This window comes from Ochotona princeps, chromosome 19 (genome assembly GCF_030435755.1).
Source record: "Ochotona princeps isolate mOchPri1 chromosome 19, mOchPri1.hap1, whole genome shotgun sequence".
Lineage (NCBI taxonomy): Eukaryota > Metazoa > Chordata > Mammalia > Lagomorpha > Ochotonidae > Ochotona > Ochotona princeps.
Window position 1 is genome coordinate 45,628,936 of NC_080850.1, and position 71,744 is coordinate 45,700,679.

The window sequence follows — 71,744 nt, forward strand, 5'->3', positions numbered from 1 at the left end:
CAGCATTCTTGGTATCGTATTTGCCACCAGAACATATTGTTTATGCCAGTCTTCCCCATCCTAGTTGATGAAATACTACTCAGTGCCTTATCAGTCAGGCAAAATCCTGTTTCCCATGATTCTTTTTTAATTTTAGCCTACACATTTGTCATCAGTCTTTTGGCTTCACCTGTAAAACACAGTCTCAGTGTTTGCATTTCTTTCCATTTTTGTGTGATCACTGTATTGTAAGTCCCCCCCCCCATTAATCTCATTTTTAACAAGCCATTTAACAGTAACCTGAAGACACAATACTTCATTACCCACACATACTGCAGTGTTTAGTTCCCAAATGTTAGGAGATTCTGTTAGGTAACCACCAGTTTGTTTTTTTTTTTAAAGATTTATTCATCTTATTACAGCCAGATATACGCAGAGGAGGAGAGACAGAGAGGAAGATCTTCCGTCCGATGTTTCACTCCCCAAGTGAGCCGCAAGGGGCCGGTGCGCCCCGATCCGATGCCGGGAACCCGGAACCTCCTCCGGGTCTCCCACATGGGTGCAGTGTCCCAATGCATTGGGCCGTCCTTGACTGCTTTCCCAGGCCACAAGCAGGGAGCTGGATGGGAAGTGGAGCTGCCGGGATTAGAACAGGCGCCCATATGGGATCCCGGGGCTTTCAAGGCGAGGACTTTAGCCACTAGGCCACACTGCCGGGCCCAACCACCAGTTTTAAAAGAAGGAAACGGACCCAGTTTCTGCGTTGATGTGTTTTGGAGGCCTTGTTCTGATTTCTCCATGGACACAAACAGGAGGCTCTCACTTTCATAACCTTCATCTACAGAACAAGCGTAGGACGGTGTTGCACTCAGCATGGCAAGGACAGGCAGGAGCAGTGGTGCTATGGACTTAGTTCTACGTATGTCGTCAGCACCTTTATGAAAACTCATGAAAGGTCTCACTTCTCCTAACTGTGAGGTTATGGGAGGTGATCTCTGCGGGCTTCCTGGTACTGGGATTTTGTAACTTAAGGATGGCGTGAGCTGCTATAGCCTGGTCTCAGGCTGAACTCATGCATCCTTCTGAGGCTCGTCAGGGGCTGAGCTCAAAGCAGGAGGCTCTGCAAAGGCAGTTCTTGCCCTGAGGGTCTCCACAAGCCCCTCCTCAGAGCTCACGCACAGTCACAGGGCTGTGCCTTGCAGGAAGCCACTGAGCTACACTGGGTCCTCTCTGCTCAAGGATCTTCACTCCGCTGTGTTGAGGAGGGAACCTGGCTTTGGAAAGCTGAACATCACAAATTACTTTTGCAACATTTTATCCTAATGATATTTAAATAGAGGCGAACTTTCATGGCCAGCACCATGGCACAGCAGGGTAAGCCTTCTGTGGTGACCTGGCTGCTCCATTTCTGACCCAGGTCTCTGACACCGTAACTCTAGCCCCCTGCAATCAGCTTCGGCTTCCTTGTTGAGGGAGTGGGTGGGGCTGCCTGCATCTCTTGGTGAAGGCTCCCTTCCCCGTGTCTGCGCCTGCTTTTCCTCCTGCTGTCTTCCCTTCTCCCCGCGGACAAGAGTCTTACTTAGCATTACAGATAACTGTGTTATTGTGCACTCCCCTAATTCCACCCCTCCCCCTGCCCCTTAAACATATTCAATTACAATGTCATCCTTCCAGGTAAGCAGACACTTTGTGTAGCAATAAGTAAGAGCAGGTTGGGCAGGAAGAAAAGGAAGACAAGTTCTCCCTTCTGGCATTAAAATACAAGCTCTGGGGTTGATACCATGCAGCTAAAGCTGAGAGTAAAACGCTCTAGTAACATGACCACATGGGACCTGCTGAGGTTTGATTAGGGTTCATTAAACCCGGGTTGGAGTTTAATCCCTTTTAGGAGGCACTAGGAAGGGAGAGGCATGAGCTGTCAGCTGACAGCCAGCAGGAGCCCAACGCTGTCAGCAGGGACCCAGGACACGGCGAAAGGCACCTGCCAACAGCTACTTGGTAGGCCTGTGACATCCATGTCAGATTTCAGGCAAACAGACCTGGAAGATCCCGCGTGTAGTGTAAGCACCCACACGTACAGCAGCCACAGAAAAACAACTCCAACAAGAAACGTCAACTCTTTATTTCGGTGACATCAAAGTTCACCCAACAGTGAAAGCCCACTCTACTGGACATGCAGGACACTCAATCCTTCCCTCTGCGAACACCCCGGGCACGGCTGAGGTGGTAGCTTTAACCGCTCAACCTCCTCCAGGCAAACAAGCTGGGGGACAAAACTGAGGGACGGCTGCAGGCTTAGGGGCCATTCGGCTTCCCTGGCTAGTGCCAGGTACACATTAAGAGTCACGACTGGAGCCGAGAATTAACTGCAAGCTCAAGACTCAGACTCCTGCCGTGGACACCAAGGGACCCACGGAAGAATCGGAGCCGCCACGGGAAGCCTGCGAACTCCACACGGACTTGCTGGGTTCTCGATGAACGCTCACGGTCACATCCGGAATGTTCTGAGAGGTGCTTTCCAAGCGACCTCACCTGTATGGTACCCGCGCCCACCCTTCCGGGTTTCGGTACGGGAAAAGAGCCGCCCCCCGGCTCGGCACTGACCAATGGACTCGTCCCGCAACTCGGCACTGACCAATGAGCTCGTCCCACAACTCGGCACTGACCAATGTGCTCGTTCCGTTCCCTCACCCAGGGGGACTTCGGAGACACGCCCCCTCGTCCGTGGCGTACGTGCGTGCACGGCCAGGCGCGTCGCGAGCCGGTTTCTCCAGCGCGCGGCGCCCCCCGGCGGCCCCGAAGGTTCCATGCCGCGGCCCGACCTGAGGCGCCCGCCATGGAGCCATCTACACCCGGGCGCCCCAGCGCCGGGGTCTCGAGATCGCCGCCCGCGGACGGGGAGGGCGGCGCCGAGGCGGACGGGCTGTGGGAGCTGCCGGTGGAGCCGGCCGAGCGGAGGCCCGAGTGCGGCCGCTGCAGGTGACTGCGGAGCCGGGGGCGGGCGCTGACGGCAGCGGTGGCTCGGGGTGGGGCTGCGTCCCGCGTGGCGTGCGTGCCCGCCCCGTGTCCGCGTGGCGTGCCCGGCGCTGCCGGCTGGGCGCCTTAGGGAAGCGGTGGCCCTGGTGGTCGCGGCCGCAGTTGAACATCCCGGTGAAACGGACGGGAAGGGAGAGCCGGTGGGCTGCGGCTGCCCCCGGGGTTGGGCTTGTGCTGGGAAACCTGGCCTGGGCTCCACTGTCCCCCTGCGTGCGAGTGTGTAAGACTGGGTGGTACCTGCAGACACTGCGTGTCCAGCGCTGCCCTTGCCGACACACCTGCAGGCTCATGTCAGGAGAAATCGTGAGCCACTGGCACCTCACAGTACCCCATACAAGATGTTGGCATTGCAGATGGTGGCCCAAAACACGGACTGTGATTTACGTATTTTATAAATGGCATTTTACTGATTTCTTGAAACCATTTCTAGAGTTGATGGCACTGTTCACTTTTAAACGACGAGACCGTGGCAGTAATGGGCAGGTGGCGGAGGTGGGTCTTCACTCCCGTTGGCTCCCGAGCTCGTGGCAGAACTTGACCTGGCTGCATACTGCTTGTTGAAGCAGGTGGAAGGCTTGGAGCCGTGGGTTTAGTAGGCAGCCGAAGTGCGGTTACTGAGGCTGAGGGAAGCTCTGGCTTTGGTATTTTTGAAGTTGGTAACTGTATACCTTCGCTGTAAGGTTTTCTCTAGTGTCTTTGTTCCACGTATCGTAACCTTGTTCTTCCTTACATTGGGATGTTCGGAAGGGTAGTGGGGATGAAATCACAAGAGACGCAGGGAGAGGGCGTGGGTAAGAGAACTGCTACAGCTGTTCAGGGAGCAGGAGTGGCAAACACATCTTTTGTTGTGGAGTGGGTCTGCCAGCTTTAACATTGATTGCTAATACTTGACAACTGACACATTTGAGTCAAAACGCAGACTTGAGGCTCCCTGGGAATGGAAAGGTCTGGTGTACAGAGAGCCTTCCTGAGCAGTGGTTGGCTGAACTTGGTGTTGGCTGGATCTTCGGCAGGCTCGCACCATCCTGTTGAACTCACTGGTGTTTCCATCCTGGGTCTGTCTCACGAGGCGTCCCGGTGGTTTGGTGTGACTGAGCAGCAGGCTAGATCACTTGGCAGGTTTGGTAGGAAAAAATGAGAGATGGTTATTTCCAAGGTAGTTAGTTTAGAATAATTGGGATTGTAGAATTTGTATCAGCAGTTACGAAGCAGACTGTTTTGTTGAATATAAAATTAAGTAGATTCTGATAATTTTTGTTTTAGAAGTTTAGATATTCTGAAAGTTTAACTTTTTAAAAAAGATTTATTTTTTTTATTGGAAAGTCAGATTTACAGAGAGAAGGAGAGAGAGAGAGAGAGAGAGAGAGAGAGAGAGAGAGATCTTTTATCTGCTGGTTCACTCTGCAAATGGCTGCAGTGGCCAGGGTTGGGTCAATCTGAAGCCAGGGGCTTCTTCTGGGTCTCCCATGTGGGTACAAGATTCCAAGGCTTTGGTCCGTCTTCTACTGCTTTCCCAGGGCAAGGATTTTAGCCACTAGGCTTTTGCGCCAGGCCCAGTTTAACTTTTTTTACATTTCAAAAATATCGTATTTCCAAGAGAAAATTATTCAGCTAATTTGTCTTTCCTGTTAGTGTGGAAGAATATTTTAGTCTTTGAAATAGTTCATTCATAATATATGTGAGAAGCTAACTGATTTACAAATCACTGTGTAGGCTAATTGTATGTTCAAAGATGAGCAAAGATGATGTATGCCAAGAGGGCATTTTTTCCCTTTACCTTAATGAAGTCTCCAAAGAGGAGTGACCAGTTTTGAAAACCACATTAGAGCTTTGTAAATATTTGATTTATTCTCCCAAATAAGAATTATGCTATTACCCCGTGAAAAAATAGTTTTCTTCAGAGAGCATCAAAGCATAGTAATTCCATAAGTTCATTTGCCCCAAATTAATGATTAATGGTTCTGTTACTGCTTATGTAGTAGGAGAAGATATTCAGAAATAGTCTAGTTTAAAATTTGCTATCATTTAAACAGTTAGGAAGTGCTTTTACATGCTTATTTGATTTCACAGGCAAGAAAGTCTGTGTTTTGAGTGGTGGTGCTCCCTGGTATAGACCGCCGAGGTCAGGTGACTGCTTTCGTGTTCAGCTGCTCCTGCTCGCCGTCTGGCCTTGTTTCTTTACTGCCTATGGCAAGTGCTTGCAGTGAGATGTTTCTTTGCTTTGCTCCAATCTGTAGATTCTTTTTCTTTGGCCATGGGTGGTGTTCATTTTGGAATGATGAATTGTTACTTTGTGTCAAAAAATTTAAGTATTTGAAAGAGAGGGAGGGAGGGAGGGGGAGAGAGAGAGAGAGAGAGAGAGGGGAGAGATGTCTTCCAGGTGCTGGATCATTTCCCAAGTGGCTGCAGTGGCCAGGGCTGGGCCAGGTTGAATGCTGGAGGCTGAAATGTAGTCTGTGTCTCCCTTGTGAGAGATAGGGATGATGGGGTCCATGCAGTAGGTGTGAAAAACACGAAGGTGTGAAGAGAACAGCTCCCTGACTGGCAGGGCCCGGGGAGCTACCAGCTGCTTAGCAGGGCTAAGTGGATTCATCTCTGACCACCTTGACGCAGTTTTCACTCCCCTTCACATGGGCTCTCAACCACCCCACTATGTAATCTATTGAGGCATTGTCTGCCCCTGTGAGATGGGTTTTACAACCAATGTGAGCTTAAGAGTTAGTGTTACTGAGGATGTCCTGGTGAGTGGGCCTTTAACTACACACAGGAGTATAATTAAGTCTGTGCTGTTTACCCATTGCCAGAAAATCTGGCCCAGATATTTATCATGCTTTCTAGGAAATGGCTTGATAAGAGGAACCCTAAAAGTTATCCTGTTACTGTGATCCTAAAGGTCATTCTGCTATGATGAAGAATATAGCTACTGTAACCCTGAAGCCTATCCTGCTAAGGCAAAAAATATAGTTACTGTGGTCCTAAAGGTTAGCCTGTCCTTGCAATTCTTTAGAATATAGAAAACGTAGTTGCTTTAGTTGTTTTCATAAATTTTTAGCTAGAGGAAATACAGGGTGATTTCACTAATATCATAAAGATATATTTTTGATTATTGTTTGATCACTTATGAAGTTGTAGAGCCTGCAGTTGTAGAGGAATGTAATGTTCATAACTTTTTGTCTTAGATCTTCATGTTTTTTCTCTCTTGATGTATTTCTCCCATTTAGTGATAGATAAGTTGAATAAGAATTGTATTAGGAGTGTATTACTGCATAAGATGTGTTGTCTACTGAAAAACTCTTGGTTGCAACGTTGGAATGGATAATGCCTTGTCTAATACTGAAACAATTTGTAGAATTGTCTTTGGAAACACTCACTCATCCATTGTAGAGTTGAAACTTAAATAGAGTAACTTAGCTCATTGCTAACTGCAATTCTTTCCGCCGTTATTTCCCTTGCTTTAACAAACTGTGTGAGCTTACAGACCTAATGGCCAACTAATGTCAATAACCCCGATCCCCATAGACCAAGGCCCCAGACCTTTTAACTCATACAAGATCGGGGTCTGGTTGACACAGGTGGCGCCTAGGTTATAGTCCAGACCTGAGGAGAGCAGATGAAGACTGACAAGCCAAGATAAGCAAGGAATATGGAATCCTTCCTCAATCATTTCTCAAAAAGTTGTAAATTGTGCCCCCCTGAAGCTATATCAATATGCCCCTAAGAAAAAACTTTGTACTGCTTCTGTATAAATAAAGCGGACAGCTTTCTCGCTTAGTCCACTGCGATCAAGGAATCTGGTGGTCCGTCTCCTTTCTTTCTCTTCACGCCTCATCCACGCACCCTTCCCGAGCTCCGAACCTCGGCCGGAGCTGGACTCCGGCATAGGGACCCAAGCTCATGGGCCACTTTATGCTGCTCTCCCAGGTGAATTAGCAGAGCGCTGGGTCCAAAGGAGAGCCGCTGGTATTCGGATTGGTGACCATGTAGGATGCTGATGTTGCAGAAAGTGGCGTAACTCATGGTGCCACAAAGGTGGCTTCACTTTGTTGGCCTTAGGCCTGTGTGACCTGGCTGCTTTCTCTGCCCGTGAGCAGATGCTGTTGGTGCCTCCTTTCTTGTCCCTAGGTAGAGACTGGAAGAAATTATTGATGGTAATTGCTTTTCTCTGTTGAGCTTTGGTTTGTGTGCTTGCTTTTGTGTTTTTCCATAAGAAATCGAGTGGGGAGAGAAGCCAAGTAGGAGGATTGCTTGAGGAGAAGGTGTGACGAGGCTGCAGTGAGCTGCTGATCTTGGGAAGGCCAGAGGGGTTGAGCTGAACTGCTGTGGTGTGTGTGGGGACTGGTGATTGGGCTGCTGTGCTGTCTCCGCTTGTGATGCCAGGATCCCATGTCAGAGTGCTGACTTGTGTTCCTCCTGCTCTGTTTCCCACCTGGCCTCCTCCGAGTGTGTCTGCCCAGGCACTGGACGGTGTCCCAAGTGCTTGGGTCCTGAGCACCCAGATGGAATGTCAGAGTGCAGTTTCTTGACCTCTTGTTCACTACAATGAACCAGTGAGTGGAAGCTTGCATAGTCTCTGTTTGTGTCACTCCCTTTTTTGGTCAGCTTGCCTTTCAAAAAAGTAGCTAAAATAAATAAGTACATCTGAAAGAAGTGCTCTGATCTGTTTATATAGCCAATTTTTTTTAAAGATTTATTCATTTTATTACAGCCAGATATACACAGAGGAGGAGAGACAGAGAGGAAGATCTTCTGTCCGCTGATTCACTCCCCAAGTGAGCCGCAACGGGCCGGTGCGCGCCGATCCGATGCCGGGAACCAGGAACCACCTTCCAGGTCTCCTACGCGGGCGTCCTCCACTGCTTTCCCAGGCCACAAGCAGGGAGCTGGATGGGAAGTGGAGCTGCCGGGATTAGAACCGGTGCCCATATGGGATCCCGGGGCATTCAAGGCGAGGACTTTAGCCGCTAGGCCACGCCGCCGGGCCCTATATAGCCAATTTAACAGGATAATCTTTTCCTTTAAACTGTGGCAGCATGTATAAGATAATGTTCATCATTTTAACCGTTTTGTAAGTATGTGCTTTAGTGACATCAAACATATAATTTCATGTAACTATCATCCTTGTCCCCACGGTTTATTTATTTATTTATTTTTAATTGCATTTCATTTTATGATATTGTTTCATAGGCTGTGGGATTCCCCCAACCCCTCCCCATACCCTCCCCCCATGGTGGATTCCTCCACCTTATTGCAGTATTACAGTTCAAATCCAGTCATGCTTCTTTCTTTTTTTTTTTTTTTTTTTTTTTTAAAGATTTATTCATTTTATTACAGCCAGATATACACAGAGGAGGAGAGACAGAGAGGAAGATCTTCCGTCCGATGATTCACTCCCCAAGTGAGCCGCAACGGGCCGATGCGCGCCGATCCGATGCCGGGAACCTGGAACCTCTTCCGGGTCTCCCACGCGGATGCAGTGTCCCAAAGCATTGGGCCGTCCTCAACTGCTTTCCCAGGCCACAAGCAGGGAGCTGGATGGGAAGTGGAGCTGCCGGGATTAGAACCGGCGCCCATATGGGTTCCCGGGGCTTTTCAAGGCGAGGACTTTAGCCGCTAGACCACGCCGCCGGGCCCTCAGTCATGCTTCTTTCATTGCAAGCATGTACCACGCGTAGAGTCCAGCATCTTATTGTCCAGATAAATTCAACCGTTTTTTGGGGAGACCATCTCTGGTTTAAAAGCTGAGCTGGCAGAATATCGTCCAGATCAATTAAAAGCCATAACATAACATCAGCAACAGTTTGCAACATTATGGAGTTAATTGACTTGATATTGAGTGACTGATATGTTAGAAAATGCAGGTTCTTAACCACATCCTGTGACTACTTCATTGATATTTCAGTTTTAGTTTATATGCAGAAAACTCTCTTCTAGGCTCTTCTTCAGGGTTGTGTTTGTATATATTTCTCAGCAGAGAACAGACTTGTTCAGTACTTTATATGAAAGCAATGATGTCACAAGTGCATTGTTTGTGTTCTGTAACACAGCCACATTGATACTCCAACAGGCGTCTGTGGAACTTGGGGGATAGGAAGGAATTGATGCAAACATTTGAGCTGCATATTGGTACTTTGCCTCTAGTGTAGAAATCTCATATCTGCATCCATGAAGTAGGCTAGTTCTCAGACCTTGACACAAGGTGTCATGCTTTTGGCTTTGCTTGGACCTGTACTTCTCATATGGAACTTTCTAGAAAGTTGAGCTGGAGCAATCAGCCTAGCCTAAACTGCTCAAGAGAGGGCCATTCCCTCTTGTAGAGATGTTACCTCCAAATTGTCGAAGAGTAAGTCCCTGAGCAAGGGTGAGGGCATTTGTCAGGCTGCCTTGACTGGGACTTGAACTGGTGCTTATGTAGGATTCCCAAATTACAGCTGACACTGCTAAGCTCACTGCAGCCTATGTTGTGTTTTTAAGTATGTATGTATGCCTCACTTGGAGGAGACAGGACAGAGAAAGCCTCTCTGTCAGCACTGGTGGCCTCAGCTTCCAGCAAGTGGGGCTCAGTCCGCGTTGTGGAAGGTGGGTGGGCTCGGCCAGGTCAGTAGTGCCTCCTCGGGGAAGCAGCAGGCAGTGTGGCCGAGTGGCGCAGGTTGTTACTGTGGCCTTGTATCAGACATGATTTGGGAGCAGTCTCTTGCAGCTGCATCTCACTACTGAGTGAACATACCGTGGATATTTTATTCTGGAAACACTTGTTATTTCTTCTTTCAGCAAGCCAGGTGCTGGGAGTATTAAAAGATGAGTGAAACTTGGCGGTTATCATGAGAGACTTTTAAGGGAGAAGCACACGTAAGCCAGTAATCGCAATAGAGCATGAGTAATGTGGCTCTGGGGCACAGAGAGGGGCTTGTGCTTGGCGCTTCCCAGGGGAGGTGGTATTTTAACTATTCTTTTTTTTTTTTTTTTAACATTTCTTTTTCTTTTTCCTTTTTTTTTTTTTTTATAAGATTTTATTATTATTGGAAAGCCGGATATACAGAGAGGAGGAGAGACAGAGAGGAAGATCTTCCATCCGATGTTTCACTCCCCAAGTGAGCCGCAACGGGCCTGTGTGCGCCAATCCGATGCCAGGACCAGGAACCTCTTCCGGGTCTCCCATGCGGGTGCAGGGTCCCAAAGCTTTGGGGCATCCTCCACTGCTTTCCCAGGCCTCAAGCAGGGAGCTGGATGGGAAGTGGAGCTGCCGGGATCAGCACCGGCACCCACATGGGATCCCGGGGCTTTCAAGGCGAGGACTTTAGCCGCTAGGCCACGCCACCGGGCCCTATTTTAACTATTCTTAACTGGTTTGTCTCACACTGGTGGTCTGCCATGAGGCTTTACGGCCCTGTACTAATTGAAATGGTTTTTCAGCCTCTATTTTTGTCATCTATCCAATTCCCTCTCAGCAAAGTATGTTCTGTTAACATCTGGGTCTGTTCATTTTATTGCTGTCCTGGAGATTGTCCATGCTTCTATTTCTGGTGGAGATAGCAGTACCCACTCTGGAGTGTAACAGGCGAAGTCCTCCAGGGCAGGGTTAGGCTCATTTCTTCACTTAGTAGGTTTTCTTCTGCAGCTTCTCCAAACTGTTCCCTGGGCCGTCCTCGACTGCTTTCCGAGGCCACAAGCAGGGAGCTGGATGGGAAGTGGAGCCGCCAGGATTAGAACCGGCGCCCATATGGGATCCCGGGGCTTTCAAGGCGAGGACTTTAGCCGCTAGGCCATGCTGCCGGGCCCCATAAATTGATTTTGTGCTAGCCTTTGTTCCTGTGTCCTGTTCTTTAAGAGATTTATTTATTTCATTCGGTTGGAAGAGTTTTGGAGAGAGGAAGAGAGGGAGAGAGATCTTTGATTTGTTCTAGTTCCCCACTGGCTGCAGTGGTAGGGGTTTGGCCTGGTAGAAACCAGGAGCCAGGAACTGCATTGAAATCTTCCATGTGGGTGGCAGGGTGCCAGGCATTTGGGTTGTCTGCTGCTTTTCCAGGGACATTTGCAGGAAGTGGGATTGGAAGTGGATTGGCACTATGTGGGATGCCAGCATTGCAGTAGTGGCTTAACCTGTTGTACCACAGTGCAGGCCCCTTGTGTTCCATTTTTATAGAACAAACCTGTGCTGCTTCTGTCTGAAATCCCAGACTCTGTCAAGGTCCAACTCAAATGTCATGTTTTGAATGAAACCATTTCTTGTTCATCCTGCTGTCTTCCAAATTCGATTCCTGTCTGACAGTTTCCTCCAATATTTTGTTAACTTCTTTTGGGCTGGGTGCTCATATTTCTTCTAGAATCTGTAAGCACGTGTCTAGTTTTCCTCCGCTACTTTATAGTGTAGAACTTTAAGAGTGCTTTGGTGTTGTTCTCTTCGGATTCCGCAGTTTGTCTGTCCATCCTCAGATGGGGTCTAGGGCAACCACATGGAGTCACACATTGAAGTGTCTTTCTCAGCTCTGTCTCCTTTGTCTCTCTTTCTTTATCTCTTTCTGTCTCTTTATCTCTCTGTTTCTGTCTTTCTCTCTCTTTCTCTTTCTTTGTATTTTTCTCTGTTTCTATCTCTCCTCTCTGTGTAAATCAGCCTCTCATATAACAAGTCTTAAATTTTTTTCCCCACATGCTTAAGTGTTGCGGGCTGCTGTGTAAATTGCCTCAGGTTGGAAGTTTTGTCATCCTGAGACTTTTCAATAGTATTCACTTAACTGTGATTGAGTACAACTTCTTTGGGAGGGAGCATTAAAATCACTGTCTTATTCATAGCAATCTTGTATGTTCTTGTGTTGTTAAGTACCACTAGCCTAAACTGTATCTTATGTTGTTCTTTATTTTGTAGCATAAAAAATTCTCATTTTTCTTTCAAGAAATGGATGTTTCTATAAAAATAGGAGAAATGATCAAAACTAGCTATATAAATCAATATTTTAAATATAGCAAATTTTTAGGTAAGGGAAGATATGTGAGAGTAAACAAAATGAAAATGCTTTCCAGAAATGTGGTCTTGTGTGTCATTCTCTACTTCAATTTTGGACTTCTGCCCTGTGGGGATTGGAAGTGGCTGGAAGAAGAATTTGTGATACAAGATTCTGGAGGTTTATTTGATAAATCATGTGTGTATTCTTCATTCATTCATTTTTTTAATTTGGTATCGGTATCCAGTACCCTGTAGGTGCACTTCTGGGGTCATCCAAAAATGATCAAGAAATTGTTTTATTTAAAAATTATAATTTCCTGGGAGTGGAAAAGTGTATTAAGTGATATTTAATACCAATGATGTAAGTGTTAAGCAAGATTTGGCACAGGAGTGATTATCTTAATTTACTACTAAGGGGATGATTTGTTGTGCTCTGTATTTGTTTATGTATCTGGAAAAGGACAGAATAAAATCTGCAAAGTGATGGTTAAGATCTTACTGTCAGTTGGCCTGTCACTCTCCAGTAGCCCCGGGGTCATGAGGCAGGGGGAGGACTTGGTGTAGCTGCCGGCGCACAGCAGCTCTGTGGACACGAGGCACCTGCCCTCTCAAGGCTTCTGCAGCTGCAAGCTCACTCACTGACATTCTTAAAAATGGATCCTCTAGGAAGAAATAGGCCAGTGTTAGGGATTGTTCACATTCTGTGGTGAATTGCTCCAGAAAGTAGGTAAACATACTTACCTAAATTCATCTATATTTGTTATATATATAACGTGCGTTATAAAGTATACACAAAAAGAAGTATTAAAAATAAAGAACTTAGCAGATGCAGGCATCTGTCTGTCTAGCTCTCAGATGAAAAGTTGTGTTACCTAATGCTAACATGATGGAGCTTCGCTGACATTTTTCGGTTTTGCAGCATAATGTAATTCTAAAATATGTCTGAAGTTCATAGAGAAATGGAATTAAAAGATAAGCTTATCTTGGTTGCAAGGAAGTTTAAAACCTGTGCATAATTTTTTTGAATATGAATTTCCATTATCATCTTGAATATCATTAGTATGCGTGGATTGTCATTTTTTGCATTATAATAGACTTACCTGTTACTATCAGCTATATAAAGTGTTTGAAGTTTTCGTGTTGTTAGGATGAGATTTATGGAGTGTGATAGATAAGTGTGAATCCAGTTGAAATGGCTTGATCATGTGTCTGCTGCTCTAGGAGTGGAGGTCCTTTGCCTTGATCCACATGTCCTTGGTCACGTGTCCTCTGCTCTAGGAGTGGAGGTCTCTGAAGGTATCATGTAAAGGTAGATGTTTGCTTTTTGAAACTTTTATTTGAATGGCAGATTTTACAGAAAGAGCAGAGGAGTCAGAGGGATTGGTTTTTATAGGCCAGTTCATTCTCAAGTGGCTGTCATGTCCAGAGTTGAGCAACTCTGAGGCTGGGAGCGAGGAGCTCGCTCTTGGTCTTATGTGGGTGTAGGTTCCCAAGGCTTTGGGCCGTCCTCTGGGTGATTTCTAGGTCACGAGTGGGAGCTGGATGGGAAGTGGAGCAGCTGAGACTCAAACCAGTGCCCATCAGCATCCATATGGCATGCTGGTGCTAGCAGACCCAGGATGTGCCAACCCCAGGATGCTTGTTTTCTTTTAAAATTTACAGTGACTTTCTATGTTTATCCTCCTTCCACCCTGGAAACAGTTGTATCTGAAATCTAGGGAGAAAAGCAGTTTGGAGGATATTTCATCATTTATTCTTAAAGCACCTAGACATGGCTGGCATCAACTACTTTTTTGTATGAGATGAGTGTTCATTGTAATCTGTATTAACAAAATGATTTCTCTTTTTGTAAGTAATATGTGGTTTCAGAAATTTAAAACTATGGTTTATGTTACAGATTGTTTGATTTCTTTAAATAACAGCAGAGGGCACTGTGGTATCTAGTTTTTCAAAACCTGTTTTAAAATTAAAAAGTTGTCATTTTTATGTGTCATGTGGTGATATATTCAGCTACTGTGGTGCAAAACTCTGAGACTTGTTCTTTGATATTTCACTCTGTTGGGACTACAGAATTTTGTGTGCTAGAAAATTTGAGATGCATACTTTTTCTAGTTCTACATATGTTTAGTAGGTTAAAAAATGCTTCATAAAAGGTAAATTTATTCATTAATCTTGAATTTGCTTATGTGAGATTGTCTTGATTAGAATCAGTGCTATGAGAAAAAAGCTTTCAGGGGATGTTATTAAGGACTTTCATCAAGCTTCTCAGAGAAGTTTCTCTTACATCTGGTAGTATGTCAGGTCTGACTTGATGAGCTCTAATGTGGGCAGAGGTGGTGTGCCCAGCTTGGTAGATGACCCTGGTAGCACAGCATTCACTTCAGAAGTCAGGCCATCTTCGCCTAACAGGCTCCTACCTACTTCTTCCTGCAACCGTAATGAGCAAAGGAGAAAAAGCTTATTTCATAGAAGTCTCTTAGATAAACTGTTTGAAGGTTCCATTTATATTTTAAGAAGATAATTAACACTAATTGGGTTGCATGGATTTTAAAGAATGTGAACTTTGATGAATGGAAAAGCATTTGGTAAAGGAAGTTTACAGGGCCCGGTGGCGTGGTCTAGCGGCTAAAGTCCTCGCCTTGAATGCACTGGGACCCCATATGGGCGCCGGTTCTAATCCCAGTAGCCCTGCTTCCCATCCAGCTCCCTGCTTGTGGCCTGGGAAAGCAGTCGAGGATGGCCCAAAGCCTTGGAACCCTGCACCCGCGTGGGAGACCTGGAGGAAGCTCCTGGCTCCTGGCTTCAGATTGGCTCAGCTCCAGCCATTGCGGCCGCTTGGGGAGTGAATCATTGGACAGAAGATCTTCCTTTCTCTCTTCTTCTCTGTATAAATCTGCCTTTCCAATAAAAAATAAATAAATCTTTAATTTGAGTGTCAGAGTGACAGAGACGGGAGAGCCAGAATGCGTGTTCCTGTGCTGGTTCCCTCCTGGTTGGCTTTAACAGCCAGGCCTGGGCCAGGCTGAAGCCAGGAGCCTGGGCCTCTCTCCTGAGCTCCCACTTCCAGGGGCTGGGCAGTCTTTGACTGCCTATGCAAGCACATCAGCACAAGGCTGGGTCGGAAGCTGAGTACTTGGGACTCGAATGCTGTGTGTACTGTGGTATAGAATGCCAGTGCAGCAGACAGTGGCTTATCCTGCTGCAGTTCTGTCCCCTCAGTGTTACGTTTTTATTTTTCAGTTATATATAAGTTCTAGAAGTAGCTCTTTACTTGAAAATGAAATTTTGTTATTTTCAAATAATCTCTTTTTACATGTAGCTATATATATGTAGCTGTGTATTCTTATGGAGATTATAGTTCATAAAAAGAGAAGATTTTTTGGTAAGATTTCTCATTTTAAAGGTATAGTTAGAGAGAGGGGAGATAGAGTGACAGGTGAAGGCAGAGAAAGAAAGTGAGCTAGAGACATCTTCTGTCTACTGGTTCACTCTCTAAATAGCTGCAATAGCCAGAGTGGTCCAGGCCACTCTGGTCCAGCAGCCCGCAGCCAGGAGCTGCTTCAGAGTCTCCTGTGTGGATGCACAGTCTGAAACACTTGGGTTATCCTCCACATCTTTTCCCAGGTGCATCAGCCAGGAGCTGGATCTGAAGTGGAGTAGCCGGGACTCAAACCAGTGTCTGTATGGCGTGCTGGCACTGAGCGACAGCTCTACCTGCTCATACCAAGGAAGGAACTTTGGTAGAGTTCTTTCTTGCACAGTAAGAGCAAAAAAGCTCCATGAGGGAGATTATCTTTGTTTTACTGTCCTACACATCTAATATCTGGCACTTAAGGTGTGCAGCAAATATTTCTTTAGAAATTTATTGCATTTATGTTGTTTAGTCTATTTTTGATGTGAAATATGTAAACCTCGACAAAAGTTGAGTTTGAAAAGGGAGACTTTTTGCTGTTCTTTCAGAATGACTTTAGAATGAAGAGAGGAGTGACTACATTCACCGTTGGTTGGGCAAACAGTGGATGAACAGGTGCACTTAGTCACCATCACTATGCTGTCAGAGCAAAGTAGGAGAGACACTAAGAGGAGGGTAGCAAGCACGAATTCATGTCCTAAAGTAACTCGCGTCTACTTAAGAAAGGTGAGCAGTTGAACTGGTGAACTGTTTTTGAAGAACTGTAGTTTCATTAGTTTGAATTAAGTGATAAGAATTAGGTTAATAGGCCTGGCGGCGTGGCCTAGCGGCTAAAGTCCTCGCCTTGAACGCCCTGGGATCCTATATGGACGCTGGTTCTAATCCCGGCAGCTCCACTTTCCATCCAGCTCCCTGCTTGTGGCCTGGGAAAGCAGTCGAGGACGGCCCAAAGCTTTGGGACCCTGCAGCCCGCATGGGAGACCCGGAAGAGGTTTCTGGTTCCCGGCTTCGGATCGGCACAGAACTGGCCCGTTGCGGTTCACTTGGGGAGTGAAACAATAGATGGAAGATCTTCCTCTCTGTCTCTCCTCCTCTCTGTATATCCGGCTTTCCAATAATAATAAATCTTTAAAAAAAAAGAATTAGGTTAATAAAGGAGAGATGTTTTGAAATAAATAGGTAATAACTGATGGGTATATCAAAACATAAGCTAAAGTAATTAGTTCTATATTAAATCATGTATGGTGTTTACACTTAAAATGCTTAGCTGTGTTTTTCCTCAGCAAATATTTTGTTCTGTAAATATTTTTGTCTCTTATGTACAATTGCTTATCAGATTGATCCCTATATATAACAAAGGAAAGTCTGATACTTTGAATTTCATTTATAGTTATAGGACAACCTGATTACTTAAGTGCTAGAGAAGACATGAAGGCCAGATAGAAATTCGATGTGTGTGCAAACGAAGGAATGGGGACGTTGTGTGGAGTAGAGAGCATCCGGGGAGGAGATCAGAGGAAATGGAAAGGTGCTGGGTGCTGGGTGCTGGGTGCTGGGTGCTGGGACGGATAGCGGTGAGAAGGGAGGCTGGGAAGCCTTGCCGTCCCTCCTGCAGCCCACCTTCTCAGGAGGGAGCCCTCAGCAGAGAGCGTCGTGTTCACAGAGGTGCTGGACAGAGCCAGGGTGCAGCAAGAGGTGGGTGACTTCAGCAGTGCCCTGCCGCTGCCAGGCAGAAAACACTGGTGACACCTGGAGACACCAGCACTTGGCACTGCTCCAGGCCACGCACCAGGGGCATGGGCAGCTGTGGCTTGGTGCAGAGCAGCCGTCAGTGTCCTGTTCTGTCAGAGCCCCGCGGCCCTCTGGCTCGGAGTCTTGCTCCACACTCAACAGCGAATTTGTGGGTTTCAAATTAGGGAAGGCTACAGCGTGCTGTCCATGTCAGATCTTCACAGTTCTTCAGTCCATGTGAAGTCAGCCAGTCAGAGGTCCTTTCAGTCACATGCAGTGTTGCCTAGCAATGTAGTTATCAAGTTGCCAGGGCAACAGAGCTGGTTAGTTAAGGGAAGGTCAGATTTTCATGCAGAGGGAAAGGTTTGGCTAGCCCTTGGCCCACAGCTTTATTATTTTTTGATTGCTACTTCTAAAGGAGTGTAGAGCTTTCTTGGTTTTATTGTTTGCTTGTTACTTCTCACAGAAGTGCACCTCGCTATGCCTTCCTCAGTTGTGGACAGAAGTAGTAAGTGGAATGATTTGGATAGGAACAAATTCAAGTCCCTTGAAAAAACACTGAGGTGCCCTCCAGGGATGTGTATGGCAAACTGATCGTCCCACCTTCTTCCCCACGTTGGTCACTGAGGAGCGACACCAGCACCACCTGGAAATGTTATCAGTGCAGGTTTTCAGACTTAGTGGCGATTGTGATGGAAGCCAATGTGTGTTAGTCCTGGACTGGGCGATCCAGACTTATGTGAAAAGCTTACTCTCAAGGGCTCTCTGTTTAGAAGGGAGACACATGTGTGAAAATAAAACATTGTCACATGACGTGGTCACGTGGTACACGGAAGTATGGACAAAATATAAAGGAAGTACAAATGATTCAAATCGAAGACAGTGACTTCAACGTTGCAAGTAACAAACAAGGAGAGTCTTGGAATGGAAATGACACGTCCAAGGTAGCTAAGTACTGTGTTGAGTTTTGGCCTAATTGGTTGTAGGGGTGTGGGCTAGGAGTGTATTCAGTTCCAGACAGCCGACTTTTCCCTGGGTTTGGGGAGCAGGCTTGGTGAAGGTTCTTGATGGTTCCTAGGTATGAAGGAAGCTTGGTTTCTGTAGAATTGTGTTTACTTATTCAGATTTTATAAGGTGTGCTTTGAGAGGCTGGAATGCTTCCATTTATTATTTTGAAAAATTAGTCTGACAAATTCAGCAATAAGTCTGTTAGAGATAAAGTATTTTTGTGAAGTGTTTAAAAAGGGCAACTTGCATGAATTGGCTTAAGTGGCTTTGTGATACTACTAAAGAACTTTAGTCTTACTGAGGTTTTGTATTATTATTAAAAAAATCACCCATATGAACTGAAGTTACACTGGGTGTAATTATAAATTCTATGTTACAGTCAACGGTGAGTGAGGTACATTGTGAAGACATGGCATAATGGGTGATGGTTCATCTGCTGAAGATTAGAAGTCAGCCTTTTAGGTAAGGTGTTGCTGTGGCAGCACACGGTGCTATCATGTTAGTGTTTGTGGAATATTTGTTCAGGCCACATATAAGTGGTGTTATCACAATTGAAGTTGAGTTCTTCCCCATACATTGGGATAGTATTGGGATGTAACCATGTAAATTGTCTGATTATATTAGACAAACAGTAGTTTTTACTTGATTTTTCTATTGTGTTTTGCATTAATTCTTTGGATTTAGCTTGCACTTCAAAAAAATTTTTTTACTTGAATGTCAGAGTTACAAAAAGAGAGGGGGAGAGACAGAAGGAGGGAGAGCTTCCATCTGCTTGTTCACCTCCCAGATGGCTGCAGTGTTCTGTGCTGGCCTGCTGTAAAGCTGGGAGCCAGGAACTTCTGGGTCTCCCACATGGGTGCAGTGACCCACAGATCTGTGGCCTCCTTTGCTGCTTTCTTAGGCCATTGGAAGGGAGCTGGATTAAAAGTGGTGCGTCTGGGACTTGAACTGGTGCTCACAGGGGGTGTTGACACTGCAGGCAGAGGATTAGCCTGATAAATTGTCAGCCCCAGTTTATACTTGTAAGAAACTTAAAAATCAGAATCAGAGGTTTTTAGAATTCATCCCTCAGTGTGATCATCCTTTTCCTGAATGAGAAATCTTTTTTTTCTTTTAAAATGCTTATTTTAATTTCTTTTTGTTTATTTGAGAGATGAGGAGAACGTGAGTGAGTGTACCACACCTGCTGATTTATTTTGCAAATGCTCACGACACCTGGGGCTGGGCCAGGACTGAAGTTGGGACCCTGGAACTGCATTCAGGTCTCCCCATGGGTGGCACGTGCCCATGCCCCTCGGCTGCATTCAGGTCTCCCCATGGGTGGCACGTGCCCATGCCCCTTGGCTGCATTCAGGTCTCCCCATGGGTGGCACGTGCCCATGCCCCTCGGCTGCAATCCCACTGCTTTCCCAGGTGCATTATCAGGAAGCTGGGCCTGGGCTGGCAAGCAGATGGGATGGCAGCACTGCAGGTGCAGTGGGTTACTACTGTGTCATAATGCTGCCCCCAGGATGGGGTTTAGAACAGTCTCATAGCAAGTCAGAAAGGAGTGTTACACCGGGGCATGAATCATCAGATGCAGGCTCTAGATGTCTTCTTTGAGTGACAGGAGCCCAGTTACTCTTCAGTCATCACCTGCCACCCAAGGTCTGCATTTGTGGAAAGGAAGAGCCAGGATTTGAACCCGTGTTCTCTGATAGAGAATGTGGGCGCCCTCATCCTCAGATGAATGCCTGCCCCAAGCAGCCTGTCTCCTAGCTGACCTTCCTTTGCCTGTCAGCGGTGCTCACTGGGTGTTGTTCTGCTGTGTTTACTCTTGCATTTTCTCGGAGGAAAGGCAGTGTGGGCACAGCAATCAAAGGTCACTGAAAGCTGGTGTTTTGGTTGTTCTTGAGCCGAGTCGCTTGTCCACCCCAGGTTCACTGGGGAAGTGGGATGGAGTCCTGTTGTGCAGCACCCTTCCAGCTCTGCCTGAGGGAGCGTCTAAATAACCACGAGACTCACAGTGTCTTGCAGGCGTCAGTAGCTATAACAGGTATTTGAGCCAATTTATCTGAACTTTGTAGTTTATGAACATAAGCATTTTCCATCTCAGGCTATTACTGCACATCATTAAATACGAGGAAAAGTGTTGACAGTGGTCAATTGTGTGGTAGTAAGTATGCTCGTGCAAGTCCCTCTTTTTTTAAACATTTTATTATTATTATTATCATCTTATGATACAATTCCATAGGGTCCTGGCATTTCCCTTATCCCCTCCCCAATTCCCTCTCCCCCATCTAGTTGCTCTATGTCTAGTTCCTCATAATATAGCATTGATTTTATTTATTTATTTATTTATTTTTAAGATTTATTCATTTATTTTGAAAGAGTTACAGAGAGTGAGAGAAAGAAAAAGATCTTCCATCTGCTGGTTCACTTCCCAGATGGTCACAGTGGCCAAAGGAACCAGGATCTTCATCTGGGTCTCCCATGAGGGTAGCAGGGGACCCGACGTTTTGGCATTCTTCCACTGCTTTTCCAAGGCCACTGGGAGGCAACTGGATAGGAAGTGGGATATCTGGGACACAAACCAGCAGCTGGAAAGGATAATAATGTTACAGGCAGCAGCTTTACCTGAAACACCACAGTGCTGGCTCCCAGGCATTCTTTTTTTTTTTTTATTTTCCTTGCAGCCATGTATTCATTTTTTTTTATTAATTATTTTGCATTATGTGACAGTTTCATAGGCTCTGGGAATCCCCCCACCCAGCATTGACTTTTATACAGGTGTAATGATAGGTCATGTCAGTCTGTGATGAAACTTTTATTCCCATAATGTCTGGGTCTTTACCTTCAGCTTTCATATCAAAAACACCCATTCCCAGTGTAGTAGTTAGAATAGCTAAATATCTGTGTTTATTTATGATTCCTTGGGAAGGACGCAGGGAGCTGCTCACTGTTTCCCTGGGGATGAGATGACCCCAGTTGGGAGGACTGAAGAGGGAGAGACTCTGCTATCCAGTCTATATGTTTTCCTAAGTGCAACAGTTACTTAAATCATTGTAAAACACCAGCTAACTAAAATGAAAATGAAGCAGGCAGTAGCAAAAGGAGATTCAGTGAGTAAGGCGGAAACACTGGGCGTTAGTTTCTAGACAAGGGCAGTCCTGTCCAGCTCTCTTTGGGATTTTGTATACAGTTGGAAAGCTTTTTGTATTGACTGATGGTTGAGTTTAACTACTGTTTTTTCTAAATGGTAATCACATTCCAACATTTTATTATCCTATTGTTCCCCCAACTTGAGATGATGTAGAAGAATTGGTAGGCTTGTGTTTGACTTGCGCTTGCTCTAGAATGCAACAGTGGTTTCTAAGTCTCTAAGTGGACCGTGGTGACATTAATATTTTCCTACTAGAGATAGCTGAGACTGTTTCATTATACTTTGATTTATATGCATAGTAAATAATTTTCTTGAATCTTTTCCCAAATTCTCATGTCTGAAGTCTGAGTGATTAAATGTTGTCTTGTTTTTTTTTTTTATTTTGAAAAGAAGGTGGTCTTGACAAACTTCTTTATATATTCAAGTAGGATTATGTATCACTGTATTAAAAAAATTGACAGTTTTTTCCCCTTTTTACTCTTCAGCCGACCTCAGAAAGTGTGTTTGTGTCCATTTCTACCAGTTCACCCTCTCCACATCTCTACTGACTTGTACATAATTCAGCATCCTGCAGAGGTAAGATTTTGTAATTACCAGATAAAAGTCCTCATCCCCCTGCTCTTATTTCTTGCTGAAAACACATTTCTTAGAGGACTTATTTATTTGAAAGAGTGACAGAGAGAAAAGGTACAGGGAGGGTAGGACAAGGAGATAAAACCTTCCATCCTGCATCTGTGGGTTCCCTTCCGAAATGTCCAAATAGCAGAAGCCAGGTCAAGCTGAAGCCAGCAGCTAGGACCACCCCCTGGGCCTCCCAAGTGCGCCAGCCACCATCTGCTACTTTGAGACACGTTTGCAGGGAGCTGGATTGGAAGCTGAGTAGCAAAGGTAAGAACTAGAATGTATTGTTGGCATTCCATATGGTGGCTAAACCTGCTATAGTGCCTGCTCCTGGAAATAAATTGTTTGCCTCTGGGGGAAAAAGTTTCTTTCATATGTTAAGCATATGTTTTAAAGAAAGGTATTTCTTTTATAGAAATTTAGAATTATAATAATCTTGGATAAAGGAAATAGGAGTTTTTGTGCCTAAACAGCTAAGAAAATAAACAGCTGTGAATAAGCAGCTTTTTTGAATTTGGTCCTAGGCTGTATTCCTTCTTGCTAAAGTAGAAATAACTCTGGCACTTCAGTCTTACAAAGTCAATGTACAAATAAAGTTCTGATTGCCTTTAGGTGAATAGAAGAAACATGTATATTTTATAATAAATGCTATTTATATAAAAGGGGTTTTATTACAAAACTTTTTATTTTTATTGGAAAGACAGATGAGAGTTACGGAGAGAAGACAGATGGAAAGATCTTCCATATGCCAGTTCACTCCGCACGTGGCTGCAACGGCCAGAGCCAGCAGTGGGGGAGTGGGGAGTTCTTAGAGAGACCAATCTTTCATCCACTGGTTCATACCCCAAATAGCCCCAAAAAGCCAAGGCGGGGCCAGGAGGTTGAAGCCAGGAGCCAGCGCTGCTTCTAGGTCTCCCATGTTCTGCTACTTTTCCAGGTGCATCAGCAGGGACCTGGTTCAGAAGTGGAGCAGCTGGGACTCAAAGTGGTGCCTGTATGGGATGCTGGCATCACAGGTGGTGGCTTTACCCACTGTACCATAGTGGTGGTATCATAATCCCAACAAGAATGATAGTTTCCATGTTGGAAAACTAGGATTGTGACTGAAGGAGAAAGGGAGTCAGGTAGAGAGGGAAAAGGCAGAGAGAGAGAAATAGTCAAGTTGATGTTGTTGTTTTCATAAGGATCACCATGTTCTCCACCCTCAGGTTGCTTCCCATCCTTTGTATTCTTGGGCAGCAGGGCCATTAATTCGGCTCACATGAAAGGGGGTGACCTGGAGTAGGAAGTCTTTATATTCTTTTAGAATTCTCCTGTAAAGAAGACTGGTCCTTTCTTCTCCGTTTATTTTTGTGTTATTTATTTATGTCAGCCTGAACTCTGAGTTATAATCCAACCCTGTGTTATTTGTTGTGTCGCTCATACTGTTGGAGTTTTTGCCATCAGGAGTGCTTAATGGGTTCGTGTCCCAGCTGCTCCATTTCCCATCCTGTAATATGCTGCATAGTTGTGATTTTTTTTTTAGCACTTATGTTTTTTTAAAGATTTTTCTGTTTTGATTGGAAAGGAAGTTTTACAGGGAGAAGGGGAGACAAAAAGATCTTTCATCCTCTAGTTTACTTCCCAAATGACTGCAGTGGCTGCAGCTGAGCTGATCCAAAGCTAGGAGCCAGGAGCTTCTTCTGGATCTCCCACAGGCGTGCAGGATTGCATGGCTTTGGGTGATCCTTCACTGTTTTCCTAGGCCACAAGCAGGGAGCTGGATGGGAAATGGAGCAGCCAGGACATGAACCCATCCCCATATTGGATCCTGGTGCTTGCGGGTGAAGGATTAGCCTGTTGAGCCATCACACTGGCCCCCACTTCCTTTCTTTCTAGGCATATACATCTGGGCAGTTATATTCAAGTTGACATAGTACAAAATGTAGTTACTATTGAAATAAAAAGCTTATCAGAAATAAGTAATTTAGTTAAACACATGTACATTTTAAATAATCGTAGGCATTGTATAGATTGCTGTTTGACCACTAAAATACTCAAAAAGAATGAAAAGCTATACTGCAGGATGCTTACTAAGAATAAGTTGAGAAAATTCACCTTCATTTAGAAGTTCAACTGTGGTCTTTACTGAAAGGTTAGTGGAAGTTACATATGAAGTGATGAAACAAATGTTGATCATTGAGGTTTTTTAAGAATATATTTCAGTAAGAATCTGTGTTTTAATTGAAAGGAAAGCAAAGTGTTGCGGACGGTTCCTCTGCTGGCAGCGTGCCTCCCTAAGGACAAGTGTAAAGTCAAAGTCGGCCGTCGCTTCAGCGAGGAAAGGTAAATTAACTGGTAGGGCAATTGGAAATAGTTATGCAGAGGGGAATCTTGGTGGAGAGCAATCCTGAAGGTTGGGAAACTTAGAGTATGGTGGCAGAATTGTGCCTTGTCCAATAAGTTACATGAAGTGGCAGAGGTAAAATGTTACTAGGAAATTTGGTAATGAAAATAAAATTTTTTTGCCCCCACAAGCTAATGAAGATACATGTAAAAATGTTTATTTTTAGAGATCCTGAACTTTCTGCTGTTTGCCGGAGGTCTGGTACGTTAGTGTTATATCCAGGGGCGGAAGTTACTGATTTGGAAGAGTTTATGTTAGATTGTCCTGTTTATCCGTCCACAATCATCATCATTGATGGTACATGGAGCCAGGCGAAGGATATTTTCTATAAGAATTCCTTGTTCCGTCTTCCCAAACAGGTAAACCAATATTTTAATAGATAATACAAATTTGTGATTATGTATGTTGTTTATATTTTCTGAGATGGGCTATACATATACTTTTTTCTATGTAAATTGTATAATGTTTGTGTGAGCATGTGTGAACTCGCTTGTGTGTGCTTAAATTTATTTACATTTATGTAATTAGAAAAGTTTGGATTTGTCATCTCTCCTTAATTCCTGGTATAAAGCTTTGCTATATATTCACTTTATTGAAACCCCTTAACATTTAATCTGAGAAGTCTTTCTATGTCTATTAGTGTTTTTTGTTAACAAGCGTTAGTTTTAAATGTTTTTATTTGATTACTCAGTTATTAATTCTTAGTAGGACTGACATGAAATATTTTTTTTGTCATTCCTAATTATAACACTGTGATTTGGCTTTCAGCTTTTTGATGTGCTTAGTTATGATGACTAACCCTCTGGTGTTCCTGGAATGAATTCTGCAGAGTCGACAATTAAAACTTTGACTAATTGCTGAAGCTTACACTTTATTTAATGATGTTGAATTTTAATATTCTTCTTGTACTTTTTTGAGTAGGTTTGGGTCCTGAATTAACGCTAATTTTGAAGATTAATTGGAGCTGTTTAAATATTTTTTTTCCTGTGGTCTGGAGTAATTTAAATATTACAATTTCCTGTTACGTAAAAATTAGATGGAACGCATTGGTGAAAGCACCTGGTTCCAGTCACTTAAAAAAAGTTAGCTTTAAGTCCTTTAAAATGCTTCTGTGGGAATCCGTGACGCTTTACACTTACGCTTGGGTCGGTTTTAGTAACATATTTCTCTAGGGCATTCTGTTTTTTCGTGTAAGTTAGCAGATTGGTTGCCATTACGTATACACATTTTGAAATACTCAATTTCACCCAGATGTGTTCTTTCTTGTTTCTAATCATAGATATATACACACACGTACTTCCTTCACTGAGCTTTTTAAATGGCTATTATAGGGGCCTGGCGGCGTGGCCTAGCAGCTAAAGTCCTCACTTTGAAAGCCCCGGGATCCCATATGGGCGCTGGTTCTAATCCCGGCAGCTCTACTTCCCATCCAGCTCCCTGCTTGTGGCCTGGGAAAGCAGGTGAGGACGGCCCAATGCATTGGGACCTTGCACCCGCGTGGGAGACCCGGAAGAGGTTCCAGGTTCCCGGCATCGGATTGGCGCGCACCGGCCCGTTGCAGCTCACTTGGGGAGTGAATCATTGGACGGAAGATCTTCCTCTCTGTCTCTCCTTCTCTCTGTATATCTGACTTTGTAAAAAAAATAAATCTTAAAAAAAAAACTGGCTATTATACCCAGCCTGTTGTAGCCACTGTTCTGCACCATACTTGGGAGATGAACTTTTTAGAATCTGTATATGTGATGTAATATGATATAGATATGTACCTAATTTCCCTTAATATAATCCCTCCAGATTCTTTGATGTTGCACATGATAGGATTTCATATTTTAATGCCTGAATATACTCCATTGTGCATATATACATTTTTTTGTCCATTTGCCAGTTAATGGGTACTTGGATTATGTCCATATTTGACTGTTGTGAATGTTGCTGCAGTAAACATAGGTGTCAGATGATTTTCCAGCCTATTTCCTTTGAATATATACCCAGTAGCAGAAGTGCTGGAGCATATGGTAGTTCTGTTTTTAATTTTGAGAAAGCTTCATTTTGCTCTTCTTAGTGGTTATACCAACTTACATATTCAGTAGCAGTATGTTTCCTTATTTTCACATCCATGCCAACATTTGTTGTTTCTGAGTTTTGATGATACTGTTTCTGAATTTTGAGGTGAACTCTGACTGTTTTGATTGGCGTTTCCCTGATAATTTTCCATGTGAAGATTTTTTTCATGTGCTGGTAACCTATTGTATGTCTTATTTTGAGAAATGTCTTCAAACATTGAGGTGCTAAGCGTTTATTATCTGTGTGTTCTCGATGGGAACTGTTTTCTGTCATGATTGCCAGATATTCTCTATCTTTTTAGAGGTTGTCTTTTCACTTTGTTGCTTGTTTGATGTGTAGAAGGTTTCAAGTTTATCTATAAAATCTTTGTCTAGACCAATGATGTGATGTTTTTGTCTAGAGGTTTTAAATTTCTGGTTCTTACACCTGAAGTCTTTGCTCTGTATCTGGTTGATTTTCATGTGTGTTGAGACATAGGTTCTGTTTAATTCTTTTGCATGTGGGTAACTAGTGTTTTTTGAAAAGTACTTACTGAATTGATTGTTCTGTTCACACTTAATCAGTTTTTGTTACCTTATATTTTATTTCTGTTTCTCTGTTACTTTGTAAGATTTCTGCTATAATAATGTCTGTGGATTGGGTTAGATCCTCCCCTTACTCCCACGCTGGACTCTCAAGTGCACAGGGTGTTGATATTTAGAGATGGGAGCTCGAGAGTGGAGCTCTTATGATGGGATTGGTGCCTGTCCTAGAGGCTTGCTGTTGTGTGTTTGAATGGGCTCCCTGACGCTTTCCTAGTAAGCTGGACACTCTTACCAGGACACTATCCATGCTGGTATCCTTGTTGTAGACTTCTGACCCTTTAGAACTGGGAAAGTTAATATCTTCGCTAAGCCTGTAGATCCGTGATCATTTATTACAATGGCAGAGTCAAGGCAGGTACTGATGTCCACTATTGAATTAGTGAGTTCTTTTGTTTAATGATAGATACAGGGAAGGAATTTGGTTGTATTTCTTCCTGGTATGGTTTCTTTATATCCTTTCATTCTGGGATGAAATTTTAGAATGCCTGTGGTACTGCTTTGACTTTATAAGTATCATGATTTATTTCTATCCATGGATTATCCTTTTTAAATTCTCAGATGTAACATTTTTGGTTACTGTTTTATTTTTCTGATTTTAAAGAGTGGTAATAAGAGAGCATTGATTAATATTTTGAATAAACTTATGAATTGCTAGCCTATGAATACAGAGTGCTTTTTAGGTATATAAACTTTAAATTTATTATTAGGCTTGTTAATTGCATTTCCTTTTGTGCTTATTTTTCCCTTTTTGAAATTTTTCTTTTTTTTTTTTTAAAGATTTATTCATTTTATTACAGCCAGATATACACAGAGGAGGAGAGACAGAGAGGAAGATCCTCTGTCCGATGATTCACTCCCCAAGTGAGCCGCAACGGGCCAGTGCGCGCCGATCCGATGCCGGGAACCTGGAACCTCTTCCGGGTCTCCCATGCGGGTGCAGTGTCCCAAGGCTTTGGGCCGTCCCCACCTGCTTTCCCAGGCCACAGGCAGGGAGCTGGATGGGAAGTGGAGCTGCCGGGATTAGAACCGGCGCCCATATGGGATCCTGGGGTTTTCAAGGTGAGGACTTTAGCCGCTAGGCCACGCCGCCAGGCCCTAAAATTTTTATTTTCATGATACAGTTCCATAGGTGCAAAAATTTCCATTCTACTCTCCCCATTCTCCCTATTCTCCTCTCTTTTCCACTGTGTTATTACAATAGGACAGTCCTTCAGCAACAATCACAAGTCCATCATTTTCCGTGTAAGGGTATCGTGACATTGTAGGTGTAGATAATAGTAGAGTGTTCAGCATCTTCTTGTCAAGAGATACTTAACAGTTTCACTGAGGGTCCATCTTTTATTCCGGAATAGAGATGCATACTGTGCTGTATCTTCCTTTCTCAGTGAGCTAGTCTCCATTATACCATTCCTCTAGATGAATGTGTTCTATACATGTTTACCTATATACCTATTGATCTTGTATTTTGCATGAAGATTGCTGTGTATCAAGAGAACATACAATGTTTGTTTTTTTGGGATTGGCTTATTTCACTGAGCATAATGGTCTCTAGTTGGGACCATGTTGCTGCAAATGGTAGAGCTTCATTCTTTTAAAGGCTGGGTAGTATTCCATAGAGGAGATGTAACATGGTTTCTTTATCCATTTCTCCTTCGATGGGCATCTGGGTTGTTTCCATGTCTTTGCTATTATAGATTGTGCTGCTTTAAATATGGGATTATAGATCATGTTTTCATATGCAGATTTCATATCCATTGGATCGATTCCCGGAAGTGGAGTAGCTGGGTCATGTGGTAGATCAATTTTCAGTTGTGTTATCTGTGCTGGTTTTATTTTAACTGAAATTATTTTGACAATCTTTACATAGTTGATTAGGGCACAAAGGGTCAACGGCTACACGAGAGTGGGTAAGGCCATTGTTTCCACGTTATTATTATTGTTATTTTTTTTCTGTATCTGGGGTAAGGGAAAAGAAAGAGGGAGAAGCCCCACCCAGCCTCCCACCCATCCCAGGTCCCTGATGTGGGGCATGCTCTGAGGGTCCTGCTCAAGTGGTTTTGATAGCTCAACAGTTCTGACTTGCTGTCAGTCTCGCCACTCCAAGCACAATGAAATCTCTCCAGAATGCACTGGCTGACACTTCACCTTAGAGTCTTCATTTGCCCGGATTTTCACTGCCATCTGTGCGTATTTTTGATCGCTGGACTATTAGACACTGGAGGCAGTGTGTGAGCAACTTGTCTGCTGTGTGTTAGTGGTTTACTGCTTTACCTTCGTTGTGCATTCAAGTTAATAATCCAAATGAATACTGATTCTCTGGTAGCAAAAAGTAAAAATCTAGAAAGAAAATTTAAATCAATTTTTGCCCAAGTTTCCCAAATTATAAATTATTTACTTTATTAATTGGGGTTTTATTCTAAATGCAGTTTTCTTTGCCAGACCCTCATAAGCATTCCTGATACTTTGCATAGGCTTGGCTTTTTTTTTGTTTTATTAATTATTATGCATTATGTGACAGTTTCATAGGCTCTGGGAATCCCCCCACCCCTCCCCACGCCCCATAGGCTTGGCTTTAGCTGTTGTCGTTAGTTGATCAATTCACTTTCTGTAGTAATATAAAAATTTTTGCTGCAAATATGTGGGAGAAAAAAAATCTCAGAAAGGAAACAGATTGTTGTTTTTCCTCCTAATAAGGAAGTAACTGCATGTGGTTGCTTATATAGTTGAGGGATGATAGAATTGTAAATTAAACTCTTTACAGTTTGGTCTTCTCTGAATCTTGAATTCTAATATGTCCAGACCATTTGGCAGTGAATCTCTTCCTTCAGAGAATTCTGTGTGTAAGACCCTGACATTTGCTAGGAATAAGTCCAAGGTGAATGTGGAAGTGTTTGTAGAGGCTCCTGGCTTTCTTCATAAGCATATTTCCTTGGAGTGTTTTCATATCTTTCCTCTGCCGTTTTTAAAATGTCCTCTAAAGCTGCATTTCTCACTTGATAGGCACAGCACTTTTGTGAACACTCACTGGCTGAGGTATTTTGTTGTGTTTTGTTTTTAACATTGTTTACATAGTTGAGAGGAATGCATGTGCATATGGGCCTCTGATCAAGGTGGGTAGGGTCAGGTATGGAAGAAGGTGAGTGGGACCATTTCAGTCTGCAAAGGAGGAGAGAGAGAGGGCTACTCCTTGCTGTCAAATTTTATCAGTATTCCTGGTGGAGGACAGTCCTTTGATGACCCTGTAGAGACCCCAGTGTGGGGAACAGTGTTCCAGGGGTGTTTTTGAGTAGTTTTGATAGTTCTGAAACATTGTCAGTTTCATGCTCCAGGGTTGAGAAAAATCTTTCCAAGGTCTGCTGGTTGACAGAGTCCACCTTAGTGCATGCACAGTCCCAGAGCATGCTGCAGAGCTTGGCCAGGATTATTCAGAGCGTTCTGCTTTCCTTCCTATGACCAGGTAGCTGCCGTCCCCTGCCGGCCTGGATCATCTGGCCCTCCCTTCTTGTGCAGGTGGAAAGCCAGGCTTAGCTGTGCAGGAGCAGAATGTGAAGCCATGTGCCATGGCTTCTCTCTCATGCTGTTGTCTGTGGTCTAGCAACCTGGGACTGTGGATGCGGGGTTCTCAGAGGTTCCACCTCTGAACTCCTCAGAGCCTTCCTTTCAGCCAGATCCTCAGCAGGTGTTCTGGAGGAGGAGAGGAGCACTGACCATTCCTGGGAATGTGCTCGTCGACTGTGCAGAAATAAACTAATGCTTAGACAGCTGATGTGCATGTAGCACACATAGATGCGTGGGTCCGGACCTCCAAGGCAAATACATTTTATGTGCAGTTTGGGTATTTTAAAAATTGTTCGTCAGTGTGTGAAGTTTCTTTTATATTTAGCTTAGATTGTTAGGAGTGATTTATATCTGGCATGAAATGTTTTGTTTTTAAATGCTTAGAATTCAAAACAATTTTTTTGCCTACTTTTTCTTGGCATTCACTGAATTGATTGCTTTTATTATTATCTTCCCAAAACAATCAGTCCTCAAGAATAGATTAAAATTAGTGTATGTATTTTCCTTTGTTCTCAATCTAAGAATCATCATGGTGTCACCCTTTTACTTTGTTTATCAAATGAAGTGATTTTGGCTATTAACAGCCATGTCAGTGGCACTAAAGCACTGTGTGGTGTGGGGTGTTGGTCACTGTCTGTTGTACAGCCTGGACTCGCGCATGTCGCACGTTTTCGTTTCCAGCAGTAAGAACTCCTGAGCTCTTTGTTAGGGATGCTCCTTCCTTAACGAGACTCCTCAACTCTTGACCAGTTGTAGAATCTGTGCTTCCTTTGTTTTCATGTGTTTCTTCCGAGCTGTTCCCTCAGAACCACTGACAATCAGAATCGCTTTAAAGTAATAATTTTCTATCTGGAGTTGAGAAAAGTGACTGGGTTCAGTCAGTCATCCTCGGTGGGTGGTATGTGAAGCCTGATTATTTTCTAGAATGAGAATATGAAGTACAAAGAAGACTATTTAAGATTGGGCTTTAAAGGATTGTTGTGTGTATTTATTTGTTTAAAAATGTATTTATGTATTTGGGAGTTAGAGCAAGAGAGAAAAAGTGAGAGTGAGTGTACACCTGCAACGATTGGAGAACAGCTTCCCTGTGCTGGATCACTCCCCAAATGCTTACAGTGGCTGAGGAGCTGTAGTCTAGTCTCCTGCAAGAGTTACAGACCCCCGAATAACTGAGCCATCATGGCTGTCTCCTGGGGTTTGCTCTGCCAGGAAGCCAGGCACTAGTGGAGCCTAGTACCACACCGAGGAGCTCCAGGGTGGATGCCAAGTATCTTGAACTAAATGCCCTGATGCTCAGGGAAAAGATGTGAAAACAGAGGGGGCTAAGGCTGTGTTTCCAGAGAAGCTAAAGGAAAACTAGGGGGTTTTGTCTCTTGGGAGCAATCAAAGAGGGTGTCACAGATATGGGTGGCCACTGAGAACAGCTGGAATGATGACTGAAAGAACCTGCTAACTGTGCTCCCAGGGTGCTCATTGCTACTTTGCCGTCTTAAGGGACAGGTGGGTTCGAAACCCCACAGTGTGGCTCGGGAAGGCACAGAAGGACAAAGAGTCAAAGCAGAAAGCCGCTTTGAGTGGTTTGTGAAGAAATGCAAGGAGATGGAAGGTAGATGGAATTGGGTGAGATTTTGAGGAGGTATTTTTTTTTTTTCTGGAGAGATTTAAGCAGTTAGAACACCTATAGAGAGGAGTTATGGAGAAAGGTCACTTGTAGCTTGGAGAGGAAGGACATTTGCTGGTAATCATATTTCTGAAACAGCAAATAGGCAGAGCAAAGCTCCTAGAACATTATTTAACAAGCCTTTTTATGTCATATGTTTTTTATTTCTTTGTATACATATCTAGGAGTGGCATTTCTGTGTGTTTTATTTAGCTCTGGAAGAGGACTGCCAAGCACTTGTCTGAAGTAGTTGTATCATTTTGTTCCCCATCAGTGTGGTGTCAACATGCTTCTGATTGTTCTGTGTCCTTGGTGACATTTGTCAGTGTTTTGAATTCCAGCCTTTTTGATGGCAGTGTAGCGGTATCTCACTGGTTTTAATTTGCATTTACAGTTCTTTTGTGGTTAGTGATGTGGAACATCTTTTTGTATTTTATTTGCCATCTGTATTTCTACTGTGTGAAGTGTCTGTCCTTTCCTGTTTTTGGAGTAGGGGTTGTTTATTATTGAATTGCAACTTTTAAATATATTCTGCAGATTCTTAGATTTATGAGTGTATATTAAAAACATTTTCTCCTAATCTGTGTGTTGCCTTTGCAATTTTAATATTGATTTGGAAGAGCGTAAGATTTTGATTTCATTGAAGTTGAGTTTCTTTTTTTTAATGATTGGTTTTGACATCATATTTTCATTAGTGTTAAGCTAGAATAATTTATTTTCTTGCTTGTCTAAAAGCTTGTACATGTTTTCTGAATGTTTGAGGTCAGAAGTTTAAGCTAAAAGCAGTTGTGTCTTTATTTGATCACTAGTAATTTTTTTGGTTATTCTGGTAGCCCCAACTATTCTGTTAGGGAGGCTTATAAGACACTTTATTTACCTATGAAATATTAGTGCCTTGACACCTTTGGTCTTATGGGCTTCTAGGCGTCTCTGAAGGCATTTAGCGTTTTGAGGCAACTTCATATTTGTATAATCAATTACTGCAACTTTTAATGAGCTGTATCACTTACTGACAAGTGTTAAGCCTCTCATTGTGTACATTCTTTTAGAGAAGTCTATTATTCAGAGATGTCTTGCACAGTCACAGTTGAGAGTAGGCTGTGGGCAGCGCCATTCACACTGTGGTGTCTCTTGGAACAGCTGTCACATTTGGCAGAGGTAATGCTGGAGAAACACCATATTAAATTGATCCAGCAGAAACAATGAATTGAGAGAAAGAAGAGCTGTTTTCCTAGCAGACTTCTTTGGTATACTTAAGCAGCTGGTTTGATTCTGCAGCATAGGGAGTGCTGGGCAAAACTGCCTCCATCGTGGGGTGATGGCGATTGCATAGTCTGAACAAATGGCTCTAAAAAGACTTGACTGTCTAATAGCTTGCCATACTAATAATGAAATATAAACAAATATAAATGGATTTAGTCAGAGAAAATAATGCATATTTATAAAATTTTTCAGGGCAGGCTTTTGGCCTGGTGTTAAGAAGCCAGTTAGGGTGCTTTTGTACTGGCTCAGCGTGCATGGTTGCATGTTGCCTCTCACTCCTGAGTCTAGCTTGCTGTCAGGGCCGAGCCTGGGAGACAGTGGGGTGCTCAGGTGGGCTCCTGCCCCCACCCTGGCATTGATGGTCCCGTCTCCAGCTCCTGCATTGAGCTCCGTCTCCAGCTCCAAACCCAGTCCTGGCCTATCTGGCTGCTGCAGGTATTTGGAGAGTGAGCTCATGGCTGGGGGCACACGGGCTCTCACTCTGTGCCTCTGAGATAAATAAAGCTTTAAGGACTCCTTAATTAGATGTAGACATTACTAATGAAGTCTTATAATTGATAAAATTGTTACATGAATTTGAAGACTTTTAAAAATTTACTTATTTTAAAGATATATTTATTTTTATTACAAAGTCAGATATACAGAGAGGAGGAGAGACAGAGGGAAAATCTTCCGTCCAATGATTCACTCCCCAAGTGACCCGCAACGGCCAGTTCTGTGCCAGTCAGAAGTCAGGAGCCAGGAACTTCTTCCGGGTCTCCCACGGGGTGCAGGGTCCCAAAGCCTTTCCCACACTGTACAACATGGTGCCAGATGTGCCACTTAGGAGTTCTTGATCTTCTTGCTGTTAGGTCTGGGAGCTATCCTGACCTATTTTGGATGGAACCCCTAGGATGCCATGTCATTGCAATGTACTGAGCCAGAAATAAGTTTGCTCCCAACTTAGAGCATGTGCAGTCCTGTCCCCATAGGCTTTGCCTCACTACACACGATCGTGCCCGATAGGTTTTACTGGGGATAAGGGGAGTTAGGCTGTGAAATCGACCCCGTTCCTGCACTGCTCTTTGAGATCTGCTGCTCTGTCCCTGCTGCTGGTCAAATCAAACAAACCAGCATGACGGGCAGTTCTTTGGGCTCACCTCCTGAGTTCCCCCACAAACTACCCTTCCCACCTGGTTGCTGGTGGAATTCTAGCCACTGGTGGAAATCAGATCACCACTGTCTGAATGCCCTGGGTTATCTGATCACTGCAACACCACTTTCCCATGCTTTCCAGCTGTGTCCACTGCTTTCTGTGTCCTGTCTCCATGTGCCTCTCTGCTGTTGGTCTGTCCTCTCCTGTTTCCTGGAATGTGCTCTTTCTGCTTCACCCTGGCTAATATTTCTTCCTCTGTTTAAATCTGTCCTTACTTTTTTTTTCCTGCCTTCTTGATTCTCCAAAACAATGGTTATCTGTAAAATGATTTATATGACCATTTGCTTGCATCTGGTAGCATTTTAATTGCCTTTCTCTATCCCATGACATTTCTTTGTATAACTTAAAGGTACAAATAAAATGTATTTTAAAAAATAGAGACTTTGTCAATACTCTGATGTGTGAAAATTTATTATATTCTGTATCTAGTCAGTTATACATGAAGAATCAAACTATGTGTTAGCAAGAAGCCATGGTGTTTTACGAAAGGTCTGGTATTTACAACCTGTAATTTTTTTATTGCAACGTGTAATTTTTTATAATGTAAGTGTCCTATACTGTGTGTTGTTGAAAGGATCATAGCAATGTATTGTTGCCCAATACTTTTGTATGTCTTTCTAACACTTTTGGTTTCATAAAATCAAACATGCATTCCATCTGCAGTGGTAGAGGAATCTAAGGGTGTATTTCAATCATTCGTTGGAGAAGATAAACATTTAATCAGAACATCCAAGAAATAAAAATGTTTTATTTTCAGACTGATTTTAAGAAATCATGAGTTTCTGCTTTGTTGTTTCTGTTACATAATATTGTTTGGGAATGTTTTAAACATGTCTCTAAAGATAGAGGTGTAACCTCTAATTACTTCTGTGAATATTAGACACCTAAATGATGCTCACAGCTTGTCCTTAGAGGGTGAAAGAATACAGAACTGAACATTTCTGTGTCTGTAACTATGTCTTTGGTGACAGTATTTGAATCTTTTTCAGAAACTAGGGCTTTAACTCCAGTTAATATGTATCTGGCAAAGTAACTCTTCTCTCTTCTCTGATGTTTCATAACGCGTTCATTCTGTTCTTTCCGGATTTCTTAGATGCCTTTTCTCAGCCTACTGTGGAGGTTTTCTTGCTGTGTCCTCCTGCACGTTGGTATTCTCTTGGCTCTGTCGTAACTTGGCTCCCTCTGTGCAGGAAGGCTGAGTTGAGGGAGGGTCAGCAGCCATCCCTCCTTCCTCCCTCCTGCTGAGCCGCAGCTGCAGTGGTATCCCTTGGTCTCTGCTGTGGTGAGTGCCTGCTGTGTGCCAGGCATTGCTGAGCACTTCATAGGTTAGTTCCTTGAAGCCAGTCTCTGTCACAGGTTGTTAATGTTTTAAGCTCTGAGAGTTCCAGACACTTTCTTGATGTCATGAATTACTGTGTGGATTAAAATTCAAGTGCTGTCAACTCCAAATCGCATGCCCTTCCTTTCTGTGATTTTTTTTTTGTCTCCCAACTTGGGTACATTATTTTCTAAGGTTATAGGACACAGAAGTTTTTAACTGAGTGAAACAACATACATTTTAACTTGTAATTCTTAAAATTAATGTTTTGTTTAGCATATGAACTTACGTGTAGTTGTTTGAAATTTTTGTGAAAGTTCAAACAAAATGTATATTGTGACAAAACTACACATGAATTTCTTTTTCTTTTTTTTTTTTTTAAAGATTTATTTTATTTTTTTTATTACAAAGTCAGACATACTGAGAGGAGGAGAGACAGAGAGGAAGTAGAGCTGCCGGGACTAGAACCAGCAGCCATATGGTATCAAGGCAAGGACCTTAGCCACTAGGCCACGCCGCCAAGCCCAACACGCATGAGTTTCTAATGTCTTGGACCAAAGTGTTTGATTTTTTTTTAAAAGATTTATTGTTATTGGAAAGCTGGATATACAGAGAAGAGGAGAGAGAGAGAGGAAGATCTTCCATCCGATGTTTCATTCCCCAAGTGAGCCGCAACAGGCCGGTGAGCGCCGATCTCTTCCGGGTCTCCCACATGGGTGCAGGGTCCCAAAGCGTTGGGCCGTCCTTGACTGCTTTCCCAGGCCACAAGCAGGGAGCTGGATGGGAAGTGGAGCTGCTGGGATTAGAACTGGCGCCCATATGGGATCCCGGGGCTTTCAAGGCGAGGACTTTAGCCGCTAGGCCACGCCGCCGGGCCCAAGTGTTTGATTTTTAAAGTATCTCTGTGTATATGTTTTATTCCACATGTAGGCCAAGATACTATTTTCTGTAACTGTGAAGATATTGCAGCATTAAAATCAGTAAAACTGCTGTTAGATGGGGTTTCATTTGAATTAATGTTTGATTCACAAGGCATTTTAACTTGCATATTATATAGGCAAGACTAGTGAGTCCTTTTCTAAAATCCTAAATATTTAGGTTTCTACCAAAATGTATAAGGGGTTGTAACCCAATGTGAAAAAGTTTAGATATGTAAATATACTCCACTTGGATGAATTCATTTTCAGAAACTGTTAGAAAAGTACGTTTCTATAGCATTGTTCATCAGATACTTGGATTCACTGTTATTGTGAACTACTTTCTATACTAAAATTTGTTAAAGAGGAAGAAAAAGTTCTATTTTTAAAAGCTATTTTGCTGTAACATAATATATGTATGCCAAGAAATGCATAGAAGTATACAGATAAGTGAATTTTTTTCTTCTGATGACACTGACAACCAACACCAAGAATTTACCCTGTTCCTCCCATGGTTTCTTTTTAAAGTGAGATAGGAGTGTGTTGTCACTATGTGACATGATTCAGTGAAGCACTGCTTATAGCTATATGTGAATGATAGGACAGCCACACAATGTTTATACTGTATGTATAACTACCACAAATAAGGAAAATAGATTTATCTGAATCAGTCTGAATTATTTAGCATAATCTTCTGTACTGGAATCCATTTTGTTGACATGTTAGGATTTCATTTTTTTTTAGTCTGTGCTGCCGAAGTGAGCACAGGATTTCATTTTTTTATCTGACAGATACTTTGTTATTATATGGGCTGCATTTTATTTATCCTGTCAGCAGTTGATGGACGTCTCAGTTTATTCTGTATCTTAGCTACTGTGAGCTGACCAGCTATGAAACATGGGAGCGTAGGCAATTCTTCCATGCAGTGATTTCGTTTCTTACGGATATGTTTGCAAGAGTGGATAATTGGGTCTTACAATAGACTTGTTTTCAGTTCCTGAGAAATGTAAGTACTGTCTTTTAAAATAGTTGTACCAGTTCATATTTCCCCCAGCAGTGTGTAAGAGTACCTTTTATTTCATATCCTTGCCAGCTTTTTTATTTTTTATTTCTTGGATGATAGCCATTTTAATTGGGGTGAGGAGGAGGTGATGTTTCATTGTGGTTTTTTTGTTTTTGTTTTTGAGTAATGCCATTTTTTTCTGAATTTCCTCGATGTCTTCCTTAGTTAACTCTGAGCTTGTCAAAGGCTTTATTTTTTCTTTGCAGGAGAATCTTGTGTAATATTCATTGTGCCTTGGCTCTTATTTTGCTGTTTGTCATTGCGATTCTGATTAGCAGTTGCTTTCCTTAGGGCTGATTTCTAAACTGTGTTTCACATTGCTCTGCAGGGCAGTTTTACTAATTGCAGTAGCCAGTTTGTAGTCACTTGTGCCACTCCCTCCAGTGAGTTTCAGTATCAAGTTCTTGTACTAGGCATCCACCACGGCCTTCATAGCCCAGTTCCTGGCTCACCACTTTCTAACTCTTGTGATCCTGTGCTACGGCTGCACCTTTGCCTGCACAGCTTTTTTCCCACTCCTGGATTGAACTGTGCCTGGGATTATGGAGACACCAGCTGTCTTAAATCACTGGGTTGGCAATGGTGCTGGTCTTGCTGGAGCCTCCTGGCAATTAATTCTGAGAGCCACATGGATCAATTTTGGATGGAACCCGTAGGATGCCTGACTTAGGTGTTGCTTTAAGAACACATAAGCTGTACGTACAGACAACCAACTTCGGGGAAAATCCAAATTGCTGAGGCATCATTTTGAGTCAGCAGGCTTCCCAGATTTGTAAATTAACATAGTATGTATATGTAATCTGAGTGTTGATAGGTGAAAAATATGTTTTTGACAGTATTGGAATCAGCTGTATGATTTCATGGGCGTGAGGAAAAAGTGGAGGCAACTAAGAAACTAAAAATTGGTATTAGTTGTCAGGTTAGGTTCATGCTGGTTTTTCAAAAATTTCTCTTTACTGTAATTGCATCATATGTTCATTTTACCCTTTCATTTTCTTACATTGTTACTTAAGAAAGCAAAGTGCTTTTCACAAATGACTTGCTATTGATGTTGCCTGTGACTTTTTTTTTTTTAAATTAATTGCGTTACATTATGTGACACAGTTTCATAGGCTCAGGATCCAAGGTCATCTAAACAACAGCCAGGAGCCCTGAGCGGTCCGCAGAAACAGAAGAACAGTAAACTTCCTTTCGGATTAGGGAGAGGAGCTTTCTCTGGTCCTTACTTAGTTCCAACTTTGGATCCCCATCCTCTCTTGCAATGACCATCAGGGTAACTCTGGAGGCCCCCCCCCAAAAAAAAGCAAACAAACAAAAAATTAAGATAGACAGAGAACAACAAGGAAAGCTTAGAACCAGGTAGGAAATGGTCAGTGTGGATCCACATATACCTTACTAGGTAGGACACAAAGATTAGTTACTCCTCACTAGGGTTTTGAAGATTTCTCTGCCTGTGACTTTTTAAGAAGCTCCGTTAACAGGTTCCTTTGTGGTCTCACACGGCGTCTCACTGAATCAAGTGTAAGGAAGGTAGACTAGCCCGGAAGTGTAAAATGAGCCATGAGACGAGCACAGTGACACGCAGCTGTCTTGGAGCTTGTGGTAGTGTGACTCGGGCCAGCCTTCTGCTGTGTCCAGCTGGCTACTCTAACTTCTAGAGGGTTGTTTGTGAAAGATACTCTGTAGTCTTCCAGCATGATAAATTTCTAATTCTGGGTTTTCCCTTAGTAAGAAATAAACTCCCTGAAATAGCAAACTGTTTTAAATTCTTTCCCTGGAGAGAATTCTTGAACAAAGTGCAGAGGAAAGAAGTGTGTTTTTGCCGTGGGGGCTGTGTGAGATGCGGTAGGGGAGAAGCTGAGGGACAAGATGCCGCGGGTAGTTAAGTGATTGGAGCCTCACATGATTTTGATGAAACTGGACAATAAAAGAGAATGCCAAATTTATTAAGCTGCTATGAAGTAAGACTAGATATTAGACTATTTCCAATTCTCACATTCATGTAGTTTATGGTAAAAATTGAAATTATTATCAACCCACATATCCTCAACTGTGATTCTGATCAGAGTATGGGCTTTTAATTGAATTTTTTAAGTATGAAATTGCTTGAGTTTTGTTTAATTAATAGGAATTGAAAGCCCAAAAGATTCACATTCACTTTTTTATACAATCAGCCACAGCCTTCAGGTTTCAGTGAAAATACTATCTCTGAGAAGTGTGTGTGTAGTATGCTACCTAGGGATGTTCACACTCTGTGTCTGTATTATGTGCGGGTGTGCGTGGACTGTCAATTTACAGAAGCCAGTACAGAATACACCTGTCAGTTTATACCAAGAAATAGTGAAATAAGTCATAGTATTGAACAAATGGTCAGTTCTCTAAAATGACCGCTGTGCCAACTCTCCTACATAATGTAGAAGTTACATTTGCTCTTCATCCCATTTGGTTGTGTTTGTCTGATTTATCTGTGTGTCCTTGTTGAGTTTTTTTCCCCATGTATTTGTCATTTTTCTGTCTTTTGTAATATGTTTGTTCAGTTCTTTCCCCAGGAATGGAGGCATTAGTCTTTTTACTTGGGATATGTACTAGCCTGTGTATATTCTGGTATATTATTTTGTTAATTGTATGTATAATTATTTCTTTCTACAATTTAACAAGAATGTCAAAAGGATATTGTATCTAAACAATAGTTAGGCTAATGGCCAATTATAGAAAAGAGTAATTACTTTTCAAGAAGCACTCTTTATAATTTTAAGTTTAAAGTCCAATAACATTGTATTATTTTATTTTTGGTTTCAGGTGCAGTTAAAAACTGACATTTCTAGTCAGTATGTAATTCGGATGCAACCAACCAATAGATGCCTTTCTACACTGGAGTGTGCAGCTGTTGCTCTTTCCATTCTGGAGAAAAATGATAATATACGAGAGGTATGTTTATAAAGGAAATAAACCAAGAATTTGGTTATAATTTATCTACAAAATTTAGACATGATTAACTTATTACATTTCTAACTCAAATGATAAGTAGAGGGTATCTGTGGTAGAAACTTAGGTTCTCCTAAACTTCTTTTCCCCTCTTTTCTGTATTAGTTTAACTTTCCAGATTGTGTTATTGAAATATTCATTCTGAGCTTTGTAAACAGCATTTATAGCATGTTAAATTGCATTTAAGTAGCACAACATTGAATAAAATTTTCTGGGCTAGATTTTTCTTCCATGTTTTTTTTAAAGACTTATTTATTTTACTACAAAGTCAGATATACAGAGAGGAGGAGAGACAGAGAGGGAAGATCTTCCGTCCAATGATTCACTCCCCAAGTGAGCCGCAACGGCCAGTTCTGTGCCAATCAGAAGCCAGGAACCAGAAACCTCCTCCGGGTCTCCCACATGGCCCAAAGCGTTGGGCCATCCTCGACTGCTTTCCCAGGCCACAAGCAAGGAGCTGGATGGGAAGTGGAGCTGCCGGGATTAGAACCGGTGACCATATGGGATCCCGGGGCGTTCAAGGAGAGGACTTTATCCACTAGGCCACGCTGCCGGGCCCCCATTTTTTTTTTCTTAAAGTGTGTTATGTTCAACTTTTCTTTTTGTTCTTTTTAATTAAAATTATTTTATATAGCAATTTTTTAGCCTTGTTTTTATTTAAATAGGTGAACTTAATTTCTCATTATCTTTTTCATCCTTAGAATGTCAAAAGGAAACATTTTAGAAGAAAATATTCAATGAATGTGAATGAAGAAGTTATAGTCTTCACTCATTCATTTTATTTAATTTCTAAGAAAGTCTCACTTTTTTTCATTTTCAGTGTTTTTTGAAACGTTGGTGGTTCTTTTTGAAAAATGTACTGATTTGAGAGTTACAGAGAGGTGCATGTGCGCGCATGCCTGTGTGCACACACGCAGTCCCACTCACACTGGTTCTCCATCGTCTGGTTCTCCCTCCATCATCTTGTGCTCTCCCAGGTGCATCAGCAGGAAGGTGGATCCTAAACAGAGCAGCTGGGACTCCACCTGGACAGTCATGGGTTGGCTACCATTTCAGGCTGCAGCTTACCTTCAATGCTACAGTGGAGTCCAAAAACCTTATGTTGATAGGAAAACAAATAGCTAACTCAAACTTAAATTGTTAGGATGTTCTAATAGTTGAAAATGTTGATAAATGTCACCCAAGAAGAGAACTCATAGGTTAATATAAGCATGAAGTCAGCACACAGAAACACACAAGAACACGTGTGCGTACATGGGCATAACTTGACTACTCCTCTCTGCCTTCTTTGCCTGCTCACTTACTCAGTGCTGTGATGACTGTTATAGAGGTGTACTGTCTCCACAATGGAAATCTTGATGTTGGATAAAGTGTAGAGTCCCTGGATTAGTTATCTAAAGAGAACAAAATGACCTCACGAGCGAAGCATGCTAATGAATCCTTGAAGACGGCACGGAGCTGTACTTTTCTCTCCTACCCTAAACGAAGGAAAGCACCAGAGTTAGAGACTTGTTTTGGAAGAAATAGGCTTCAGGGGGCAGGTATTGAATTGTGTCAGTAGCCTTTGTTCTGGATCTGATCAATTTCGTTTTCTCTGTTCTCCCTGAAGAACTCACAAGGGACTCTGGATTGCTGTTCTAAGTGACTAGGTTGTATTCTCAGATGCTTCCTGCTGCACACGCTCCCACGCATCTGGCCAGCCATCTAGCATTTCTGAATAAAAGTATTATTCTTGCTTCAGATGTTACAAGAACTGTGGATGCCTGTGCTGTTGTGTCAATGTGTTCTGTGTGCATTCCCTGCATTTCCCATCTGTTCATGTCAAATTTTACCATCAGGCAACATCAGATCGAGGACCCAACGGAAAGTTCAAGTCTTGAGGGAAGAATATAATGTCCTTTAACTCTGGAAGCATAGAATGTATGTTGGTTCTGGAAGGAGTCTTCTATGGACTTAAAGCTCCTGTTCACACGTCTGAACTGGCTCTGCATTGCAGTTCTGACTGGAGGGTTTAACACTGGCAGTCATGGTGGCAGAAAGGTTATGTGACAAAACACCCCTTGCTACTCTGGTCTGCTTGTTACCAGTGCAGGAAGCTTACTGTGGGATGTGATTGAAACTGAATTAACTAATTGACTGTGCTTGTCTTTGTATTGAAAGGATTCTTTGTGCCTGTCTGTTACAAAGAATTTTAATGGCAGTAAATTTTCATGGTGTTTGAATAAATTAATGTCTAAAACTAAGCTCAGATTTTATTGCCCAGTGGATATCAGTATTTATATCATTTTACTAGAAGACCTTAGTGGAATGTGAGGTGTGAATTTTAAGGCATTATTTATTTAGAAGCCGTGTGTACTTATTAGACTGTCTGTCGCTTTTCCCAGTTGAAGGCCAGCAGTTGTGAAGAGACGCCAGGACCTCTGCTCCGGGAGTGTCGTGACCGTCCACACAACTCTGGGTTCTTTTCTCCACAGGCTTTGCTCCGTCCGCTGCGAGCTCTGTGCTCGTTCCAGCTGCAGCACGGTGCTCAGATCCGCCTCAGCAAGGAGCAGCTCCTGGAGAACGGCTTATATCCCAAACCAATGCCCAAGAACAGACGCAAGCTCAGGAAAATGGAACTGCTAATGAACAGTGTTAAAGTTTAGTCTGTTCCTGTGGTGCTAGTTTACTCGTTTTCAGCTGACCAGACCAAGTGAAGTTGTCCTGCAGTTTAGTTCTTTCGGAAAGCTTTACTGACAGAGGAAGATTCTGGATTGCTGCTGATCTTGTCCAGGAAAAGGACATACAACAAATGTCCATCATAACAACAAAACAGTGTCATGGACTCAGCAAAAAGCAAGACTTTATGCTGTTTTGTTTTCTTTTTAAATGTGCCTCTAAATACAGTTTTACAAATCCAAAATTTTAAATATGATTGGTTATTGACCTGGAATTAAATGGTGCTTCGTTGAAGCAATATCATTTCCATGAATGTTTATGGATAATTTTGAAGTAGACCAAAAATAGAGCACTCCCACATCAGTTTGCAATCTTGTACATGATTTTACAATTTGAAACAAGCTGTAAAAGAAAATAATGATGATCAGATAGTCTAGACACAGCTTGCTCATTTCATAAAATAATTAAGGAAACTTCCAATGTTCTTAAGGGACTAACCTTGAACTATGATTTGTGTTGTGTTAATTGGCCTGATTTTTGAAGAAGTGCATGGAAGGCTGATATGCTGGCTCCACAGGCTAATCCTCCACATGCAGTGCTGACACTCCACATGGGCACTGGGTGTGGTTCTGGCTTCTCTGCTTCTGATCCAGCTCTGTTTATGGACAGGGAAGTAACAAAGGATGGCCCAAATCCTTGGGCCCCTGCAGCCATGTGCGAAACCCAGAAAAAGCTCCTGGCTCCTGGCTTTGGATCAGCTCAGCTCTGGCTGTCATGGCCTTTTGAGGAGTAAATCAACAGATGAAATATCTTTCTCTTTGACTCTTTCTGTAAATTTGCCTTTCAAATAAAAAGGTATGAAAAATTTAAAAAATAAAGAGGTATATGAGATTTTTTTAATTGATATTTTCATAGGCAGTCCAACTGGGTAAGTTTTGTTCTGTTAGTATTCACTAAACAGGTTTATTGGCTATGTTAAATTGATTTTGTTGAAGTTGTCATATATAGGTAGCTGAAAGAGATATATAGCACAACTCATTTTAAGAATGAATTTAACTAGGGTTATTTGAATCTTTTTCAGTGGTGAAGTTTTCAGTTTGAGAAAACAAATTCCCCATCCTCTGTTGGGAAATTTATACTGAGATTTTGTGTAGAACAGGAGACATGCATGTAGTGTATATTTATGTCTAACTTAAATCTACTGCAGCTATGGGTATATTTTGTCAAGAAGAGAGAGCTTCATTTAGTTTTTGTTTATGACTTCCAGAATTTCCTGTGTCCCATGTCAAAGTGTAAGGAGAAGTGTAGGTGCAGTTCTAAGGTAAGCTTGATGGATACCTGCGTGTGCGTGAGTGAGTGGAAGCGCCAGCTAGTGGTCATGTTCATACTCATTTCTGCGTTCGCTCTTGACCTGGGTCCGTCCTGTTTGGACAGCTGTCGTGCTGATGACAGAATGCTGATTGCTGTAGTGGGATGCTCCACACTAGTTGTTTTATAGTATTTAAAAAAGCTAGCTTTTGGTTTACATTTTGACTTTTTGATTGGAGGAAAGTTATCTCATTTGTAATTGAAAATGCCTAATATCAAAGGGTTGTTTGGTGTAATGAAGGAATAGTAGATAATAATACATAATGGTTTCTTAAATGGGTTAAAATTATTCCACAGTAAATATTTTTGTTATTTTTCGGATTATACTTCACTATTTTCCTGAGCTATCGCTTTTTTGAAAAAGATAATTCTTATAGAAGACATCATTTTTATCTCAGAATTTTACTTTAGGGGGCTGACATGATGACTGAGCAAGCTAATCCTCCACCTGCAACACTGGCATTCAGTATGGCTGGCGGTTCAAGTCCTGGCTGTTGCACTTCTAAACCAGTTCCTGCCTATGACCTGGGAAAACAGCAGAGATGACTCAGGTCTTTGGGCACTTGTACTCAGGTGGGATGCCCAGAAGAAACTCCTGGCTCCTGGTTTTGGATAGGATTGGCCCAGCTCCGGCCATTGTAACAATTTGGGGAGTAAATCAGTAGATGGAAGATATTCTCTCTCTTGCTCGCTCTCTCTCCCTCCCTTCCACCCTCCCTCGCTGCTTCTCCCTGTCTGTGAATCTGCATCTCAAATTGAGTGAATCTTAAAAAAAAAGCTTTTCCTTCCTTTTCCCTTTAAATTTTTTTGTTTTGTGTTGATTTTTTAATTATTTTTGATAATCTTATTTTTGATAATCTTTACATAGTTGATTAGGGCACAAAGGGTCAAGGGCTGCAGGAGAATGGGTAAGACCATTGTTTCCACATTCTCTCTCTCTGTCTCTCTTTTTGTTTTTTTCTGTTTCTGGGTTAAGAGGGCAGATAAAGGGAGAAGCTCCACCCAGCCTCCCCTCCCATCTCAGGGCCCCTGATGTGGGGCACGCTCCGAGGGCACTTCTCAAATGTTTCTGGTAGTTCACCAGTTCTGAATTGTTGTCAATCTCACCATTCCAAGCACATGAAATCTCTCTAGAATCCACTGGCTGTGTTGACTCTTTAAAATAATTTCTAATTTTATCTTTTAAATGCAATGTCTTATGACTTTTTGAACACTTTAGAGTTTAAAATGTAGTGTTCTTGGAAATTCATAAAGCTTTCTTTAGAATAAGACATTTCACAGCATCAGCTGGCAGATGCTGCCTCTGGGGGCTAATTGTGTCAAGTTGAACTGCAGAATCACCTGGAGAGTGCATGTTCTGGGAGTGGCCCGGTAGGGAAATAGGGGGCACCTCCCTCTTTGGTTATCACTCCCACTGGAGAGCATGAAAACCAGGACTGGAGCAGCGGTGGCTAGACAGAACGGCACCCACCAGCATGTGCGTGGGCTGGATGAGGGGCCGGTTGGGTTGAACTAGGCTTCAATGCCCATTGACATGTATGAGAGCTGAATGGGTTGTGGGACAGAATGAATCAGTGTACCGTACATACTGGCAAACATGGGAACCAGGTCAGGAGGCAGACCTGATGGGAGTTATTGTGGGTCGCTCCGACTAGGCTGCAGCTCCCATTGGTTTGTGTGAGGGCCGAGTGTGTGCTGGGCAGAACCAGGCTGGACTGCAGCACCCATTGGTTAGTGTGGAAGACAGGGCTGGAAACAGAACTGACCCAGCAATTGCAACCACCAGCATATGCATAAGATGATTGAGGCGACAGACTGTGCTGGACCCTGTACAGGCAAGCACGCGCAAAAATCAGGTCTGGGGTCACTTCAGACGAAGATTCTTTGGGGATCTCTCCAAAGTGCTGGACTCAGAATCCCAACCATGAAGAGAAGTGCAGGTTCCATGGTCTGAGCATGGAGTGCAAGTGTCAAAGCCGAGCCCCCTCAGAGGCTTAGATGGAGCAGTGGACAGCATATCCAGAGGATATGGCAGACCATAGGAACCTGCAGAGGATACCCAGTACCACAACAGAGAACGGAGGGCAGAACAAATCATTCAACTACCCCAGCCATGTGTTGGCAGTGAAAATTTGGGCAGACGGAGACTCTAAAGTGAACTATGTCAGCCAGTGGGTTCTGGAGACATTTCATCATGCTTGGAATGGCGAGATTGGCAGCAAATCAGAACTGTTAAACTATCAAAACCACTCGGGCAGAACCCTTGGAGCATGCCACACATCGGGAATCTGGGATGGGTGGGAGACTGGGTGGGGCTTATCCCTTTTTCTTTCGCCTTACCCGAGATACAGGAAAAAACAATAATAACAATAATGTGGAAACAAAAGTCTCACCCACCAAAAAACAAAAGACATACTTTCTCAAAATGTTTTATTGATCTCTTATTTTACATATTTAAAAAAATGTCTATTTATTTTAATTTGAAAGGCAGATTTATAGAGAGAAGGAGAGACAGCAATAGAAAGAGTTTCCATCCTCTGGTTCACTCCCCAGGTGACCGCCATAGCTGAAGCTGAGCCCATCTGATGCTAGGAGCCGAGAGCTGCTGCCAGGTCTCCCCTGTGGTTGCAGGGTCCTGAGGCATTGGGCCGTCCTCTGCTACTTTCTGAGGCTACAAACAGGGAGCTGGTGGGAAATGGAGCGACCAGGACAGGAATTGCATCCAACTGGGATCCCAACACTTGAGGGGGAAGAATTAGCCAATTGATCCAGTGCACTGGGCCCTGTAATTTTATTTTTACTGAATTGTTTTCCTTTTCCCCTTGTCTTCCCTTCTCTTTCCCTCTCCCTTTTTCCTTCTCTTTAATATTTATTTATTTTTATTTGAAAGGCAGATTTTACAAAGAGAAGGAGAAACAGAGACAGAGGGAGATCTTCCATCCTTTGGTTCACGCTCCAAATGGCCGTAATGACCAGAGCTAAGCTGATCTGGAGCCAGGAGCTAAGGAATTTCTTGGGGGTCACCACCTGTAGATGTAGGGGCTCAAGGACTTAAGCCATTCTTTGCTGTTTTCCTGGGCCATAGGCTGGAAACCAGTAAGTTGGATTAGAAGTGGAGCAGCCGGGACATGAACCAATGCCCATTTGGGATGCTGGTACTATAGGCAGAGAAGTAGCTGGCTAAGTCTCCATGTCAGCCCAATTACTTATCTTGTAACAAGAACTATATTTTGTCTTCTCTAGTCTATGGTACTGCTTTACTTACTGCTGGTTATTAAAATTGTAAGTGCTTCCTAAAGTTATTTAATTCACTTGAGAGAGGCAGTCAGCTATGGATAATCAATCAGTCAGTTGATCAGTCTGTGTGCTTACACACACACACAGACACACACAGAGAGAGAGAGAGAGCGCAAGCAAGTACATCTGGTTTCTCCCCAACAGTCAGAGCTGAGTCAGGCTGGAGGGAGTGGCCAGGTACTCAGTCTAGTTCTCCCAAGGGTAGGGCAGGGACCCAGCCTCTCTTGAGTTAGCACTTGCTGCCACCCGAATGTTTGTTAGCTGGAATGGGGAGTAGAGGTAGAACTTGAACTCAGGCACTCTTTCACCACGTGTGGTTGTGCTAAGCAGCATCTCAGCAGCTGGACCAAATCCCTGCCCTTCAACTTTGATTATAATAATTGACTTAGTTACTTTTTAGAGTGTTTATCACCATCCTGGGCTATGTCTTTGTTGATGGGGGCATAGAAATATTTATCACTTAAAATTAAATGTTTGCATTTGTAATCATAATGATTAATTTCACTTTTTAAAGACATTTAAATTACTAATGATATTGATCATTTTGGATAATGTGTTTATTACTGCTAGTTGGTTAAAAATACTATTTGAATTTAAAACTTGGTTAGTTTTTTTTGCTGATTTATTTGTGATCATTTGCCAAAGATTTTCATAGTTTCATTATTAATAATATTAGTAATGTAGAAGACTGAAGTTTTTGGAGTGCTTTTATAAACCTGCTTAGTTAAGATACTCTGTGATAATTAAGGTTTCAAAAGTGCTTTTATTTTTTTATGCAGTATTTTTTTTATTTAATTACATTGTATTATGTGACACAGTTTAATAGGTAATGGGATACCCTCACCCCCCTCCACACCCTCCCCCCATGTTGGGTTATTCCACCTTGTTACATAACCACAGTTCAAGTTCAGTTGAGATTCCCTCACTGCAAGCATATACCAAACATAGAGTCCAGCATCTACTGTCCGGCCTAGTTCAACGGCTTTTAGGGGGACCCTTCCCATATACCATCAGCAAAAATTTACATCATTATGGAATTAGTTGATATAGTAATGAGTAACCAATATGTTAAAAATAAATGCGAGTTCTTAACCACATTCTGTGACCACCTCATTGACATTTCAATTTTAGTTTATACACAACTTATAACATAACATATATAGCATTACATGTTTTACATAACATCATATCATCTTAAATTAAAGCAAACGTGGTATCTAACCTTTTGGGATTGGCTCATTTCCTTTAGCATTATGGTTTCCAGTTTGGCTCATTTGGCCACAAAGAACTGCATTTTGTTTTTTTTAATAGTGAGTAGTATTCCATGGAGTAGATGAACCATAGCTTTCTTATCCAGTCCTCTGCTGATGGGCATTTTGACTGCTTCCATGTTTTTGCAATTACTGATTGTGCTGCTATGAACATAGGAGTGCATGTTGGTTTCTCATAAAACAATTGTTCTGGATATATTCCTAGGAGTGCTATTGCTGGATCATACGGTATGTTGATTTTGAGATGTTTTCCATAGAGGCTGTACCAACCTGCAGCCCCACCAGCAGCGGAGTAGGGTTCCCTTTTCCCCGCAACCTCGCCAACAAGTGTTGTTGGTGCTTTTTCTCATGTGGGCCAATCTTACTGGCGTCAGGTGGTACCTCATTGATGTTTTAATTTGTGTTTCCCTTATTGCCAGGGAATTTGAGCATTTTTTCATATGCTTATTTGCCATTTGGGTTTGTTCCTTTGTGAAATGTCTGCCCATTTCCCATGCCCATTTCTTGAGTGGCTTATTTGTTTTGGTATTTCGGTTGTTTTGTAGTTCTTTGTATATTCTGGAGACTAGCCCTCTATCACCTATGTCGTGCACGAAGATCTTCTCCCATTCTGTGGGTTTCTTTTTTACTTTGTTGATTGTTTCCCTTGCTGTACAGAAGCTTGTTAGTTTGATGAGGTCCCATTTGTTTATTCTGGTCTTGATTTCTATTGCCTTTGGTGTCCTTTTGAGGAAGTAGGAACCTACCCCTAGATCTTGCAGAGTATTTCCAACATTTTCTTCCAAAAGTTTGAAGGTTTCTGGATGTAGGTTTAAATCTTTTATCCATTTAGATTTGATTTTAGTGTATGGTGAGAGATGTGGATCTATCTTTTTGTTTCTGCAGGCTATCAACCAGTTGTCCCAACAGCATTTATTGAACAAACCTTCCCATTTGCCTGGATTGTCATTTGTCTTTTTGTCAAAGATTATTTGGCTGTATCTGTGTGGGTTCCCTTCTGGTGTTTCTATTCTGCTCCATTGATCTTCCTCTCTATCTTTGTGCCAGTACCAGGCTGTTTTGATAACCACTGCCCTATAGTATGTCCAAAGGTCCGGAATTGTGATTCCTCCTGCTAACTTCCTGTTCTTCAGGATGGTTCTAGCTATTCATGGCTTTTTGTTTTTTCTAGATGAACCTTTGAATCATTGTTTCCAGTTCCATGAAGACTGTTTTGGGCAATTTGGGATAGCGTTGAATGTATATATTGCTTTTGGCAGTATAGACATTTTAATGATATTGATTTTACCTATCCAGGAGCATAGGATGTTATTCCATCTTTTGAGGTCTTGTTCAATTTCTTTTTTAAGTAATTTGTAGTTTTCTTCAAATAGGTCTCCTACATTTTTGGTTAGGTTTATTCCCAGACACTTCATACTTTCCTCTGTTATTTTGAATGGTATCTTGCTGGTTAAGTCTTTTTCCATCTTGGGGCTGTTCGCATACACTATGGCTGTTGATTTTTGTTCATTAATTTTGTACCCTGCCACTCTAACAAACTCTCGTACAAGTTCTAGCAGTCTCTGTATTGAGTCTCTTGGTTCTTCTACATAAAGAATCATGTCATCTGCTTATAGTGAGAGTTTGACTTCTTCGTTTCCCATTTGGATTCCTCTGATTTCTTTCTCTTGTCTTATGGCCTCAGCAAGTACCTCTAGGACTATGTTGAACAGCAGTGGAGAAAGCGGACATCCTTGTCTTGTTCCAGATCTCAGTGGGAAGGGTTCCAGTTTTTCTCCATTCAGTATGATGCTGGAGTTGGGATTTTCATATATTGCTTTGATTATGTTGTGGATTTTTCCATCTATGCCTACCTTGGTTAGGGTTTTTAGCAGAAAATTATGTTGGATTTTGTCGAAAGCTTTTTCTGCATCTATTGATACTATCATGTGATTCTTGTTTTTCAGTTTTTGGATGTGGTGTATCACATTTATGGATTTCCGGATGTTGAACCATCCCTGCATTCCAGGGATGAATCCTACTTGATCTGGATGAATGATCTGTCTGATGATTTTTTGAATTCTGTTGGCTAGGATTTTGTTGAGAATCTTAGCATCAATGTTCATCAAAGAGATAGGTCTATAGTTTTCTTTCTCTGTTGGTTCTCTGTCCGGTTTTGGGACTAAGGTAATGTTGGCTTCATAGAATGAGTTTGGAAGGGTTGCTTCTTTTTCTATTGTTTTGAAGAGTTTGTAGAGGATTGGGGTTAGCTCTGTTCGGAATGTTTTATAGAATTCTGTAGTGAAGCCGTCTGGGCCTGGGCTTTTCTTTGTTGGAGGTCTTTAATCACTGATTCAATCTCTGCTTCAGTTATGGGTTTGTTCAGGTCATTTGTTGCCTCTGGGCTAAGTTTTGGCAGGTTGTATAAGTCTAAGAACTTTTCCATTTCTTGGTGGTCTTCTGATTTGTTGGAGTACAGTGTTTTGTAGTAATTTCTAATTATGTTCTTAATGGTTGCAGTGTCTGTTGTTATGTTGCCTTTTTCATCTTTGATGCTGTTAATTCTTGCTTTCTCTTGTTTTTTCTTTGTCAGTCGGGCCGGTGGGGTGTCTATTTTGTTTATCTTCTCAAAAAACCAGCTTTTTGATTCATTGATTTTGTGTATAGTTTTTTTTATTTCTATCTGGTTGATTTCCTCCCTTGTTTTGATGATTTCTTGTTTCCTGTTGTGTGTGGGGCTCTTCTGCTGCTGTTTTTCCAGATCGTGGAGGTGTGTGTTTAGTTCCTGTATTTGGCGCCTCTCTTGGGCCTTGACATGAGCTCCAGTTGCAATGAATTTACCCCGTAGTACTGCTTTGTCCGTGTCCCACAAGTTTTGGAATGTTGTGTCAGAGTTTTCATTAGTTTCCATAATTTTTTTTTTTAAAGATTTATTCATTTTATTACAGCCAGATATACACAGAGGAGAGACAGAGAGGAAGATCTTCCATCCGATGATTCACTCCCCAAGTGAGCCGCAACGGGCCGGTGCGCGCCGATCCAAAGCCGGGAACCAGGAACCTCTTCCGGGTCTCCCAAGCGGGTGCAGGGTCCCAAAGCTTTGGGCCGTCCTCAAACTGCTTTCCCAGGCCACAAGCAGGGAGCTGGATGGGAAGTGGAGCTGCCGGGATTAGAACCGGCGCCCATATGGGATCCCGGGGCTTTCAAGGCGAGGACTCTAGCCACTAGGCCACGCCGCTGGGCCCTAGTTTCCATAAATTTTTTGATCTCATCTTTAATTTCTTCTCTGACCCATTGTTCGTTTTATAGCATATTGTTCAGCCTCCAAGAGTTTCTGTATTTCCTGGGGCATTTTGAATTGATGATTTCCAGTTTCATTCCATGGTGGTCTGAGAGGGTACATGGTATGATTCCTATCTTTTTGAAGTTATTTAGATTTGCTTTGTGTCCTATCATGTGGTCAATCTTGGAGAAGGTGCCATGCACTGTCGAAAAAAATGTATAATCTGTGGCCTTAGGATAAAAAGTTCTATAAATGTCAACCAAGTCCAGTTGTTCTGTTGTTTGTATGAGCTCTGTTGTTTCTTTGTTGAGTTTTTGTTTTGTTGATCTGTCTATTGTTGTTAGTGGGGTGTTGAGATCACCCACTATTATTGTGTGCGTATCTATGTCTCCCATTAAGTCTGTAAGTAATTGCTTCACGTAGCTAGGGGCATTGGGATTTGGTGCATATATGTTCACGATGGTAATTGCTTCCTGATGGATCATTCCCTTCACCAATATATAATGTCCTTCTCTGTCTTTTTTGATGTCTGTCAGCTTGAAGTCTGTATCATCTGAAATTAAGACAGCTACCCCAGCCTTTTTTTCTCGTCCGTTGGTGTGAAATATCTTTTTTCCATCCTTTCACTTTCAGCTTCATCCAGCAGATAAATGTTTACCATTTGTAGGTGTCAGACATTGTTCTAATTGTGGAGACAATAGCAGCTAAGAAGTAGATTCTTGCTCATGTCCTGGAATTCTGTATCCTCCTCTTTTTAGTCATCTAACCACATTATTACTTTGAGACCAAGCATTCACTTTCTGTATACCTTCTTCACAGAGCCCAGTGTACTGAGAAAAGTTTCAAAAAGGACACTGATGTTAGAATTCCATTAGTAAACATTGAAAAAGGCAGGTGTGATCAGTCTTCTTTTTTTCTTGTTTCCCTCTTTTGCTTTGCTTAGTGAAATTAGTCAAACTTTCCATTATTTCTTCTTTCATCATGTATCCTACCTCATCAAAACTGTCCTGCTGAGTTTTCTGGAGGATCCTCCAGTAAGTAACGTGCCTCGTAGTTGTATTATAAACAATATAGTTTTTTTTTCAAGCGAGGAGAACCCAAGTTATTATGGCACTTAAAGATCTGGACTGTGCTTCGGAACCAGGTGGCCTCGCCGAGCCCCTGGGAGGTGCCCTCAGAGAGCCTTCATCCGCAGAGGGCTGTGACGGGAGCGCGACGGGGGCACTCTGCCCCTTTGGCACAGCTCTTTCTACCGCTGTGTTAATTCATACCCACTTGGGCTTTTTCCCATATTTTAGGTTTTAGATTGGAAAAATTGAAATTAGGATATTTTTCCAGATACTTGTTCCTAAAGCAAATCTTAAAAAGAAAAAGCAAACTTGTGCGATGCAGCCATCCAGTTAATACTCCTTTTGTAGTTATCAATATCTACTTGAAATAAATAGAATGTTAATCCCAGGCACATGATCTGTTACTTTAATTTGACTTTAATCACAGTGGTAGGCATCAGTAGTCTAGTAAATCTTTTAATTCCATTTAGATCGTTGTAAGGAAGGCTACAGCAACTGTGCTATTTTATGTGCATGTGATAGACTAAAATGTTTATTTCTTTGTGCTCTAATCATTTGTTTCTTAATTTATCACTTTAGAAGCCATGTCATATACTCCTGTCGGAGCGGGGAGTGCAAACTGAGTTTACCTTTGGAGCTCAGAATGTTGCTCTTGAAATGTGATGAATTCCTGTCAGGAGTGAATAAAAGCTTCAGTGGAGGCTTCCTATGAAGAAAATTATTTTTTCTTTCTTAACCTATCTCACTTTTTTATCATTGTGATATCATTCAGAAAGAAGTGTATAATACATGCCAACAGGGCTTTGCTACAGAGAGGCTCTTGCAGTTAACTTGCTGGTTTCAACAAAAAGATGTGGGCCTGGTGCACAGTGGAGGGCTGACAGTAGCAGGGGATTGGGCTGACCAGTGGTAACAGCAAGGAAATCATGTTGGTGCCAAAATATTCTACATAAAATGTATGATATGCTTATGCTCACATTTAATATTTAATAAATCAATTCCTGAGGGTTAGTCTTTGAAATGCAATTTCAGCTCCCTGACTGCAATTGTGCAGGCCACAATTAGAGCTGTCAGAACAATCTTTCAAAGTAGAACCAAGAGTAGCCTGAGTGCTTGTTGTCTGAAGTTCTCGCAGCATTACTTGATGTGAGTACAGAGTTTCCACGATGCACAACACACACATGAGCACACAGACATACCCTGAAGGAAGCAGTGCACTTCCACAGGCTAATGCTGAGATCTTTTATTTAATTATTTAGGTATCTATGAATAAGCAAACATAGCAAAAAAAATGGAGGAATTTATAGCACACTATTTTTGGAATTAGGTTATGGAATAAAGAGGCCTCAGATTTATTGTTAAATTTTGGAAAAGAAAATGGTGCAATATATGAATGATCCTAAAATTAATACTTAATTAATGGGTATTACTTAGTTAATGGGTATTATATGGGTATTAATGGGTAATACTTAGTTAATGGGTATTATATGTCTGTTGGTATTGCTTTTGGCCTATTAGGGTATCAAGTAAGGTAAATAGATGGGTTATAGATGTCTCCTATCTTTTTCCTGTTCCAACTGGTTTGCCCTTGTACTTGAAAAACAAATCCCCCGAATTTATCTTTTTCATTCGCTAATTCTTGCAATGACAGCCTACTTTCCATATAAGCCAGGCTGCTGATTGTTCAGTTTAAAAAATTCTGATAGCAATCCCATGCAGATTCTGTGGCAGAGTCTGAAACAGGATGTCAGTGGTGGGTTTTCCCACTCTTTTTTAAACTTTTAGCAGGGAGTGAATGTTCAGTGGTATTCTCTCAGACTGTCAACACGCCCCAGAACCAGGAGCAGAGAGGAGCCTTGGTCTCTGCCATGTGCTGAATTTTAAAATGTGTACACTGCCTCTGGAGAGCAAGGACACACTGATCATGTGTGGGTTTTACTCTTAAAGCCTAACCATTCCCTCCACAGTAACTCCCCCTTGACTTTGTGTTATGTCAGTGGTGTCCAGTTGTGCATGCTGGAGAGATGGACTGACTATTGGTTTGTTGCTGCCTTGGAGAGCAGGTGGTTGATCCAGCCTGAGGGGAGCTACTACAGAGTGACACACTAAGGCATCCTGGAGGTCCTTTAGAGTCGTAGTGACAGCTGCAGCACAGAAAGGAAACGTTGGCGCCTTGAGCAGGCAGCTGATGTCAATCCTCCCCAGGCAGCAGGTGCTTTGGGTGCTGTGCCTGCTGCCCAGGTTCCTGACATTCTGGGTTCTAGGTCTGAATTGCCTTTCTCAATGATAGCATTTGCTCATTTGTGTCCTTGGAGCTCCCATTGAAAAATGCATGTTCCAAACACACATGGCCAAGAGTCAGGAGTACAAAGCCCCTTTTACCCAGGAGGCAGCAGGGAAGAGGAGAGGCCCAAGGTGGTTCAGGTGAAGGGCGGGTCTCACCTTCTAACTTCTAGGCTTCTCACACTGATAGCCTTCAGTTCTCAGAGCCTCAGATCCTCCAGAGTCATTCCTTGGTGAGAAAATTTTTGTGAAATTATTTAAATGATTTAACAAAAACATCAGCTGACATAAATTCAAAGGGGGTGTCCTAAGCAGGGTGAGCAGATTCAGGAGTTGTACATATATTCTACACATTTTAGGAATCTTTGGAGTTGCATCCAGAAACCATCTAAATAACATTTTGCCCTCTGCATATTTTAAAAGATGTATTTATTTATTTCAAAGACAAAGTTAGTGCCCGGCGCTGTGGCCTAGTGGCTAAGGTCCTCGCCTTGAACGCGCTGGGATCCCATATGGGTGCCAGTTCTAATCTTGGCAGTCCTGCTTCCCATCCAGCTCCCTGCTTGTGGCCTGGGAAAGCAGTTGAGGATGGCCCAATGCTTTGGGATCCTGCACCTGTGTGGGAGACCTGGAGGAGGTTCCTGGCTCCTGGCTCCTGGCTCCTGGCTTTGGATCAGCACAGCACTGGCTGTTGCGCTTACTTGGGGAGTGAATCATCAAACAGAAGATATTTCTCTCTATCTCTCCTCCTCTCTGTATATCTGACTTTGTGTGTAGCAACTTAGGAGCGGCTGATTTTGTCAGAGCTGTCGCAAGGAAGCAGCAGGTGAGCAGAGCTCTGCAGAGCCCTGGGTCAAGTGATCCTGGGCTTGGAAGCGGCTCACCTGCCATGGTTCTTTTTGTCTCCCTGTATTTTTATAACTCAGAGGTATTGAAGATCTGTGCCAGAGATGAAAACCAAAGTGATTATGTTTGTGTTGTTCTCCTGCAAGTTGGAAGCATTTTTATGTGTGATCTTGATGTTCTATGTTATTTTTATTTTTACTACTAAGTTGAGATAAGGTGTTAAAAGCACATATTACAGAGTGAGCATCTGAGAAAACATTCTAAATTTAGAAGATGATGTGAAAGTGTCGCAGTGGCTAATTTTTTTAACATCAAGAATCGGGGTGTAGGGGGCCTGTGAAGCAGGAAATGAGAGGTCTAGAACGGGAGACTGAGGAATTGGGCGAGTGGCAAGGAAAGGGGAGAAGGAGAATGAGTTGTGTACACGTTTGATGTGCAATTTTAGGGAAGAGCTCTGCTGGACTGTAATTGGTCAGACCCTATGTGATTAAGCTGAGTTGAGTTGAAATGCTTGTCTCCCTTCACCTAAATTCCTGTATCCCTACCACTCATATCCGCATTGTTTGAGCGTCTTCAGATGGGTTTCAAGGTAGGAAACTTAATCAAATCAGTAAGAATCACTCAAGGATTCAGAGGGTGGTGGGGCGACATTCATATTTTCATTGACTTTTATGAAAACTGTTGAATGTGAATGCGAATGGCACCTGAGAAGCAGATGCAGCAGAGCTGATGCTAAACTGTAGACAGCCCACGTTCAAGGCCGTCCAAGGATCTCAATGTCAGCCAAGTCTGCATAGACTGCACAAAAGTTCTCGTCTGCTTTTTATTTTCGTTTTCCCACAGACCATTAAGTTGTATAATCTTTGGAATCATCAGACATTTCGGTATGGAATCAAAGAATTATGAATTGGACTCTTAGTGGGCAAATTTAATTTTTAAATGATTTGCATCTGGTTCACTCAACAAATGCCTGCAATGATTGGAACTGGGCCAGGCTGAGAGCAACCTGAGATTCAGTTTGGCTGTTGTACCTGGGCGGAAAGGACACAGGAGCTTGCGCCATCACCTTCTGCCTCCCAGGGCACCATGAACAGGAAGATGAATCACAAGTTGGGATCCAAACCAAGCATGATCACAGCATCACAACAGCTGACTCAAATGCCTAGAAAATTCCCTTTTTGAAGCAATCTCAATTGATTCTATTCCAGTGAAACATATCTATTTATTTTCTTTAAGGCATAAAAATACTGATGAGCTTATTGTATTAGACAGCAAGCAAACTGGAACAATGGGAGCATATTGCTGATAGATAGTGTGGAGTACTACCTGCCGGCCTTGTCTAAACATGAAAGAGGAGAAAACTCAGGTGGTGTAAAAACTACTTTTGAATGAAATAGTTACTAATCTCAGTACAGGTGCTTGAAAGATGTCACACTGGTAAGTCCTCACCTATTCATGAGTGCCTGAGACCTGAGAAGAGTCGTTCTAGTGCTGTGGTCAAAGGGATACTTCTAAAAACCTAAAGCAGTTGTAAAACTCATGTTATGAACCCCAAACGAACCACTAACTTGTCTGAACCAGCTTCATGGAAGATGATTAGGATCTTACTAATCCTTGTGTCTGATGCTGCCACACATAAACATTATCAAAGAAATGACAAGAAGAATGAATACTTTACTTGGAGCCCAAGCCCCTGGATCTGGGTAAACAAATTTAAACATTGGTGCCCCAAACCTTGAATTACACAACCTCAGAATCCACCTGGACAAGTTAAGCTGGCAGCTCTAAGTCCTCTTGAAGGGAGTGCTAGTGTTAGGAGGGAAGCAGACTTGTGTGGGGGGGAGCACTCTGTGCTTCACCTTTCCTGCCGGTAACTTTTTTTTCCTGGATTTATTTATTTACTTGTTGGGGAGTCAGAGAGAAGAGGAGATGGAGCTCTTCTAGCTGCTGACTGGCTTACCAAATGGCCTCAATGGCCAGGGCTTGGCCAGACTTAAGCTGGAAGCCTGGACTGTCTTCCCAGATCTCCCACGTGGGTGCGGGGCCCAAGCACTTGGACCATCTTGTGCTGCTTTTCTAGGCTAATTAGGAGGGAGCTGGATTGAGGTGGAACAGCCAGGACCTTGAGCTGGTGCCCATATGAGATGCTGGAGCTGCAGGTAGAGCTTAAGCCGCTCTACCACAATGCCAATTCTGTTCCCTCTCCTCCCTACCCCTCCCAATTATTCTTACTTGGATTAGATGGAATTAAAATTAAACAACGTGTGAATGGATGGGCTAAAATTCCATGAAATGAGGTCAGATATCATCCTCCCTTAGAGTGCATGTTAAGGGAGCAAGGCCCAATTTGTTTCTTTAAAGATTAATTTATTTGAAAGGCAGATTTCCAGAGAAAGAGGGAGGGAAAGATAATTGATAGAGATCTTACAGCCTCTGGTCCACTCTGCAGATGCTGTCAATGGCTGGAGCTAGGCCAGCCCAAAGCCAGGAGCAAGAAACTTCTGGGTCTTCCATGTGGATGCAGGACCCCAAGCATTTGGGTCATCTTTTGCTGCTTTCTCAGGTACACATTAGGCAGGATCAGAAGTGAAGCAACCAGGAAATGAACTGGAGCCCATATGGGATGCCAGCATTGTTGGTGGTGGCCTGACCCACAACTCCACCAGCAAGGCCCTGTCTGCTCTGTGTGCAGTAGATTCAGGGTTAATTTAGGTGGAATCCTGGATCATTTTGGCTCTGGTTTCTAGAGCCTCCTGCTGCGCCCTGTGTGCTGCTTGGGGCTCACTGCTGATTTGGTGGCTGGGCAGTGCTCGGAAATGGGGGTCACCAATGATGTTAGCCTGATGGTAGGTTAGGCACAAGTTGTTTTCATGGGGCTCTGCAGCAGCCATGACTAAGAATGACTTTTTCATTTTTAAATTGCAGAGAAAAATTGTAAAAAAAAATGTTCAGTAATGTATTAAAATTCTACAAAAGCCCAATTTCAAGGTCTGCAGTAACTTCATGTTGGTATACAGCAGCATCTAGTTGTGCACATGTGCTTAGGGGCTGCTTTCACAGTGCTGAGGTGAGCAGCTCCCACAGGGAGTGTACAGCTGGTGGAGCTCAAGATAACAACTGCCATGGCTTTTCCACAAGTTGGCCAACTCTAGCCTTCATTCGTGGGACTTAAGAAGAGAGAACCCTCAAATTGTTACTCAAGACCAGAGCACTTACAACATAAAACCGCCAGAGCTAATTGGGAAAGTATAGATTCCTGGGTCTGGGTGCTGTGTGTTCTACTGGAGAACCCAGGAGCCTCGGTTTTCCCAAATGGGCAACATGGCGAGCTCTGCTGGTGCAGGGCAAGGATTCTAGAGTGGACAGCCTATATGTACTCCCTGTTAGGTGAGATGTCGTTATGGACTCTGAGATGGGCCAAGATGTTCTCTCTGTATTCTGCAGTATTCTAGGACACCTCTTGATTTCCAAAGCTCTGAAGCCTTGCTGTTGAAATGGGATCTGTTTGTCTTCTTGTGTAAAATGGTGATCTCCAAAATGAAGTATGGTCACTACTTGGTCTGCAGTTCTTTGAGTTGTAGGGAGAAACTGCTAGCATTATTAGTCCCTCTGTATTTGTGTGTGTGTGTGTGTGTGTGTGTGAGAGAGAGAGAGAGAGAGAGAGAGAGAGAGAGAAACATTGTGTATGGGGCTGAAAAATGAATATAACAAAAATAGCATTTCCCAGTTCTGCCCATTTCCTCTTGCTTGCTTTTCCCTAGAGATTGCTTCATTTGTCACTCACCCCCTTTTCCTGAATGCCACATCCATAGGATTGTTCCTTGAGTTTTCTATTTTAGACATTGTCCGTTCACTTCCTGCTGGGAAGGATCAGGAGTGTGTTCTGTATGCTGTGTATCTGTATGTGTTCAGTCTTTGCTGCTGTTACCTCAGGATCAATACGCACATGCTTTGTTTATCCTTCAGTGTTTATGCAATTATGGCCATGGATTGGCTTCTTGTAGATCTACAGCTGTCATCCTATGGCTTTTCTTCCACGTCTTTCTTGGAATTTCTGTTGCCCCTTCCTTTTTGGTTTCCTACATGCTGTGCCTCATGCCTTCTGTTTCTTGGAATTACTTTCATTTTGCTAGCTTCCATTCTCCTTTTGATATGCATAGAAGGAAAGGCTTTTCAAGATGGTCTTTGTCTAAAAATACCTTAATGTTTTTATGAGGGTAACTTTGAGGTTTAGAGATATTTTTTACTTCCTAAGTCATAGCTTCATTCATTTCTTTAAAGTGACAAGTGCTGGGAATGTTGATGGATACTCTGATATTTTCATATAAGTACATATTACAGAAAGATTTAATTAAACTCATTAACTTACCCATCACTTCATCATGTTTCAATGGTGAGAACATTTGAAGTCTGTTCTTTCAGCAGTTTTAAAGAAAAATACAATCTTATGTTGAATAAACTTTATTGAGTATTTTCAAAGCATATAATGTGATGTAATGAGATTCATAATAGAGTCAAAAGGTTAATATAGTTAAGCAAGTGATAGCCTTCACATACAATTATTCATTTTCAAAACTTTTGTAATAATAGCAGCTAAAATTTAACACTGATTGGGTGTGAATCTCACATACAATACAGTTTCCTTAGTTGTAATCTTTATGTTCAACTGTCTCTAGATTTATTGATCCCACATATGAGCTTCCTTGTATTTCTAATCTACATCTCCTTATTATCTCCCAGCCCTCCTAGTTTGTTCCTTCCTTCATCCATCACTAGATGCTCAGGTTGTTTCCGGAGTGTGGCTGTTGTGAATAATGCTGGAGTGACTATGAGAACACACAGATCTTTATATAAGGTGGTGATTCATTTATTGTGGCTGTATGTCCAGAAGAGGGATTACTGGGTCATTTGATAATTCTATCTTTAGCTTCTTTAGTATCCTCCATAATGTTTATTCTATTTTTACAATATTTTTTATTGGAAAGTGAGGTATACAGAGAGAAGGAGACACAGAGATCTTCTGTCCACTGGTTCACTCCCCAAGTGGCCGCAATGGCTGGAGCTGCACCAATCCGAAGCCAGGATCCAGGAGCCTCTTCCGGGTGTCCCATATGGGTGTAGGGTTCCAAGGCTTCGGGCCATCCTCTACTGCTTTCCCAGGCCACAGGCAGGGAGCTGGATGGGAAGTGGGGCTGCTGGGGTTAGAACCAGTGCCCATATGGGATCCCGGGGCTTTCAAGGCGAGGACTTTAGCAGCTAGAATACCGTGTTGAGGTAGCCCCGTCTATACTGTTTTACATAATGGCTACATCAGCCTACCATCTTACACACAGTACAAGGGTTCCCATTACTCCTCAGTGTCATTGACACTTGTCTCTTGTTTTGGAGGTAATTTTTTGTTTGTTTCATTTTAGGATAATAGATGTCTTAATTGGAGTCAGGTGTTATTTGATAGTGGCTTAGATTTGCATGTCTCACATTGGTAGGGTTGGACATCTTTTGCTTAGCTGCTAGCCAATTTTGGGTTCATTTTTGGAGAAGTAACTGTTCAAGTTCTTTCCCTATGTGTTATATGTTTTCTTGTACTGACATCTATGAGCCATGTAAACTTTGTGTATTACCTCTTTGTCATAAATGGCTCACAAGCTTCCCCACCCCCAGTCCTTACATTGCCTCTTCAGTTTGCTAATTGTTTTCTCTGCTGTGCAGAGACAACTTGGTTGCAGGCCTGTTTATCTTTTATTTTATATCTAAGGTGTAAGATTGCAAGACCAGTGTCAAATACCTGTTCCCCAGTCTTTGGTGTTTCTGTAATACCAATTGTAATATCTTATTCTTCATGTATTATTTTTCTTTCAATGTTCTTTTTTTTCTTCTACCTAAAGTTTTGTGAATTTATCTTTTCTAATGGTGAACTATTTGCTTCATTGATTTTTTACTGGTGTTTATTCCTAGTCATAATTTCCTTCTAGTTACTGTATCCTCTGAAAATAAGTTAAAGTAAATCTGAAGTGGATGCTGATGAAATAAGAGGTATGTATTGGGTCTGGCACGGTAGCCTATTGACTAAACTCCTCCGCTTGCACTCACCAAGATCCCATATGGATGCTCGTTCATGTCCTGGCTGCTCCACTTCCCTTCCAGCTCCCTGCCTGTGGCCTGGGAGAGCAGCAGAGGATGGTCCTGGGCCTTGGGACCCTGCACCCATGTGAGAGATCCGGAGGAGGCTCCTGGCTTCAGATCAGCTCAGCTCTGGCCATTGCAGCCGCTTGGGAAGTGAACCAGCAGACGGAAAATCATTCTCTCTGTCTCTCCTCCTCTCTGTAAATCTGCCTTTCCAATAAAAATAAATATTCTTAAAAAAATAAAAGAGCTATTTTTTCTGTCATCTCTAAATCTGTCACTTTTGTGTGTTTCTTATGGAATGTTATCATACTACTAGCAAAATGACTTATGTGTAATTTTTAAGTACATATGCGTGATTTTTAAGTACATATGCATTTGATTATGTGATTAAAAGTATTGATGAAGAGTTCATTACAAACTAATTAGAAATTACTTATTTAAAGGATATATAACTTAATTTTTGATAGAATCATTATATATAAAGATAAAAGTTGAAATGAGTTCTTGTTAAGAGATATTAAGTGTTGCAAGAATGAAACATATAGTTTTGAGTACACACAAAGCCAGCTGGATTACATTAATCATGTATTTCTAGAAGGTGCACATTGAGTAGAAATTCTAGGAATTAGATTTAGCCCCAATTTATGGGAAATTTTTGTTATAATTAAAGCTTTTCAAAAATGAAATGTGCTGATTTGAGATTTCCTTTTAATTTAATATTTTTCTTCTTTCCTTTCATTATGCACATTGATGTCTAATCTCTAGAGATGAGGTTTCTCTTGTGAGTGGTTTATTGATCCAGGAAAGTTTTAGATAGTCTGATAGTCTGTAATTTAAGGCTTATCTACAACCAAACAATTCAGATTGATAGCCACATGGGTGATATGTCTTTACTGTTTCTAGTTGCAGTTTTGGCTCACTGGCTTGGCTCACATGTGGATGGTGTGGCTACAGAGAGCGGTGCCGTCGCTGACGTTGCAGAGCAGGGGACTGTCTTGGTGGGCCCAACAGACGGCTACCCATCTCCCCGGACTGTTTCTCATGTGGATTGAATGCAATCAGTTATCTGGTTTTCATAACTTAGCAAGTCTTGTCTAGAGGATAGCAGTATAAACACAAGGTTTATGTAACACCTAGGCATCATTCAGTCTGACCTGGTGGGGTGTGTGTGATATGGTGTGGTGTGATGCGGGGTGTGTGTGTGTGTATTTTATGAGGCTGCGTGAGTTGGGCATTTGATTATGTTGAGAAAGTGGATTTCTCTGCGTCCACTGTGTTTCCCTATGTCATCGATTAACTGTTGACACTTGTTCTACTGACCCTCAGTAATTTTGTGGCATAGTCTGTGTTTCCTTATCTGGAGTCGGATGGGAAGCCTGTGTAAATATCAGCAGCTGGGGAGGTTAAGGAGGCTCATTCTGTCCTGAGGTCAGTTAATGATTGCAGCATGTGGAGGGCCAGCTCTTGATGTCCTCCTAGACAGAGCTTGGAGTTACTCAGACTCATGGCTGAAAACCCTACTCATTTGTCTGCATGGTCTTCGTATTTTCCTCATCTGAGCTCCTTCAGTTGGTGATAGTCAGCTGTCCCAAGGGTAAAGACTAGCTGGTCTGACTTGGCTGTCCTGAGGTGCCTGGTATCTCACTTGCAGTAGCTGGGAATCCCTCTTGCCTTGTGATCCTTTATCTGAAATACTTGATTTGACAGTGGCCAAATCTCAGAGGAAAGGTTGTTTGCAAAGGTTCTGCCACATCGGAGTCCCTGGTTCTCCTTTGGTCAAAGCTGGTTATGAGGCTAAGCTCAGAGCTGTCAGTGGGGAGGACTATACAAGGCCCGGATGTCAGGATGCATGGCTCATTGAAGGCTGCCAGTGTAACCATGCAGTGCAAGTACTTCCAGTGTCTGAGGTTGAAGCACTTTCATTCTAAACTCTTCCATTATTTTTCTTCTACAAAAAGTGACATTTTCTACATGGTTTTTCTAACATGAGGCAAGTTTCTGTTCTTGTCCCTGGAACAGTTTTGAGATGCTCATCAAGAACTTAGAGAATGTGTTCATTTCTGTTCTTCCCTTTTCCAAAAGCAGGTAAGGCATCAGCTTGGCAATAGGGGACATAAGGTCACCTTGAAAACTTTAACTGTGTAACTTATAATACAGGATTTAATACATGCTGCCTCTTAGGTCAAGTCAGTGCTGATTGAAGGTACTAATGCATCCAAAAGAATATATTATTTCTCAGATTTCAATTTTGAGAGGATAAAAACAGAAGAGACCTAGTGGCTTTTTGCTGGTACGAGTTCAAGGAGAAAGGCATTCTCATGCTAGGTGGGAATGAGATTGTAGCTGTTCTGTAAAGCAGTGTGGGCGTCTGTATTGAGATCCTAGAATGTTCATACTGAGTCAAGAGCAACAAATTCACTTCTAGAACATAATTGTTAAGGGCATGATTGGAGATTATTAAACACAGAGGTGTTTATTGGTACTTTATTTATGCAGGCAAAAATGGTGATGGAATTACACATGGCTTCTAAAATGGGGTGTTGTGTAACCAATAAGGAGTGGTGTATAGGAAAAATAGTTTTCCTTTTGGAAAACTGCACACTATAAAAAAATGTAAGTAATTTGAAGGTCTGTGGAGGGTTCACTCCATTACATAAAATACTGTGCATGGGCGGGTGCAGTCAGTGGTGGCCGGCGGGATTCAGCCCACTCTCCTCGGCCTCCGCTGGGAAGCAGGAAGCTTAGCTGCTGCTCTGGCTTTACTTAGAGATTACTGTGGCGGTGGGGAGAGTTGGCGGGCAGGACTGAGGGTGACTGGGTGTCAGCCAGAGAAGGAAGGAGAAACTGGAGCGAGCGAGGGATGTTGTTGATAGGTGTGAGAAATTGAGAGAGCAAGTTCAGGGAGATAAAAGGACTTTTAAGAATTTTAACTATATGTTTTCCTATACTGTATTTTCCTTATTATGTCTTTTTTTGCAAGAGATTGTTGCCAGTGTGTAAATTATTTTTCAGTTATTTTCAGTGCTCAACTGAAATGTATTTGAGTATGACATCATGCTTGCAGGAATCATTGAAGAATTTCTAGCTCAATAGGAGACAAACACATAGACACATGCGTGTGCACACACACACGCACAAGTTTCAGCTGAGTTTGTTTGATCAAAGAACAAATCTTAGCTGGAGCAGCTCTCCAAACCAGTTGCAGTTCCCAGAGCACTGTCCAGCAGCTGGGCAGGGAGCCAGTGAGCTTCTGCAAACTATGGAAGCTGAATGGAGAAGCACTGTGTGGCTGCCTTCTCTCATCTGCATCTGATGTGATGAAGCACTGGCCTTATTAGGGCGTTGCCTTCTCAGCTGGCCGCCTGTGATTGGCTGAAATTGTATTGTTCATATTGGCTGAAATCAGCTATTTATTAACATAAAAATAGGCCATGGCCTGTTATGTAGGAACATAACAAAGTACGGTGACAGCCTTTTGGTAATGGCCTTTTGCTTGTTCTGTTTGAGGTGCACAGGAACACAGGGGTACTTCTTACTGTTTGTGGGAAAATGGAATTACTTGTAGGAAAGCATATTGGAGCAACAATAAATTTGCTACTTGTGTTGCCTACATTGCATATTTTAGTGCCTCTCTGTTTCTTTCAAATAAAATGAAATTTTAATTTTACAAAGAAAAATGGAATTAAAAGATAAGTTTAGAGGTAAGCATTTGGCCTAACAGTTAAATTGTCAGTTAAGGGGCCCAACACAATGGCTCAGTGGCTAAATCCTAGGAGGTGATTATGAGTCACTTAAATTTTGTCCTTAATTTGCTGTCAGAAAGATATATATATATAAACATTGATACTTAAAGAAAGAGGGAGTATTTTGGTCAGCAGAGAAAGCACTCAGTTGGCCAGTTGTTGTCTAGCCTGAAGTCACCACACACACTCACGGACTCCCCAGACTCGATCCTGAACTGAAATTCTCTTCTGTTTCCAAGATCGAGGACACGTGGACAGACCTGTCTTCAATGAGCTGTCATCTCAAGCCCTCTGTCCATGATCTGTATGACAGTGCCATAGTTCAACTTAAACAAGCAAATTGCATTTCTGGGTCTTGCATTAATAGTGGTCAGTTCATTTAATGTAAGTTAATGATCCAGGAATAGATTCATGGCGTGTGTATTGACAAACTGTCTCCTGCGTTTCCTGGGAAGCTGAGTAGGCCAGATACTTGGGAATTTCTTAGGGCAAGCCCCAAAGAGCTTCTTGGCAGTAGCTTGTGTTACCCGTTTTAGTAACATACACTTGGATCTGTGCATTTGCTTCAGAATCCTATGGTATGAAGTCATGGTATAGACTCATGACTTTCTTATTTCCTTGCTAGAGACTCAACTTCTGCGGGCAGTCATTTCATCTTCATGTTTGTTTGCATTTAGCATCAAGCACAGTCCCTGGCCTGAGATATGCATTTAATTATTATTTACTGAATGTGAACCCAGACATTAATTGAAGTCAGTTGCCGGATTTGCTTGAGCATATGCATAAGAGTAAATATTGGTATATTTTGGGACAGTTGCTCTATAGGATGGTGTGGGAGACCCAGAAGAAGCTCCTGGCTCCTGACTTTGGATCAGCTCACCTCTGGCCATTGTGACCACTTGGGGAATGAGCCAGTGGGTGGAAGATCTTTCTATCTCTCCTTTCTAATATCTGACTTTCCAATAAAAATAAATCTTAAAAGTACTAGTGCGGTAAAATTAATTGATGTTGGTAGCTGTAGATTTTTCATATTTACACACTGACCTGTCTAGCCATGTATGTCTAACTTCTTCATCTATGGATGTTTCTCTCTCTCTCTCTCTCTCTAAGATTTGTTTGATTGGAAAGGCAGTTCAGGTTTACAGAGAGGAGAGACAGAGAGAAAGATCTTCCATCAGTTGACTCACTCCCCAAGTAGCTGCAGTGGCTGGAGCTGAGCCGATTAGAAGCCAGGAACTTCTTCCATGTCTCCCACATGGCGATGACTTTGGGCCATCTTCTACTGCTTTTCTAGCAAGAAGCAGGGGTAACCGGGACATGGACAAGTGCCCATATGGGATGCTGGCGCTTGCAATGTGAGTATTTAGCCGCTGAGCCATTGTGCTGGGCCCTGGGCATTTCTGGTAATGCACATTGAGATGGATAGGCACTGAATATCACACACACCTCACGCCCTGTCTCCTATCCATCCCAGTTCTAGGAATCTCAGTAGATCTCCCAACAGTGGTATTCTGTGAAACCACTAGGTGGGGCAGGAGCTCATTGCAGGCTTGTGGCACAGTCTCCTCTAAGTCCATCTCGGGGTGGCTTATGAGAACTGCAACTTTTGCTAGTCCTGGTTCTGGAGACCGTCAAGTGCACCATCAGGGTGCCTGTAGGTCTGGCATCTGCTAAGGTGCGATTTCTTTGCACGGATGCTGTCTTCTCACTGCGTCCTTCTGTAGCTGGAAGGACAGGCGACTGCCTTTTGGCTTATTTTATAAGGTGACTTCCTTTTTTCATAGACTCTTCCCTATGTCCCAATCTTCTTCCCAAAGGTTCCACCTCCTAATGTCATTACTTCCACCAGAGGGATTAGGCAGGGATACTGCCACTCAGACCATGCCTCCACTTTAGCAAATACCTGAATTAGAACCAGAGGCTGATAGGTGAGAAAGACAAGACCCTCCACCCAGTAGTCCCAAACACCGGACTGGGTCTGGAGCCTGCTGCTGTCATGCCTTTTGGCATCACAGCAAGATCAATTTTGGGAGTGTCTGGACATTTCTTTTTGGAATCTTTGTGAGCAAATTGTCTTAATGCTTGTTGAGAGACACTTGTGTTCCACTCACATATCATAGGCATCATTTTGTCATAAGCCCCTCACTTCCCTTTCAGTGCTTGCATTTGTTGAGTGCCTGCCTCCTTCTGAGCTGGCCTGCCGGGGCGCACTGCAGCCGTATGTGACCACAGGTGCTTGTGTTTGTTGAGTGCCTCCCACCTTCTGAGCTGGCCTGCCGGGGCGCACTCAGCCCTATGTGACCACAGGTGCTGCAGGGACAGCAGCGGTGGACACAGTCCATGTGGTGAGCCGCGACTGGTTCTTGCTCTTGTGCAAATAGCTGCACCCTGTGTGGACTTCACTGTCCCTGTGTCCTTCAAGCTTTTGCGACATCGGTTTCCATCTGTGCAGGTGACTCTGGTTGTTCGATGCTCTACTTGGTTTTATGGTGTTCTATCTTTTTCTGGTAACTGTCATTTTTTTTTATCTAAGAAGGTTCATTTTATTTATTTGAAAGGCAAAGTTAGAGAATGAGTGATATCTTCCCTCCACTGTTCATTCTCTAAATGACTAGAACAGCTGAGCTGGGCCAGGCTGAAGCCAGTAGCCAGGAGTTTCCTCCAGGACTCCCATGTGGGAGACAGGATCCCAAACACTTGGGTCATCTTGTACTGCTTTCCCAGGTGCATTATCAGGAACTTAGATTGGAAGTGGAGCAGCAGCTTCACCCTGGTGCCACTGTGCAGCTGGTAGCTGTCATGTCTTAGAGCTCGCAGTGGAGCTTTCCTTTGGAGCTTCCTGGGCATCCCTCTGACCTGCTGTTTCTCAGGTTAGGACGGCTTGAATGACTTTAATGCATCCACTTTATTTTGGTTTCATGGGTGTCTTTCCTCACTTTCTCATTTTGCATATTTCCTGGGTTCTGAGTAGGAAGAACAGTTGAAAGGAGATTGGGTCCTTGCACATCGCAAAAGGCAGGTGTCCAATTTTAGTTTTAAGGATCTCAAGTCAACCAGTCCATTGTTGTTGATTTGTTGTATAAATGAATTGTGAGTTTTTCAAGTGAATGAGTGTACATGCATTTTGCTGTTGTCAGAGATGTGAAATAAAGCAGCCATGCGTGGGCCTGGCTCTCACATGGGCTATGATGTGTTTGAAGTTTTCCTCTGAGGCCTTTGCACATCTCCTTCAGTGTTCTGAGCCTGTCCTCTGTCTTCTGCCTCTGGATACCCAAGGCTTTCAGTCTGTGCTCTCCCTGCACTGCCTCCCCAGGCCCCCAGCCCCTGGCCCCCAGCCCCAGGCAGAGGAGGATCCTGCCTGCTTTTGGCTCTCCCTCATCCTGAACTGCACCTGGCAACCCACATGTCAGCTAGCTGCTCCTACTGCAGCTAACCCCAGGAAGGCTGTCCTGCACCAGACCAGTTTACTGTGTCATCAAATGATGAGAAACATCTGAGGGTAATTCACAGTAAAATTACAGACACATCTCAGGCATGTCTATTGTCCAGGAGGTCTGTGAAGGGAGTAGCTTTCTGTGTAGCCTCTGTACTTTTCCTCCAGGTTCTGCTCCCTGTGTAGGACTTGTGGGAAGCCTCCTGTGGAGCCTGGAAGGCTGAGTGTTGCTTCTTAGCTGCGTTTGTGCTGGGCCTGTATCCAGGGCTTGGCCCTGTTTACAGCTGTCGCCAGCAAGTCCTTCAGTGCTCTCCCTAGACACAGGCGTCCCGCCATCTCCGCCAGGCTTAGCTGATTTGAGACTTCTTTCTAAGAGAACCTGGCAGTCTTCCCCCGGGGCGACACCTTTGTGACTGCTCTAACTCCTCCCCACTCCAACGCTGCAGAGTCTTCTCCCAGGTGTCTGTTTCTACTCCTGGTCCTCTCATCATCCTGCCCCGGCCACTATGATCTGTGAATATTGTTGAAAAGAATGGCGTAACTGTGTGCGGATGACAGAACATTCGTAGTTCAGCAAGATTTGTAGCCTGAGCCTTGGTTGCCTCCAAGAGACAACGCACACCACTTCATCATGGATGCCTATCCCAACCCTGCTCGCCCAGATGCGTCCTTTTTTCTTTTCTTTTTTTCTAGATAAAATGCCCATCCCTCCGAGGATAGGGTTAGCGGTTCTTCATCATCCTGGCTATTCACTTACGGGAAAATCCACTTTGTTAATGTCTTCCTGAAAATCTGGCATCCACAGTGGAACAAAATACAGACAGCAGAGAGTTCACGTAAGTGTCTGGTCATCTGGCTGCCTTTCTCCTGCTGGCTACAGAGAGATCAGGGGAGAGTTTAAAGAAATGCCTGCTGGACTCTCGATTTGCCACGACAAAAGGGAGCCGAGGCCAGCTGACAGATGCTCACACACAGACACACAAGTGCATGTGGAGTGCTGCTTGTACGGCTCAAACGTGCACAAGCGATCTTAGCTGATCCTCAATCCTGTGTTGCATTTTGCAACAGAGAAAAATAAATCTGAAATTCACTAGTTGTTAGCATCTTGGTCACTTGGCCCCAGCCGGGTTTAAGTGGTCTCTGCTGGTTCGTTGGCAGGTACTTCTCAAGTGAATATTTACTAAGTTCAAGGCTCCAACTTCTCACTGGAAGGGTCTTCTGTGGCCTTTGAAGACATGCCCCTCCACTTTCTGTATCCCGGGGTGTCCTGTGAGTGTCTGAGGGCAGCTTCAAGGGGATCATCTGGGTCTTTGTAGGTCAGTGTGGTGGTGGTGCCCACTGTGGGAGGAGGGATCCGGGGCTGATGAAATTCCCACCGGGGGTCAGGGTGAAGCATCTCCCTCATGCACCCCACGTGCGTGGATGGTGACTGTGGCCAAGAAGAGGCGGTGCATGGCTGGTGCAATGAACACAGCGTGTCCTCCTTCACTGTATGTGGGAACCCCACCTCCTGATGTGTCAGGAAGT

The 71,744-nt window shown here is 42.9% G+C and overlaps 1 protein-coding gene across 1 annotated transcript; it reads left to right on the forward strand.

The window, feature by feature from the left end:
* Positions 1 to 2,700: 2,700 nt before the first annotated feature.
* Positions 2,701 to 44,018, forward strand: DTWD2 (DTW domain containing 2). Its single transcript, XM_004586595.3, has 6 exons — positions 2,701 to 2,958; positions 21,732 to 21,822; positions 24,098 to 24,192; positions 24,420 to 24,612; positions 40,675 to 40,803; positions 43,335 to 44,018. Exons 1-6 carry the CDS (start codon positions 2,816 to 2,818, stop codon positions 43,503 to 43,505), a joined length of 822 nt encoding a protein of 273 aa, XP_004586652.3. The 5' UTR covers positions 2,701 to 2,815; the 3' UTR covers positions 43,506 to 44,018.
* Positions 44,019 to 71,744: the final 27,726 nt, after the last annotated feature.

Excerpts from the sequence above, each read along its gene's own strand:
- DTWD2 (XM_004586595.3), top strand. The coding sequence starts at position 2,816 with ATGGAGCCATCTACACCCGGGCGCCCCAGCGCCGGGGTCTCGAGATCG. Across the intron at positions 24,193-24,419 it reads CGTCGCTTCAGCGAGGAAAG|AGATCCTGAACTTTCTGCTG; the intron begins GTAAATTAACTG and ends GTTTATTTTTAG. Across the intron at positions 40,804-43,334 it reads AAAATGATAATATACGAGAG|GCTTTGCTCCGTCCGCTGCG; the intron begins GTATGTTTATAA and ends TTTTCTCCACAG.